A 72,089-nucleotide genomic window follows, 5' to 3' on the forward strand; every position below is an offset into this window, starting at 1 on the left:
GCTCCTGCATTGCCATTGTAAATATCCTGAAAACCAGACTGGCCGGTTGTGCCCCCAGGACTGGGTCCAGAAGCCCTGCATTAAGCCCTCACTGTTTTCCTGGGGCTGCCCATTTGGTGGTAACAGAGTTGCACTGAAGAAATTGCCAGGATAAGAACCACTTGGCCCCCGCAATCTGCCTGTTTGTGCCCATCTCCTGGGCCATAATATTTATAGTTAGTTTGAAGTAGGACGTTCAGAAAGATCACCGGATGTGCCTGTATTTGTGTCTATCCTGTGCCTGCTTAAACTCTCACCTGCACTGGAAATCTGATCCACATCTCTGCCCCCTTGTTCTTAAGTTCCTCAGGAGGATGAGCTGATACGTCCTGCACTAGGTTACTGTGCAAAGAGCCCGCTGGGAATGAGTTTTCTGAGACCTGGCTGTATCCTCTGCCACCCTGAGCCCCTTTCCCTGTTTGTGCACAGTAGTGAAACATTTCTGAGCTCGGGATGGGGGGGGGGGGTGGATTTCTCCTGCTAATAAAAGATTTACTCCTGTAAAGTCCATGTGGGTGATAATAGTCCAGTACTAACCACAGAACTCTGCTCAGAAAAAGGCAGTAATAAGACCCCCCCCCCCTCCGTTCCCGCCCCTCCTCCCAAAGGCTGGAGGGCTGAAAATAGAGACTCTGGGATTGACCTCCCGCCGCGCTCGCTCAGCTGGAGAGGTGCGCTGGGATGGATGGGATCAGGTGGGAACAGAAAAGGACCCCAAGTTGTCACAACAGGTGCTTCTTTTGCCCTAGGGGAGGAGGGGGGGCTGTGAGAAGATCCTGCTGAAACCCAACTCCTGCATTCAGACGCCAGCCTCCCCCCACCCCATGCTGGGCACCAGCTGCTACCTGCTGTCAGGTTAACTGGAAGGGCTTTATATTTAGAGAGAAACCACCCTCCCCTCCCCCCCCCCCCCCCCCCCCCCGCTCTTCTCGGTCTGTTTAAGGTGACAGCAATCCTTTGTGTCCCCCTCCCGGGAGGGGGGGGGGGGCAGTGATTTGCTTTCAAGTCCGCTCTGTAACGCACATTCCTATTGGAGGAAAGGGATTTCGGATTCAGCTCTTGACGCATCCAGCTGTACCTTCTGTTTAGGGTCACATTTCATGACTTTGTAACCTCTGGGCAGTTATAGAGACCAGTCAGGGTGGGCAGATGGCAGTGGATTTAGCCAGAATTCGTAAAGGGATGTCTGAGGATACTAAGGATCAAGTACCTGCTTTTCTGTGGGGAAACTTTTCTGGCCCAAAAATTGCACACAGTTTTGGAAATTCATTGTTTGCTTCCCTCTGCATCACTCCAGCCCTGGGAATCACCTCTGGAAACTGGGGGTAAATTTCACCTGTACCATTGGTTTCTGGAAAGTTTCCCTCCCCAGGCTATGAAGCCCAGTGCAGTAGTTTACAGAGAGGGGCCTGGGACCCAGATTAGCTTATTCTGCAGGTAAGTGTCCCCTTGCTTCTGTCTGTGTCCTAACCCGGGTCCCCTCTCTTCACGCAGCCTGTCCTGCTGGCTTCTTCAAGTCGGACATTTCTGGAAGCAGCTGTTCAGAATGTCCCCTGCACACCCGGCCCTCGGCCAAAGGTTCCGCCTTGTGCCCCTGTGAAGAAGGCTATTTTCGGGCCCGGAGGATCCAGCCTCATTCCCCTGCACCCGTAAGTACCGTGGGATCTTTGAACGGGACCTGTTTAGTGGGTGGGGGTGGGGGGTGCTGCAAAGCTCTGTCCGAATTTGGACTGATGTAAGGATTACCATCTGGTGATTCGTCTGGCTTTTGCCATAATTTCCTACTAGCTGCAGAATCCTGGGGGGGGAGAGGGGTTTCCTTATTGAGAGAGGCCTGTATCATCTGTTGTTCTGTCATCCCGTGGTAGTGGGAAAGCCCTTCACTCTGTGTCCAGCTTTAAATCTAAAAAATGGTCCAGAGGCTTAGCATCCGAAGGGGTAGATTCATGGGTTAATTGAGTATGTGTGTGTGGGGGGGGGGGGGGGGAGAGGGGGCAGCGGCCTATGGAAAGAGCTGCCAACTGCTAGGCCACTGGTGAAGGATCTTTTATGCTGGCAGAGCTTGGGGATTCCCATTTGTTCAGGTATTTAGGAATCGCTGGGGGGGATGGGAACACAGAGAGAAAGGTGGGAGCAGGGGAAAGTTTTGTACTTCCCCTACTTTCTGCTCAGGCTCTCCACCCCCCCCCCCCCCCCCCCAAAAAAAAAATGTGAAGTCTGGCTATGCAACTGTTTTGGTTCCATGTTCTTTCTTTCATTCAGGCCCTCCGACTGCTCCCCGTGACCTCGTTGCTATCGGCCTTGGTGCCAGCGTGCACCTGCGCTGGTCTCCACCTCACAACACGGGAGGCCGGAAGGATGTTGTGTACAGTGTGGTGTGCGAACAGTGCCGGCCAGAGGTGGGGGAATGCCAGCCCTGTGATCCCGGTGTTCGATACTCAAATGGGCCTCAAGACCTGAAGGAAACTTCACTGAAGATCAGTGACCTGGAGCCATATGTTAACTATTCGTTTACCGTGGAAGCCAGGAACGGCGTGTCCTCCTTCAGCTCTGCTCGCAGCCTCAGCACTGTCAGCATCAGCGTTAATCAGACTGGTGAGAAACTCTACAGAATTCTTGTGGGGTCTGTGTAGACTGAACTCTTTCAGGGGGTTAGTACAGGAGACGGAGCAGGGCCAGCGGAACACGGTAAGCAGGGTATGCATGGCAGAGGGGCACCTCAAACTGCCACGCTTACCCACTGCACTGCTCTCCACTGGCCACTGCCGCCGGAAGTTTCGGCAACCATTTTATGGTGGTGGCAAAGCAGAGACAGAGTAGCGGCAGCGGGCAGGAAAGAGTGGGATTTTTTCCTGCCCCTGCAGCCGCAGAGGCCATTACATCACCAGGGTGGGCAGGCGGGGCCTTCAAGGTAGGACTGTAGTATGTGGGAAGGGAATGGTCACAGCGGTGACAACTGCGGCAGTGGGGGGGGGGGGGGGGGGGAGGGGGAGGGTTTGGCACAGTATAAGACATCATCACCAGACAAAATATAAGAAAATCAATGGACTGCATTAGGGGCTTATAGCTCATTTAGTTATGTTTAAATGCATGAAAGAAATATGCATTTTATTATTTTGACTTATGAAAACCATTTGTCCCTGAAACATGTTCAAAACAGAATGATCCATTTGTACAAAAGAGATGAGGTGAAGATGTGATTCCATGTGCCCCAATGAAAGGAGAGTTTTTAATTTTACTTCCAATCTTTATAACACCAGACTTCCCAAGGTAGACTACAACAGTTAAGATGAACCCATCAGTAAACAGGATATCCTCACGAATTTTGGCCATGTATTACTGTATTGTATAGAACAGTGTAGAAAAAGAGTATAAAATACAGCCTTTTAATGCTGTTCTACCAGCTACATTAATTTTTTTTATCAGTTTTAGTGATATTCAATTTGATTTCATGATATTTATATCTACATATATATGGGAACCTTTCAAATATAAAGCTGTCAAGTAAAAACAAAAAACTTTTGTTCTTCACATTTTAAGGCACTGGGATGAAAAAGGGGTCAGATGGGAGAAGGAGGGAGGGAGAAGTGAGAAAGGAGATGCTGGACCAGAGGGGGGGGGGGGGGGGGGCAGAGACCCTGGCACGGCCCTGAGGCGGAGAGGACTTTGTGATATTTACCATGGAAATTAGGAGATTGTACTGTGAGGCTGGTGCAGGGGGGTGTTATTAAAAAGTCTGCTTTACTCGGAGAAAACAAATTAGAGTTTTCCGGAGGTAGCTAATGAGCAGGTGAAGTGTGACAACCTAACTCCTCTCTCTGACAGAACCCCCTAGAGTGACCGCCGTGAACTTGGACGACCGCAGCACCAACACCCTGAGCCTGTCCTGGATAGTCGTACCTCGACAGCACAGCCGCTTCTGGAAGTATGAAGTCACCTACAGAAAGAAGGTAGTATGAATTTTCTCACTGTGCGTTTTACTCTGTGCATGCACACGCAACCTGCGTTCACCAGCAGCTCCCTGCAGCAGAGCTCCACGCTGTGCATTTCACGCTGTGCATGCACACGCAAGCTCTTGTAACCAGCAGCTCCTTGTTAGTGAAGCTTCACACTGTGTGTTTCTGTCCTTTAACTGTTAGAAATCTGCCCTCCATATATCCACCTGGTAATTGGTGATTCCTCCGTGATGGAATTCCACACTGTGTGTTCCCCTACGTGTGCACATATGACCTTTTACTGACAAGAGTTCCACATTGCCTGTTTCTCTCCCCCCCCCCCGTATGTGTACATAATCCTTTATGATTGACAAGACTTTACTCATGGCATGCCAATCCAGGGTCCTAGGGGGAGTGAGGATTGCGAGTGCAACATTGTTCAGCCTTATTCCTGCCAAATATGCAGGGAATGAGAAAAGCACAGGGTACCTGCCTCTGTCACATTTTGTTCCCCAGAGCTTTGCTCTGGGGAAAGATTTTATGAGAATAAGGAATTAGCTGCAGTGTTACCTGGAGACAAAGTGAGCAGTTAACATTCCTGACATACTCTGGCAGGTAACTGGTTATTGTGGCCGACTGCTTGCTGGCTTGGCACATGAGCCTGAATCCATATGGTTTGTGTGCATTTCTCTGTAGTTTATGGTAGGGTTTTTTTTTACCTGTTAATCTTTAATAATATATATTTTTCTTTATTTAAAGAATGATGAGAACAGCTACTCTGTCCACCGCTGCGATGGGAATTCGGTGACTATCCCTAAGCTGGTGCCTGGGACAGTTTACGTGGTGCGTGTTCAGGCCCTGACGCAGGAGGGCCAGGGCGCTTCCAGCATAGAGCATGAGTTCGAGACCCTCCCTGAGAGTGAGTTCATTCTCTGAATGGCTTTCACAATTTTATTGGTTATTAACTGCTGGACTTCAAAGAGAGTTATTAAACACCTCCACACCAGGGGGGGGGGAGCTTGGGTACAAATTACATCACTTTTTCCCTCCCCCACCATATCCCAAAGAACAGGATGCAGCTCACCACAGAAATACATGCACTGCTTTCACTGGCCTGTAGATGTCGCTGAAGTGCAGTGCATAGGTTGGAAGGACCATAGTTTTGGCCACCTGCTGACAGTTTTAGCCTCTTATCTCCCACTGGCCACAGAAAAGCATAAGAACTTGGACACGTGTCCTTGCTGTCATAAGAGGATTGGTTTTGATTCCTGGCTCAGGTCTTTCCCTCGGGGGGGGGGGGGGGGTGGCTGCTATGGAAGCAGTGCTCACAGACCCTGGGGAAAGGAATCCCAGGCAACGTGCAGCGGTACTGCTTCGTAGAGTTAAGGGCCTCAGCTGAGAACAGACAGAGGAGGATATAATACAGGGAAAAACTGCGCAGGATGTCAGATGAAGGCTGGTGGCAACATAGTGAAATACAGGCTGGAAACTTGGAGGATGAGGAAGAGGTTTACAAACTCAAAGAATAGTTAAGCTCTGGAACTCGTTGCCGGTGGATGTAGTATCAGTGGTTAGCTTATCTAGGTTTAAAAAAAAGGTTTGGACAAGTTCATGGAAGAAAAGTCCATAGTCTGCTATTGAGACGGACATGGGGAAGCCACTTTGTCCCTGAAATCAGAACATAAGAATAGCCATACTGGATCAGACCAGTGGCCCATCCAGCCCAGTATCCTGCTTCCAACAGTGGCCAATCCAGGTCACAAGTACCTGGCAGAAACCCAGATAGTAGCAACATTCCATGCTACCAACCCCGGGGCAAGCAGTGGCTTTTCCCAGGTCCACCTCAATAAGACTATGGACTTTTCCTCCAGGAATTTGTCCAAAACGTTTTTTAAACCCAGCTGTGCTAACTGCTGTTACCACCTCCTCCAGCAAAGAGTTCCAGAGCTTAACTATTTGTTGAGTGAAAAAATATTTCCTCCTATTTGTTTTAAAAGTATTTTCATGTAACTTCCTCAAGTGTCCCCTAGTCTTTGTACTTTTGGAACGAGTAAAAAATCGATTTACTTCTACTCGTTCTACACCACTCAGGATTTTGTAGACCTCAATCACGTCTCCCCTCATCCTTCTCTTTTCCAAGCTGAAAAGCTCTAATCTCTTTAGTCTTTCCTCACATGAGAGCAGTTCATCCCCTCTATTGTTTTGTCGCTCTTCTTTGAACCTTTTCTAATTCCGCTATATCTTTTTTGAGATACGGCGACCAGAATTGAACGCAGTACTCAAGGTGAGGTCCACCATGGAACAATACAGAGCACATTATTATTCTTGGTCTTATTTTTCATAAATGTTGCTACTATATTGGGTTTCTGCCAGAAATAGATAGATATAAGGAAGAACGAGAAACTTTTCACCAGTCTTCCTTAGACAGAACAATGAGGGGGCAAGTCCAAAGCTCAGCAGAAGCTAATTAAAGAAAAAGGCTCAACGCGCAAGAACCCCTCCCTTCCCCCCCCCCAAAGACTATTCATTCCAAATTTTTCAAGAACTTCATCGGCGCCTGAAGTGCTGGGGGGGGGGGGGACTGCTGCCAGGGGCTGCGTTGGGCTGGTGGTAGTTCTAGGTTGCCACACGGCACCCTTTTAGTAAAAGGGCTTCCAAGCTGGATGTTAACACTGATTAATATCCTCAGATCAATAAAGGCTGTTCTAGGGAGAAATAAAGCAAAACTGTCTACATAAACATAGGTTCTTTCTCTTGGGTTGTCAGTGACATCAGGGTACGTCCGAACTTCTTTTTTTTTCTACAAAACATAAGTTGCGCGTTTTGAAAAAAGTCGCATCACCACATTTAGGTCTTGTTGGTAATACAAGCGACACCAGTACGGTTGCACTCTCAGCAGTACAAAGACCCCCTCCCTCCTTGCGGGTTGCTTTGAGGGTGGGACTGGGTAGTGGGTTTTTCCCAAGCTCACGATCTTTCCTATTGTTCTATAGTCCCAGATCCAATGAGTGGAGCGGCCGTGATCGGAGGATCGATCGCAGGAGTGGTTTTACTCATCCTACTGCTGTCCGTGGTTTTTTATATCCATCGCAGGTAAGCAGAGCCCTCTGTTCAGGGCACATTAGCTCTAATACTATTTGACATTTCTAAAGCGCTACTAGGGTTACGCAGCGCTGTACAATATAACATAGAAGGACAGTCCCTGCTCTGAGAGCTTACAACCTAATGGACAAATGTACAGACAATCAAGTAGTGGCTGTCAAATAGGGGCAGTCTAGGTTCCTTGAGAGGTATCAGGTTAGGTGCCGAAGGCAACATTGAAGAGGTGGCTTTGAGCAAGGATTTGAAGATGGGTAGGGAGGGGGCTTGGCGTAGGGCCTCAGGAAGTTGATTCCACGCATAGGGTGAGGTGAGGCAAAATGGGAGGAGCCTGGAGTTGGCGGTGGTGGAGAAGGGTACTGAGAGGAGGGATTTGTCCTGTGAGCGGAGGTTTCGGGCGGGGAACGGTAAGGGGAGATGAGGGTGGAGAGGTAATGAGGGGCAGCAGACTGAGTGCATTTGTAGGTGAGAAGGAGAAGCTTGAACTGTATGCGGTATCTGATCGGAAGCCAGTGAAGCGACCCTGAGGAGAGGGGTGATATGAGTATATCGGTTCAGGCGGAATATAAGACGTGCAGCAGAGTTCTGATGGATACCCACCCCTCAGCTGGCTTTTCCCGTATTGCTTCCTCTTTGGATAAAGAATACGGTTAGTGTCTTGGCCCACAGCTAATATTAAATTAAAGCAAGCAGTGCGGTCAGTATTTCTTTTGAAACTCTTTATCCAGAGTTCAGTGCTGTGTATCTGGGAACGGAGCTGATGCTAGCGTTATTTGGATGATGATAGATAATAACTCGGATAACCAAGGACAGTTTTTTTTATTGCTGGCCTGAGTTACCCACCAGTCTGTGCCCCAGACCGTTCGACACTCTCCGGATAGCACCGGAGCAGCCTGAAATAACTTCCAGTGGCATTATGTAGACGGTACCACTGAAAATCCACGGAACCCCACAGTCCGTGGCACTAGAACTACATTTAAATATAGAGTCCGGAAAACGTAATGTGACGTGGTTTTATTGGACTGATTCACTTCGTGACGAGCTTCTGGGAACTGACTTAGTCTCTTCCTCCCTGGGGTCAGAACTAAATGAGCAAGACTTTACAGATATGTGCTTTGTTTGAAAATTGCATGCTAAGTTAAGAGGGATTTTAAGATATTTAGAGTGAAATGCTTAAAATAAATGTGGAAAATGTGCCTGTTTTTCATGTTGAAAACATTTTTATTGAATTAAACGCATCACATATCAACTATAGAAGACTTAGAACGGGCAACATTGCAAGATACCTACTCCTCAAATCACCTTTCTCCGCCTTCCCCCCCCCCCCCCTACAATCCTCTCGACACACGTAATAACCATTGGAGAGGGGGTCTTGTTTCTTATGATCTTTTTTTCATTTCATTTGAGTATTTAGATACTGCTTAAACCTAAGTGGTTTACAGTTTCGTTTTACAGGTGCTGGGACTGTCTCTAGAGAGCTCACAGTCTAGAAAGTACATTGTACTACTGTTGTACCTGGGACAACAGAGGGTTAAGTGACTTGCCCAGGTCACACGGAGCTGCAGCAGGAATTGAGCCCGGTTCCCCAAGATCTCAACCCACTATTGGCCATCGGGCAGCAGTGGGGAATCGAACCCAGTTCCCCACATCCACAACCCGCTACACTAACCATTAGGACAGACCTCCCTTCTCCAACTAAGCCCTTTCTCAACCTGCGTCCCTTCTCCTTCCACCCCCCCCCCCCCCCAATGTATCTATTTTATGCATAACTTAATATAGGCAACGTCAACACCTAGAATGTTTGCACATGTAAATGTTTGAACTCGCGGGCAAACACACGTGTCCACGCTGTATTTTGTAAAATGTGTGGAGACATTGCAAATGCAGCCCTGGAACACAGCGCATAGTGTGTGTGTGTGTAAGGACACACCTTGTTGCCCGTGTCCGTACTTAATACGTTCAACCTGAATGAGTTTATTTTTATTTACAGTGACGCAGCCATTTTATACTGGCGAAACATGGCCATGTCGGGCATTTCAACCTAGTAGTAAAAACTGTGTTTTTTTACGAGGTCTGCCTTGTTTTATCTTCCATATTGACCCAAATGGTTACATCTATGGTGACCCTTTGAGTCTGACTTACTCATCAGAGAGAGCACAATTAAATCCTCAGTACGTAGATGTCCCCTGATACGTATGTGACTGGGGGATGTGTTAGGGCAGTGAGGGTGCAGGATATTGGCTTGCGTTGCTTGTGTTCCTCTTTCTGCCGTGCTTGAAAAGGTTTCCTTTATTCCTCCTTCACAGGAAACGAGGTTCTCGAGCTCGGCAGTCTTCAGAAGATGTTTATTTCTCTAAGTCTGGTAAGTCGAATATTTCATACTATTTCACGGTAGTTTTATCGTTAGGTTTCAAATTACTGTTTTCAAGTTTACCTCATTTATTGTATTTATCTTTATTCTTGGTTATTTTACTATTGTTTATGCTGTTAACAAAATTGTAAGTTTTATGTTAAACTGGACCTGCTTTACACCGCCTGCCTTGGTGAATCTCTTTATAAAGTCGGTTAATAAATCCCAATAAATAAATAAACTTCCCTGCTACAGCCTGTTCTGACCCATTTTTTAAAACTCTTTGTCTTCTTACTGTATTTTCCCTCATGCTTTCATCCTATTCTGTTAAATTTGTAGACAGTTCTTTTGCCCCCCCCAGACAGCCTTTCTCGACCCCCCCCCCTTTGTTGCATTGCAAAGAATAGAAAGAACAAATCTATCGCTATGTCGTGGTCCATGATGAGACTATACAGAGGTTGGATATGTTATGTAGGGAACAGGGTTGGAGTAGAATGCTGGAATGTGATTGGCTTATTTTGACCTCATTCCTAACCCCCACCCCCTTCTTTTTAATAACCGTCCACACCTTCCCCCTTTCCTTTGCAGAACAACTGAAGCCACTAAAGACCTACGTCGACCCCCACACCTATGAAGACCCCAATCAGGCTGTGCTGAAGTTCACAGTCGAGATCCCGCCATCTTGCGTGTTGCAACAGAAAGTCATCGGGGCAGGTGAGGCCACTACGCCTTCTACTGTAGTCCAGGCTGATGATAGCAGGAAGTCGTGTAATGTGTCTGGACCGTTATTGAGCAGTTAGAGCCGTGAGCCCAAGCTCAGTGCACAGTTTCTAACACTAACGTGTAACCCAAAGGTTTTGCTCTGCAACAGTGGTGGTCCTAGGTCTGTAGCCACCAAGGGCGTATTGCCGCTGCGCACCCTCCTCCCCTGGCGCAGTGGTTCCACCCTTCGGTTGCACGCTGCAAGGGAGTGCAGGGAGCCTTGCAGCGTGCAACCGAGGGGTGGAACCACTGCACCAACCACCCCACCCTAAAGAAGCAGCATGCAAATTAGCACTGCATCAAAAATTGTGCAAAAGGGGGACATGGGGGGGGGGGGGGGAGAGTTTTAGTATATGGGGTATAGTGGTAACTTAGATCTGTAATGTAATTTAAAAGACGTTTTTGATGGATATGCAGTGTTTTCCATATAAGGTAATGTTGTACATATATGGTCTAGCCGGGAGAAAGGCAGCTATAAGAAACAAAGCCGTCGGCATGGTACCTTAATTGGAAGTCTAATAATGTGCAGCACAGAGGGTGCCACGGTCCCGTGATTCTGTATGTTTTGCTATTAAGTTTCTTTTATAAAGAGATTGCTCATGTTCTTTGATACGTTTGGCTTTACTACATAGAGCTGTTGGGAGTAGGGGAGGGATGGGTTAGGAAGTATAATGTTACGAAAAAATGAGGTTATCACTATTACACTTTATTTTATTTTTGTTACATTTGTACCCCACGCTTTCCCACTCATGGCAGGCTCAATGCGGCTTATATGGGGCAATGGAGGGTTAAGTGACTTGCCCAGAGTTACAAGGAGCTGCCTGAAGTGGGAATCAAACTCAGTTCCTCAGTTCCCCAGGACCAAAGTCCACCACCCTAACCACTAGGCCACTCCTCCACTGTTGCTACTATTGGAGATTCTACATGAAATGTTGCTATTCCACTAGCAACATTCCATGTAGAAGTCGGCCCTTGCAGATCACCAATGTGGCCGCACAGGCTTCTGCTTCTGTGAGTCTGACGTCCTGCAGGATGTCAGACTCGCAGAAACAGAAGTCTGCGCAGCCTTCTACATGGAATGTTGCTAGTGGAATAGCAACATTCCACGTAGAATCTCCAATAGTAGCAACATTCCATGTAGAATCTCCAATAGTATCTATTTTATTTTTGTTACATTTGTACCCTGCGCTTTCCCACTCATGGCAGGCTCAATGCGGCTTACATGGGGCAATGGAGGGTTAAGTGACCTCAGGACCAAAGTCCACAACCCTGACCACTAGGCCACTCCTCCACTCTGTTTAGAGAGAGTGCTTTGAAACTATGTTGTAACTGGAATGTGTTGATGAGCTGTTTTGCGATACCTTTAATAAAAAAAATGTTGAAACATAAAAACTGTGCAAAAAATATATATATATATAGCGACACCACAGCAGTAAAATGCCGCTGTTTTTGGTGCATAGTGAGTAATTTCTCCCTCTCTATTAGCGTATGAGCGGGAATTGGCTGACACACACCAGACCCACCAAGCCTTTCTCACTCCCCTCCCCCATGATTCCCAACCCCATAGATGACCCTGATGGCTGTGGGCCCCTTACCTGACCCCATGCGATACCCCAGGAGTCGCCAGGTGAGGTCAGATGCTGCCGTTTTTTTTTCGAAATGGCAGCGTGGAAACGGGAATAAGAGTCTGCGTTACAGAGTAAAAACCTGCATCGCCCTCTCAAGAGTTAACACTGTACTACTCGCCTTCTTCATCCTTCTCTCTTGCTGGCAGGTGAATTTGGGGAAGTGTACAAGGGAGTCCTCAAGCTCTCTGGGAAGAAGGAAGTGCCTGTAGCCATCAAAACGCTGAAGGTGGGATACACGGAGAAGCAGCGCATTGACTTTCTGAGCGAGGCCAGTATCATGGGACAGTTCTGCCATCAGAACATCATCCGTCTGGAGGGCGTCATCTCCAAATGTAAGAACACCTGGCTTACCGGAAGAACCCGCTTTTCTACACCCCCTCCCCCAACATCTGGCCTACCGGGAGAACCAGCCCTTCCCGAGTAGCTGCTCAAATGTGAGAGGTGCTTTGTCTCAGCTTTGGTCCTAATGAAAGAACAGCCCTTCCCTAAAAAGCTTTCCAAATATACCCGTCCTTTCCCCCTCTCTCTGTCCAACTACTGATCCCCTCCAGGCTTTGTCCTAGTGTAAGAATTTTGCATTTGAGAGCAGGTAAAGCCCATGTTTACCCCATGTATCAAAGACCTTACCCCATCTCTGACTTTATCTTCAGGGCCTTATGACTCGGGATCCCAGGTCTTCATGGGGGATTGTTCATGCATCTATCCCCATCTCGTGAAGAAATATTTCCTTCACTCTTGAGCCTCATGTCCTAACCATTTGTTATAGAACTTTCCACTGAAAAATGATTTGGCTCGTGTGTATTATTTATAAACCTTTTGAGGGATGAGAATGTCTGTCTGTCATATCCTTTCAGTCTCTCCTTTCGTCCAGGGTATACAGATTTAGGGGCTTAATTTTCTAGACTGCTTGTACTAAATCTTATCCTTTTGCAAAGTTGTCCCTGGGGCTGGTTGTGTCTCTTTCTGTGTATTCCTCTCACCCTGACCACAGCTTTCCTGCCTTGAGACAGGGCCGCCGAGAGGTTTCAAGGGAGCAGAAGCTTCTTCCTTGCCTGCTTCCAGATCTGTCTCTCTCCTGCTCCTGTTCCAGGACCCGGATGATTGCATTAACGCAATAACCCAGATCCTGGCACATGGGAGCAAGAGACGACAGACCGAAGGGGGAGCAGACACAGGAAGGTAAGAGGGCGGGAGCAGAGGTCTGAGTGGGGGAGGTGGACGCAGTGGCAGTCCAGATGGGTGGGGGGGGGGGGGGGGTCCTGCCCCGGGCTCGGTTGTCTTTCTTGGCAGCCCGGCCATGAGGTCAACTGATATGCTTGCTCGAAAATTTCTCTCCTGTTCTACAAACATTAATACTTCTCCTCCTTCACGGTCCTTTTCACGATATGTACCCCAAAGGCATCGCCTGACCTCCCTTCCCTTCCCAGTGCTGTCCAGCTTGCTTGAAGGAGGGAGAATGGCCTCAGTCCACTGCTTGTTACATGATCCTGGAGGACCAGGACAGTACTCCTACTGAGATCCGTTTCACACATGACGTGCATTTCATTACGCCTCATTTCACTCCTGTGCAGGGCCCCAGGAGCTTCTGAAGTGACTCCATTCCTGGTGGCCCCGTCACACTCTTCAGCTGGAGGTTGATTCTCTTTTCAACTTCCCCTCTTTTTCTGTTTATTTTCTAGATAAACCGATGATGATAATTACTGAATACATGGAGAACGGTGCTCTGGACAAGTTCTTAAGGGTGTGTATGGAGCCTTCTCACACTGTAGTCACATGGGGCAGGTACTGAAGGGTGGACTGTGCACTCGGTGAATGACATCCACGTAAGGGCAGTTTTGAGTGGAGTTGGTAGGGTCTATCTTTGTGAGATGCTTTCAGCCCTAGACGCCCGTTTAGTTTAGTTTCAAACTAGGAACCAAGTTAGGGGAATTTTAAAGAACTCATTGCATGGTAGGAGTGAGATTCACTGGCAGAGCTGTATGTGTGTGGGGTAGGGGTCTCCCTACTGGAAAAATAGAGCGCTGCGGGTCAGGACCGAGGTGCATTCACAGAGTGGTGTGGGGGAGTCTGTGTTGGAAAAATAAGAGAGTGCTGCGGGTTAGGGCCAAGGTGCATTGGCAGAGCTATGTGAGGAGAGTCTCAGTACTGTAAAATTTAGAACACAGGATCAGGATTGAGGTACATTCAAAGATCTGTGTGGAGGGAGTGTCAGTATTGGAAAACAAAAAATGAGGATGTTATAATGCCTGTGCATCGCTCCATGGTGCGACCGTACCTCAAATATTGTGTGCAGTTCTGGTCATTGAATCTCAAAAAAGATGATATAGTGGAATTAGAAAAGGTGCAGAGAAGGGCGACGAAAATGATAAAGGGGATGGGACTACTTCCCTATCAGGAAAGGCTAAAGCGGCTAGGGCTCTTCAGTTGGAGAAAAGGCGGTTGAGGGGAGATAGGATAGAGGTCTATAAAATAATGAGTGGAGTTGGAAAGCGTCTGTTTACACTTTCCAAAAATACTACCTAGGGGGCACGCAATGAAGCTACAAAGTAGTAAATTTAAAATTAATCAGAGAATTTTTCTTCACTCGACGTGTAATTAAACTCTGGAATTTGTTGCCAGAGAATGTAGTAAAAGCAGTTAGCTTAGCGGGGTTTAAAAAAGGTTTGAATAGCTTCCTAAAGGGAAAAGCCCATAGACCATTGTTAAAATGGACTTGGGGAAAATCCACTGCTTTATTTCTAGGATAAGCAGCATAAAATGTTTTGTACTTTTTTGGGATCTTGCCAGGTACTTGTGACCTGGATTGGCCACTGTTGGAAACAGGATGCTGGACTTGATGGACCTTTGGTCTGTCCCGGTATGGCAATACTTTGGTAGGATTGAGCTGTGTGATACAGAGCGGGCAGTAGTTAAAAGTTTTTTTATTTCCCTGTAGCCAGATGCACATCTCACTTGCAGAAGCACAGAAAGTCACACTTAAAGAGCTAAAGTTTAAAATAGACCATTTTCGCCTCTCATTGCTGTTGTAACACTTCCTCACCTCTTTTGTTCCTTGGCAGGAGATGGACACCCACCATGCTGTATCTAACTCCGCTTTCTCTCTTCGGCAGGATCACGATAGTGAATTTGGCGTCACCCAGCTGGTGAGCATGCTGCGTTGTATCTCTGCCGGCATGAAGTACCTTTCAGACATGAATTACGTACACCGGGATCTGGCCGCACGCAACATCCTGGTTAACAGTCAGCTGGTGTGCAAGGTGTCCGATTTCGGCCTGTCGCGGGTCTTGGAGGACGACCCAGAGGCCACCTACACCACCAGCGTAAGTGACTTGTGGGGGGAGGGTCTGGGGAAAGGCTTGGCTCACAGCTGTATGGAATGGCTTTTTCGTTATATAAGTGATGACTGAGGCTAAATCCCAGCTGTGCTTCCAAACACAGTTGGAAGCTCAAAAAAAAAACCCAAGTGAAGTGAAACATCTTTTCAGAGGGTCAGACTTGTCAAAAAGGTGTGAGGCATTGAAGTGTCACCAAATTCTGCACAGTGATTGGCTGTAACAATGTGGTGCTACTCTGCTGATGTCACGGGAGGTGCCGCAATCTGGAAACTTCTTATTCTGGCCCAGGTACTCAGAATGACAGAGGAAAGGGGCCATGAACAGGGTTTGGAAATCAGAAACCCAAAGGATTCTGGGATTTAGAGTTCTGCTTCTCTCCTTATAAAATCCAGGACTACAAGCCCCAGAAAGCTTTGAAACTAGATAAGTCTGAACTGTTGTATTAACCAAAAGAGCTAAACCCTGGGGTAACTGACAGCAGAGCAGTGGCAGCTTCCTCCTCCTTTCTCTTTCTGGTACCATCTCGTTGCTGTCGCTGCAGCCATAATTCCAGCTCAGCTGGAGTGGTGAAGCTCTAACTTGGGACTGAACTGGGGACCTTCTACGTGGCAGTGCACGTGGCTTTTGGGCACCATGATACCCACTCATTCCCTGTTATGCCCTAGACTCTGCAACGTCACTTAACCCTCCATTGCCCCAGGTACAAATAAGTACCTGAATACAATATGTAAGCCGCATTGAGCCTGCCATGAGTGGGAAAGCGCGGGGTACAAATGTAACAAAAAAAAACGTGGCTGCAAGCATGAAAGCCTTTTCTAAAAGGGTTTGTAATTTGCAAGCATAAGACATAAGCATCGCCACACTGGGACAGACCAAAGGTCCATCTAGCCCAGCACCCTGTCTCCGACAGTGGCCAATCCAGGTCCCAATCACCCGACAAGATCCACGGAGCAAAGCATTTTGTACTGCTTGTCCCAGGAATAGTGGATTTTTCCCTATGTCCATTTAACAACATTCTATGGCCTTTTCCTTCAGGAAGCCGTCCAAACCAGAGCGTTGGTATCTAGTGGATTAGCGCACTGAGTGGCAGATGTGTCTCGGGTAGGACAGGGTGGAGGGACCTAGAACAAAGATCTGAAGCTTGCATCAAGTCACTGTACAGAGCTGGCATGTGTGTGTCTGAAGACAGAGACATGTAGGGGAGCAGTTTTCTAGCTTACAACATCCTCCAATGGGTCTGTGTTGTGTTCATGGTGCTAGAGCATGTTCTTAGCATGATAACTTCGCAGAAGCTTTATACGATGGGACTCTAATCCCGTTGAAGCCATATTATGGCATGAATATTTCTCCATCCACAGAAGAAGGTCTAAAGACGCTGTGTTCTTTTCACAGGGCGGAAAGATCCCCATCCGATGGACAGCTCCTGAAGCCATCTCGTACCGCAAGTTCACGTCGGCCAGCGATGTGTGGAGCTATGGAATTGTCATGTGGGAGGTCATGTCGTATGGGGAGCGACCCTACTGGGAGTTGTCCAACCATGAGGTGAGCATTTCGGCGAGTGGCAGGTCTCGGTGAACACGAGGGTTCTAGCAAGCCCTGGCATGGGATGGGTGACTGCCTCAGAGAGGATGGGGGAGGATTCGAGGGGTCTTTCCTTTCTTAGTATTCCCTCCTGTCGCTCAGAACAACAGTCAGGTCTGACCTTTATATTGTCAATGTCGAACTTATTAATTGCTGTTCCTCCTAAAACAAGGGCTCAATGTGATGTACTGTTAAAATCTGCCCTAAGGTTGCATATCATAGTAGTTAGCGTAATAACAAATGTTATAGTTAAGTATAAAAGATATTGTTTTCAACAGTTTATGTAACTATAAATAAATTCTCTCAACTCTAATAATTGAAGAGAATTCCATAAAGGTTATGGCAATAACAGCAAAGATGGTATTAAGTATCCTAAAAAAAATCATGTTTTATCAAAAGATAAAGGACAGAGAATAAGCCTAAGAAAACGACCAAATAAGGATTTTGAAACCATATTTATCAGTGATTCTGAAGTGGAACCATAGGTGATCTGAAATAATAAACAAGAGAGCTTTAAATGAAATCCACTCGGCTACCAGAAGCCAATGTAACATCGCCAATATATAACTCAAAATGCTAGTAAACCTAATCACTTACAAAAATTAATCCCGCAGCACTTTTTTGTATAAGTCGAACCTTTTTAAAACTTAACCCCAAATACAATACATTACAGTAATCAAGATGGGGGAAAGTATCATCATCTGAATCACCTTTAGGCATCAGCTGTCCAGAGAGACCTTTTATATTTCACTTGTATATTCTAATGTTTATTTCTGACCCAAAGAAGAACGCAATTCCTTCAAAAGCTAGTCAAACGTGTGCTAACGTTAGTCTAGTAAGAAAGATATCATCCTGTTTTTTTTGTTGTTGTTTTGCTTTATTTCTGTTTGTTACTTTAATTGGGATCATTTCATCTCCTAAGACTTGAAATGAACCAGTTTGATTATTTGGTAATCGATCCCTTAGCAATTTAGTTGGATATTCTGCTCTCTGCAAAGCATCTATACCCACTTTATAATTTTAAAAAGGTCATACAGGCTCTGTTCTTCTGCTCCCGGTGCTTTAATCTTCCTGTACATATAGCGGTGAGATGCTGTACCAGCCAGGAGAGGGAAAGTGATAATGAACAGCACAGCAGCACCTTATTGACCAGTGATACAGCAGCTTCATGGTTGGGGGGGGGGGGGGGGGGAGGAGAGATTGTCAGATTACATACTTCAAACAGGAAAATCTGTTCTGGAGCAAATTCAGACACTGCTCTGGCTTTTGAATGGTTCACAAACGTATTTTGCTGATGTAGCTCCTCTAAGTGCAGCAGCACCAAATTTATATAAAAGAGTGGCAAGAAGCAAGAGTCTATCTCCAAACGTCTCGCATCCCAGCATTGTATCCCGGTGGTAACACTGAAAGTACCAGTCATCGTACACTGCTGGGCAGTCTACTGTGGCCTGTCTCCAGAGCGTCAGTGGCTGTGCTCCCAGTGGGGGGAGATTTCTCTGAAAGATGGGAGAAGATGAACTGGCTGCCTCTTTCAACAACCAAGTCTGGGCTTTGTAGACCCGGTGCCAGCCAAGCAGCAGCTGCAAGGAATGCATTGGCAGGAAACATGGCCGTAGTTAAGCTAATTGCAAGGCAATTCTGACCCCAGTAAATGAAATTTGTTCTTTTTATTGTAAACATACAGACTTCACTGCCCCTCAATGCTATTTAGCATTCCAGCTGACTCCCCAGTGTCTACTCTGGCATGAACGTACTCACAAATGAGCATGCACTCGCATGCCTGGGAATGCCTAGCCATTCGCCCTGTGCAGGGCAGCTTCCATCATCCTTTCCTTCTGATGAGCCATACGTGCACGGCATTTGGGCTTCAAAAAGTTTGTCTCTGATGTATTTGAGAATAGAACGGCATGCATTTTGCACTCAGTTTGGGTAAGATCTATTCTACACTCGTGTGTGCACCCCGAGGTACAATGATGCTACGTCAGGGCGGGAGGGGGGTCCAGAGCCCGAGGTGAGAGGGCACATTTTAGCCCACCCCGGCGCCAACCCTTTCGACCTCCCCCCTTCCTGCCACCACCAACCCTCCCCCGCCATCACCGTCGGGTACCTTTGCTGGCAGGGGACCCCAACCCCCGCCAGCCGAAGTCCTTTTCTCCGGCGCGGCCACATTACTGGCTGATCTGCAAGGCTTCATTCTGTTTCTGTGAGTCTGACGTCGGTCAGACTCACAGAAACAGAACGAAGCCTTGCAGATCAGCCGTGCTGGAGAAGAGGACCTCGGCTGGCGTGGGTTGGAGTCCCCCACCAGCAAAGGTACCCAGCGGCGGGAGGGGGGTCGAGGGCCAAATCTACGGGGGCCCATGTCCCCGTGGCCCCATGTAGCTACGCCCCTGCGTCAGGGTCTGATCCACACTGAAAAGCACTGCCGGGGTATGAGGCTGCTTTTCCATCTGATGCAGGACAGCTGCAGGAACCACCAAGAGCCACTCTTCCTTCACTTCAACCTGCAGTAGGATTGTGCCAGGGTGGGCAGGAAGGTCCTTATTGTGTGGGGCAGTTCTCTCTGGGTTCTGCAGTTTCTGGTGCTGCCCAGGTTTTTATCTTTCACTTGTGGTTTTGTCTGCTTGAAGCTCAGACTCTTTCTTCTTCCCTGCCAGGTGATGAAGGCTATTAATGAAGGGTTTCGCCTTCCCACCCCCATGGACTGCCCGTCCGCCATCTACCAGCTCATGATGCAGTGCTGGCAGCAGGATCGCAGCCGGAGGCCCAAGTTCACCGACATTGTCAGTATTCTTGACAAGCTTATCCGGGCGCCAGACTCTCTGAAGACTCTGGCGGACTTCGACCCGAGGTAGGTAACGGAATTCGGCCTCTCAGCATGCTGGGACCAGCCCTGACACCCTGGTCCATCCATACAGGGTTTCCTTTTCCAAGGCAATTTGATTTCTTTACTTTGAGGGCACACCTCGCCAAAAAGCTCAAGGAAAGTTACAGCAAACCAAAAATACACAATTAGTGTTATAGTGATACACAAAGTAAATGTGCAAAGATCATAATAACACGTGGAGATACTCTTACAAAATCCAGTCTGTGAGGGAGGAATTTGTCCCTTGTAATCAGTGTCCTGTTGTCCCCGCTTCCCTTGCTCTCTTGGTATTATAATTTTAAAATGCTTCGATATAGATATGGAAGCCTGTACAGACATTTTGATTAAACCAATCTAAGCTAGTTCAGCCAAATAAAAGGATTATTTGAAAAGTGTCCAGCTTTCCTACAGGTAAAGTCCAAGACCAGCACTTTTACTCACATTGAGTTTAGGAATTGCCCCGGGGGGGGGGGGGGGGGGGGTTAGGGCAGGGACTGTAACAGCTTGCTTAGGTTTTATTTCCAAAATCAGGCGCATCAATTAAGTCTGAGCACATCGTGAAATATCATACTTTCACTTTGAAAATTGTTGGACACGTGCATGAGGCTGGTGAGGGGAGGAACGAGTGAGACTCGTGGCTCTGTGTGAGGAGAGGATTGAGTGAGTGAGCTGCATGTGTGAGGCTGGTGAGGGGAGGAATGAGTGAGACTCGTGGCTCTGTGTGTGAGGAGAGGTTTGAGTGAGCTGCGTGTGTGAGGCTGGTCAGGGGAGGAATGAGTGAGACTCGTGGCTCTGTGTGTGAGGAGAGGAGTGAGTGAGCTGCATGTGTGAGGCTGGTGAGGGGAGGAATGAGTGAGACTCGTGGCTCTGTGTGTGAGGAGAGGATTGAGTGAGTGAGCTGCGTGTGTGAGGCTGGTGAGGGGAGGAATGAGTGAGACTCGTGGCTCTGTGTGTGAGGAGAGGATTGAGTGAGTGAGCTGCGTGTGTGAGGCTGGTGAGGGGAGGAATGAGTGAGACTCGTGGCTCTGTGTGTGAGGAGAGGATTGAGTGAGTGAGCTGCATGTGTGAGGCTGGTGAGGGGAGGAATGAGTGAGACTCGTGGCTGTGTGTGTGAGGAGAGGATTGAGTGAGTGAGCTGCGTGTGTGAGGCTGGTGAAAGGCGAAGTCATTGAAACTCATGGATGTGTAAGAGAAGGGTGATGAGGATTATATGAAAAACTGAAACTTATGAAACCTTATGTATGATTGCTCTGTAATTTGACTTATTCCCTGTCCTCTTATGGAACATTGCATAGTGTTAGTCTCAGGGGGAGGGGGGGGGGATCAATTGTTTCTATGGCAGCTTTTTCTATAAAGACCAAGTCTGCACACTCTGCCTGATATGATATTGAGTGTGAATGCACTCTGGGGTTTCTTGTCTTCTTTTGGGCAGATGTGAGAGAGAACACAAGCTTTTCACATAAATATTGCTACACTGGGACAGACCAAAGGTCCATTAAGCCCAGCATCATGTTTCCAACAGTGGCCAACCAGGTCGCAAATGCCTGGCAAGATCCCCAAAAAGTACAAAACATTCTATACTGCTTATCCCAGAAATAGTGGATTTTCCCCAAGTCCAATAATGGTCTATGGACTTTTCCTTTGGAAACCAGCCAAACCTTTTTTTTAAACCCCTCTAAGCTAACCGCCTTTACCACATTCTCGTTCAACGAATTCCAGAGTTTAATTACACATTGAGGTGAAGAAAACTTTTCTCCAATTCGTTTTAAATTTACTACTAAGCGGAGCCTTTCAGGCAATGCATTCCAGAGTGTGGGGGCTACTCCGGAGAAGGCTCACTTGTGGGTATCACACTGTGTAATGTCTTTTGGAGAGGGTGTAGTTAGTGAAAGTCCTTGGGAGGACCTTAGTGTCCTTGGCGGTGAGTGGAGGATCATCCTCTTCTTCAGATACTCAGGGCCATTTCCTTTCAGGACCTTGAAGATCAGACATAAAGTTTTAAATTTAGCCCTGTATTGTACTGGTAGCTAATGAAGTTTTTGCAAAAATGGTGTGATGTGGTCACATCGCTTGCAACCTTCTATGAGTCTTGCTGCTGCATTCTGAATCAGCTGGAGCTGGTGCAGGCCCTTTGTAGTCAGACCATTGTATAGTGCATTGCAGTAATCCAGTCTTGATGTTACCATGGCATGCACAACTGGGATAAGATTTACCTTCTTGATGTAAGAAGAGAGGCAGCGTAGCTGTCGTAAATAGTAGAAGCAGTTCTTGAAAGTTGCTTGGATTTGGGGAATCAGAGTAAGTGTTGAATCTAACTGTATTCCAAGGTTCCTGACTTGTGATTTGAGGGGGAGTTCTTACTTCCCAAAATGGATTTTGATGTCAGGTATGTATCCACTTGTGTTAGGGACCCAGAGAAGCTTGGTTTTACTTGGGTTCAGGCAAAGTTTGTTGTGTTTAGCCCATTCTTGAATTGATGTTAGACAACTGATCAGTTTATTCAGGGCTGTAGGTAAGTCAGGTTCAATGGGTATGAGTAGCTGCACATCATCCGCATAGATGTAGAACTGAGTGTCCATTGACCGAATCAGCTCAGCTAGTGGCTTGAGGTAGATATTGAATAGTATAGGTGACGGTATCGATCCTTGTGGTACCCCGCAGGTCAGTGTCCATGGTGGTGATGAGTTGCTGCCAATCATTATGGATTGTTACCTGTCTGGTAGAGAGGATCTGAACCAAGCAAGTACTGTTCCATTGACACCTGTATCTGTCAGTCGTGCTAGCAAGATATCATGATCTACAGTGTCAAAAGCTGCTGAGAAATCTAGCAGTACTAACATCGAGGCGAAGATCATATAGCAGGGATACGAGGACCGTTTTTGTTCCATAACCGGGTCTGAATCCAGATTGACATGGATTTAGCCAGTTACTCTTTTCTAGCCATTCATTAAGTTGAACACAGACTGTTTGTTCTCTGAGTTTCCCTAGAAACAGGATGTTGGATACTGGCCTGTAACTTTCAAGTTTGTCCTGGTCAAGGTTGTTTTTCTTCAGCAGAGGGCGAACCACTGCCCTTTTTAATGCTGTTGGTAGTTGCCCTTTTGAAAGAGAGGTGTTCACAATTTTTGTGGCGCCTTCTATAAGGCCCATATTTGCCTGCTGCACTATCTTTGATGGGCAGGGATCGAGGGAGCTGGTAGTTGGTCGAAGGTCTCTTAGGAGTTTGTCAAGGCTCTCCTCTGTCATTAGGTTAAAAGTGTTCCATCTGTCTCTGTTAGGGCGAGTTTGTGCACCCCTGGTTGACTGGTTGGGCACTGGGTGGGATTGCCTGTAAATCCTGGTGGAGACTTTTAATTTTGTTGGCAGTATGCAGCAAAATCATTGCAGTTCAGTTTAGACTGGGGGGGCTGGTTTTGTTGTGGGGGTTGCAGTAGGCATCCTTGTTTGGAGCCGAATCTGAGGAGAGGCGAGGAGGGGTAGAAAGTGGTATTGAGGGCTACAAATGGGTCAGGTGTTCTAGATACTGGGATGAATATGTATTGTATACAAAGTTATTTCATGCATGTTCATTAGAGTGTCCAGAAAACCCAACCCATTTATGGCACTTGAAGACTAGAATACCACTGGTCTAGTTAACAAATCATAGCAGCCAAAACTTTGAAGCTTATTTTGTTCTGTTTGGACCTTAAGATGTTAATTTGAGCAGATTGGATGCTCTCCTAAATCGGAGAGGCCTCTGGTGGGAGCAGCCATCTTGGTGGAGGAGGGTCATGATGTTAGTGGAGCAGCTTGATCTTGTGCTGGAACAGTTGGAGGGTGCTTTCTTTGGTGGGAGTGGCCATCTTGTTTGTACTGCAGCAGTTTTGGTAAGGGGGGGAGGATTTCATGTCATTGGTGGGAGCAGCCATCTTGTGCTGCAGTAGCTGGGGAGTAGTGTTCAATGTATCTTGTCCGCACTGTGAGATGGGTTGTTCCATTATGTAGCTTCCCACTATTCCAGAACCTGTGGGATAGTTGTGTCCATCAACCAGCAGGTGGAGATAGAGAACTGAACTGAGACATCTCTCTTGGCATCCAGTCCAGCTCCTCGGTTCTCCAGCAGGTAGATGAGCACACTTTTTAGCCTCTGGTTCCAAGTGCTTTGCTCCTGGTCCACTTGGACAACTGGTCCCCAATTGAGCTTTGCAGGTCTAGGATCAGCATCTGGTCAGTTAAATGCCCTCAAATCAGCTATCTGCCAATATCCAGCAGGGGATAACTGGCATCTCCTGCTGAATATCTCTGGTTAGCGGCTAGACAGTTATATTGTGTGATATAACTGGTTATCTGCTGATTTTTTTTTTTAAGTATGGGTTTGGCGGCCATCTTTGACTGCATGCATAGCTTGTATATTTTTGGCCAGTTTGAATTTAACTGGCCAGCGCCGAATATCGGCTTGGCTGGTTAAGTTCTAACTGGATATTCAATGCCAGTCACCGGAAGTGGCCTGGCATTGCATATCTAGCATTCATGTCGATAGCGGGAGTTAGTCTGCTAACTCCCCGGTCTGAATATTGGCCCAACTAGGAAAAAACCTCACCTGCTTGAGTGTAACTTACCTTGAACTACAACTGAAAAGATGTCCGCTAAATCCAAATAAACAAATGAATGACTTGAGGAGCCTTTTGTCCTCATCACGTTGTGATTTGCTTTGCGTTGCAGGATATCTATCCGTCTGCCTAGTACCAGTGGGTCGGAGGGGATGCCTTTCCGGACCATTTCAGAGTGGCTGGAGTCCATTAAGATGCAGCAGTATACTGAGCACTTCATGAACTCTCCATTCAAAACCATTGAGAAGGTGATCCAGATGAGCAATGAGTGAGTATTCCCCATTCCCCTATCTTGTTGTGGTACTGTGTAAGCAGTGAACAATTGGGGCATTCTGCTCAGGATGTTGGTCCTAACAAAACCAGAATTTAAAAAAACAGGAAAGGTGAATCGCCTCTTAAACTGAGTTAGCAAACGTTCCCTCCAAGGATGTAGTAATGAAGGGAGAAGGCAACGCTTCCCTTTGCTTTGGTACCTGGGTCTTTGGAGGACATGTGGTCACCGAGGTGTGCGAGGATAAACTGAAAGTGAGGTACTATAATGGGTGATAGTGGAAGTGCCGTGGGAAGACCAGGACCTTTGGACATGCCAACAGCCATTTTCCATTTCATAGCTTCCCACTATTCCAGAAGCTGTGGGATAGTTGTGTCCATCAACCGAGCTGGACTGGATGCAGAGAGAGATGTCTCAGCTCAGTTTTTAGTTCTCTGTCTCCACCTGTTGGTTGATGGACACAACTATCCCACGGCTTCTGGAATGGTGGGAAGGAGTAATGAAAAGAAAATGATCAGGTAAGACCTAATTTCTTCTTAGAGGCTGCAAGGTATTTATCAAGGACAAATGGATGAGCCCTGGTCAGCGCATTACTCTCGTAATATGGTGGCATTACACCGTCATTTTTGGCTAATAAAATATAGAAATAAACTACCAGGAAATGTGGCTGGGAATGAGCTTGTGAACACATCATAGCACAGCGGAGGAGAAGGAGGAGGACGATGATACGATGTCAGAGTAAGAGCTCACAGTTCCAAGCACGTCCCTCAGCAGCTTCAGAGCCCGTGTATGGGCTGGAAGCCTAAAAAGCAGCCTGTTCTCCCCCCCCCCCCCTTGTGGGTTCTGCTATTCTTAGCAGCGTCCAGCAGCGACCCTCTCTCCAAACTTCCTGTCTGGGTGATAGTACAAAGAGCAGCTCCAATCTTTCTGCAGGAAAACAGAGTTTATAGAGAAGCTCCATCTACCCCCTCAACAAGTGGCCTACAAGAAAGGCAGCTGGTGTAGAGAGTGGCACTGTCACCCCCCTCCCCCCACGCTACCCCCAGCCAGCTGTAAGAAAGAGCAGCCTGTGTACAGAGCAGTGCTGTTTCTCTCCACCAGACGAGGTTCTAAGCTGAGCGTAATAGAGACATTATTATTATTATTATTATTTTGGTACATTTCTACCCCGCATTATCCCACAAGAGCGGGCTCAATGTGGCTTACAAAATTACAAAAGGATACAATTCTGGGAGGGTACAGATTCAAGGAATCAAAGGGAGGGATAAGACTAGGGTGCATCATGAGGCTGGAACAAGGGTACATGACGAAGTAGGTACAGTCGGTGGTCAGGCGGGTATAGTCGATGTGAGGAAGGTTAGGACTTGGTATTGGCAATGGGGTTATGCTTTCTGGAATATAAAAAATGAGTGGCACCTCTTGTGGGTGCCTAGAATTAGAGATTCGGAGGGAGCACGGTAGAATTCTAGTGTAACGAGGTATTAACGCACCTGACATTTAGGCTCCAGGGCGGGTAAGGGAGCTCTGCCTCTGTCCTGCCCGTGCTGTACCCTGCGTTCACTCCTCTTTGCAAATACACGCTGTGTAGGTTAAGTGGGTTTTTACATGCAGCTATGGCACGTTGGCATGCTCACGGGTAAAACACTCTCGTGGGTGGCTCTTAGTCTAAACATTTATTCGCAGCTTCCTTTCTTTCCAGATTGGGAGGTTTGAGGTTAAGAAACAGGGCAGCGGGCAGTGCTGGACTCAGACCCATCAGAGGGGGGAACCTTTCTTTTCAGTCAGGGGAGGGGAGCAGTCCTTCACGTGGTGGAAATGGTTTCCAGACGTAGGTGGAACTGCCAATCTTCTGGTTCTACCACAAATTGGATGTGAAAAATGGAGGGGGAGGAGTGGGTGGGAGGGAAGGAGACATACTACTACTACTACTACTATTTAGCATTTCTATAGCGCTACAAGGCGTACGCAGCGCTGCACAAACATAGAAGAAAGACAGTCCCTGCTCAAAGAGCTTACAATCTAATAGACAAAAAATAAAGTAAGCAGATCAAATCAATTAATGTGTACAGGAAGGAGGAGAGAAGGGTAGGTGGAGGCGAGTGGTTACGAGTCAAAAGCAATGTTAAAGAGGTGGGCTTTCAGTCTAGATTTAAAGGTGGCCAAGGATGGGGCAAGATGTAGGGGCTCAGGAAGTTTATTCCAGGCTTAGGGTGCAGCGAGACAGAAGGTGCAAAGTCTGGAGTTGGCAGTAGTGGAGAAGGGAACAGATAAGAAGGATTTATCCATGGAGCGGAGTGCACGGGAAGGGGTGTAGGGAAGGACGAGTGTGGAGAGATACTGGGGAGCAGCAGAGTGAATACATTTATAGGTTAGTAGAAGAAGTTTGAACAGGATGCGAAAACGGATAGGGAGCCAGTGAAGGGTCTTGAGGAGAGGGGTAGTATGAGTAAAGCGACCCTGGCGGAAGATGAGACGGGCAGCAGAGTTTGCATTGGGAGAGGAGGAGGCTGGGAATAAGCAGCATTTGGGAAAATTACTAGTGGATGATCCCTGATGAGAGCCAGAGTGGAAGAGCTAAAGAGAAGTCACAATGGTTCCATGATGAGAACCAGAAGGAAAGGTTTAAAGAGAGAAACCACACACAGTGGTTCCCTGATGAGAGCCAGAGGGGAAAGTGTAAAGAGGTGGAATACCTGGTGGTTCCCTGATGAGAGCCAGAGGGGAAGGCATATACAATGGCTCCTGATGAGGGCCAGAGGAGAAGGTGTACGGATAAAGGCCACAGAGAAAGTGAATAATGTCCTGCTAAGCTCGACCCTGGTTTTTCTAGGATTATCTTAAGGTTACAGTGAACTGTTGGCACAGGGCACCTGCTAGCTCTCCGTCTGAGGTCGGCATTCGGAAACGTCTGATCCCTTTTCTTGTGTGTTTGGTTTCTAGGGACATTAAGAAGATCGGTATCCGGTTACCAGGACATCAAAAACGAATTGCTTTCAGCATCCTGGGCCTGAAGGAACAGGCCTTCGCCATGGGGCTCGCCGTCTGAGGATCAGCACGAAGGAATCTCACGACCCAGGTGGCAACAGACTCGTAGGCGGATGCTTAAAAGAACAAGAAATACTTGAAATGAATAGTTGGAGGTTTACACAGGCTGTTGGCCTTGAGCCTCTGAGGAGAACCAAGAGCCAGGAACGCTCGAGAGTGGTCACCAGCACTGCCTTCCGAGGAGGTCCTTCTCCTCCCTGTGAATAGATTGTACAGCAGTTTTTATATATCTTTCATGGACTGGATGTTTATTTATTGCAATGTATTTCTTATTTGTTGTGTATTTACGCATCCTTCAGCTCTGCCGTGAAACATGCCAGAGCCGTGCAGAGCGTTTCCAGGGCCTCACCTATCTCATAAAGGCGGCAAAGGTGCTCAACATTTTGGCAAAATGTGTGCGGTACCGTGAGCAGCGTCTGCAATCTTCCCAACCGCAGGCGCGTTTCCACATCAGGGCTGAGTCAGAATGGGCCGTAGGCGTTGCTTCCTTTAGACCAAATGTACCTCCAACTTATTTAGGGATACAGTGGCCCCCCCTTACCCATAATTACTCCGTCCACCCTAAACACATAACCGTTAGTCCCTGAAGATTTTGGGATAAGAGAAAAAGAAAAGAATTAGTGAATCTTGAGCCCAGTGGCCTAGATGGAAAACCTCCATCAGCCAGAGGGACTTATTGCCTACGGAAGCATTTTTAATAGGTCACACTCAAGGGCTGATGTGAGAGGCTCTGCTGTCCGTTAGCGGGGCTGTTTACTTCTGATTTTCCGGCACTAATCTTCCTCCCAATGAAGGAAGAGTTTTAACGTGCTAAAATTTGCAGTAAAATTAGTGTTCTAAATGGCCAAATCAGAAATTACTCTGAATGTAAAAAAAAAAAAAAAAAAGTGAAATTTTGGTGCCTTTTTTAAAATTTCCTTTTTAGTGCAGAATTCTGACTTTCACTGTGCCTTAAAGTAAAGATTCTGGCAAAGATCTGTACTAACCCAAATGGGCCTGGAAATCACTACCCCCCCCCCCCCCCCCAAAAAAAAAAATCCTTAGGGGACCTGAAAGCTTTCCCTGTAAAGATGTTTCTGGTAGCCCAAATGGGGCTGGTCTGTGGTTCTGGATCTCTGATCTGTCAGGGTGTGTTTGGGCCTGGATCAGCTACGTGGGTGGTGTCCTAAGGACGGTGGGGGGGGGGGGAGGGGGGAGGCAGGAGGACGGCTACTGCCAACAAGCAGTAACTGAATGAACCTCGGTGGAGTATGTAGCTACTTAGGCCTTGAGCTAGCTGGGGTTCCTGCAGCTCCCCTGACTTAGCCATTGACGAAGTGGGCAGATCAAAGATGGAGGGCACTTACGGGGGGGGGGGGGGGGGGTGCCTGCCTCTCAGCTTTAGCAGCTGGGCTGTACCCCGTCTTTCTGTAGATAAAGCAGTTCACGTATACTGTTTTTGCAGGTCATTTTAAAGACAGCTGACTGCAGCCAGGGAAAGTGTTTTGAATCTGAATATTTTTATAAGGGGAGATCAGTGCCTTTACATATGCAAATCGTGTGTGTTGCAAGTTCTGGCCCCTGAGTGGCCTATAAAACCCGTCTCTTCCCATATTTAATTTATTCCTTCTGGAGCCTCATTTTTCTCCCTCTCCTAAACTGTCTCCACTTTAAGGACAGGCTCCTGCTCTTCTCTCAGTGTTATACTTTTATTTTAAACTTAATAATTTATTTTTATATTTATTGATGAAGCAGAACCATATTCCACTTTCACAGAAATTGTCATTCAGAAATAAATCTGCAAACTGAAAAAAAAAAGACCAATGGTTGGGTTTTCTGTTGAGCAGGTTCAGGTTGTCATGATACATTTTTTTAAACCTAGAAGCAGAAAATGACTGACGGCAGCAGGAAGCCATAGTTCATCCAGTCAGTCCAGCCGAACCAGCAGCCCAGTCTCTGAAACCACTTTCTGCATAGGAGCCGACTCTGTGGGTGCTTTAGCACCCCAATATTGAGAAAATTCCTTGTATGTATCCAAGGAAGGGTTATTTCCACTGGACTTAGCACCCCCAATAATTTTGAAAAGTTGGCTCCTATGGGGAGCTGCTCTGTGCTTCGTTCATGCTTTCTTGAATCTGTAATCTATCCTCATTTCCACCACTTCTGCTGGGAAGCCGTTCCATATACCCACCACCCTTTCCCTAAGGAAATATTTCCTTAAATTACTCCTGAGTCTCCCCCCACCCCTTCACCCTCATCCTATGACTCCTCATTCAGAGCTGCTTTCCCATTGGTGGTAGAGAAATCAGATTCTGCAGGCTCTCTCTAGACCAACAAGGTATTTATCTAAAGAGAATGTTGGATGGAAGCTTCCAGGACAAGACAGATCTCACCTTCTCCACTTGAAGAGCCAATGTATATAGTTTTAGAAGCTATCGTATCCCACCATCTTTGGGTTTTCTAATATTGGTCTACTAGGAAGTATCACAGAGCAGAGGCGTAGCCTAATGGTTACTGCAGTGGTCTGTGAACCAAGAGGCCCAGGGTCAAATCCCACAGCAGTTCCTTGTAGCTTTGGGGGGGGGGGGGAAACTCATGACCCTTAAGTCAGTCTGGCTCCTGGTGACCACATCTGGTTCTGGAAGAAGTATCGCAGACCTGCAAAGAGTCCAGAACATTGGGGCAACTCCACCAAACTCCTAGTCCTGTGCTCCACACAGACCAAGAAATCAGAGTAGACCATCACTTCAGACACTAGGTTTCCTGTCTCCCATGCCAGCCTTTTGAGATCTCATTCTGATGATCAACACGGAACATTACAATTAAAATGAGTTACTGATCTCGCTTTTGGGGCCAGGGCTACTTTAACCACCTATGGGATCCTAGGCAAACTTTTATGGATGGGGGTTCCTCACCCCAGGGCTAGCAGCACAGCTTCCTTAACCCCTTGCTAGCCAAACAGCTTTCTGCTGAAACAAATGCAGTATAAAGGCGTTGAGCCTGTCTAGGTCACGCTGGTGATGACTCTGCTGGTTCTGCGCCTTAAAAATGTCCATGACAGAAGAAGCAGGGCCTTCGATCGGAGCCATCAGCTTTGAGCCTAGACAGCAGCTCCACAACCTATACTGCTTTTTTATGTGTTTGTTTTGCTGGAAGCAGTGAGGCGGGTGGAAGGGGGTGGGGGTAGGAAGCCGATGGAGAAGGGAAAGGAGGAAAACTGCTGGACCAGAGTGCAGAGACGCCAAGGTTGGCCCATCCTAAAGAGTGAGATTTTTCTCCTGATGCATTTGGAGTATAAATCTGGCACAGTGGTGAAGGGCCTGTGGCTACTTTTATTGACAAGAAATGCTTCACCTGAACCGAAAAGTGGATTACGTATCATGGTATGCACTTACAAACACCAAACCACGTACACATCCACTGAAACAATTCAACTGTATAAAAAAAAAAAGACAAAAAAAAACCTCAAGAGGCAGGAAGTGGAGAGTAGCCTAGTGGTTAGTGCAGTGGACTCTGATCCTGGGGAACTGTATTGGGCAATCAAGCCATCGTGACATCACTGATGAGGTTGGCTCTTATTGGTGGAATGAGTGGAGGAGTAGCCTAGTGGTTAGTGCAGTGGACTTTGATCCTGGGGAACTGAGTTCGATACCCACTGCAGCTCCTTGTGACTCTGGGCAAGTCACTTAACCCTCCATTGCCCCTGGTACAAAATAAGTACCTGAAGATATGGAAACCGCTTTGAATGTAGTTGCAAAAAATTAAAAACACAGAAAGTAGTTTTTCAAGTCCCATCCCATAAATATTTATTTATTTATTTGTTGCATTTGTATCCCACATTTTCCCCACCTATTTGCAGGCTCAATGTGGGTTACATCTTACCGGTCAAAGCGATCCCCTAAACCGGTGTGGAAATAAATACAATTTGATTTTAGGGTCGGGTAAAACTAGTATATTCGGGTGCCTAGGGATAAAGGATAGGAAGTAATATGTATTGTCCAGTACAGCTTGAGATTTGCTCTGTTGCAGATTGGAGGCATCTAGGTTTGATTGGTGGGGGGTGGGGGGGGGGATGCTTTTCTGAATAGGTAGGTCTTTAATGATCTCCTGAAGTCTAGATGGTTGTAAATTGATTTCACAGTCCTTGGAAGTATATTCCATAGTTGTGTGCTTATGTAGGAGAAGTTTGATGCGTAGGTTAATTTGTGTCTGAGACCTTTGCAGCTCGGGTAATGGCGATATCAATATGATCAATGCCGGTACAATACCATAATAGACAGCAAGCAAATAACGGATATGATGCCAGTATAATACCAATCAAACACCTAATAAATATGCATTAGATCATTTAAATATCAGAGCTATGGTGCTAATGCTACAATATAACTGAGGGGCCAAGTGTAGACCTTTAGATGGAGATGAGATGGGTAGTATAGACTAGTCAGTTGAGTGGTTAAACTCAAATCAAGTCCTTTGTGCAGTGTGTAGCAGCTACTCCAGGTGCAGAATGTCTGAACGCACTCCAGAAATAAGACTTAGCTTCTGACAGATGGAGATTTTAATTTATAGCATACTTATATTTGTGCTTCCCGATGTATTGTGTTGTCATTTCCCTCTGATCTGATTTAGATTAAAAATCAAAAGATTTAAACAGTTCTGACTTGGAAACGGTGCCGGCAGGGCAAGAGCGACTGGGATCACTCTTGCCCTAACACCTCTGGGCTTTTAGGAGCACCATAATGGTAAGGTGCCCTTTGGGGGAAGTGGGGGAGGGGGTCAAGGGAAACACCATCGGGCCTGGGAGCATCAGGCTGCGTCTTTGAGACCCAATGCTCCCAGGCTACTGGAATAATGTTGCAATTTTTAACCTTTTACGATTTGATGAATGCAGGCTGTATGTGCCGTCTGTGTGTACATGGCATGCTGGAGATTCGGCTCTGTATCTTGAAAGGTATAGGCTGGTTCTAGGCTCTACGTGTCATGACATGAAACGTGCTTGCACTTTGTCTGAGACGTGGATGGTGCTTTGCTTTCCCACCATTAGACAAAGTCCATTGTCTGACTGGGCTGGTCCCATAGACAAACACCTTCCACGTACAGAATAACTGAATGCGTTTAGGATTCAGGGCAGGTCTCCCATACTCGGGTGGAGCAGGTTTCCTTTCATATGTGGGATCAGCCATTTAACTTTTTCCCAGCACGCTGCTTGCAATGATATATTGTGCAAACCTAATGTACGAACAGGTTTCCCTCACCTGCTCACTGCGTGAGCCATGATGCTTCTGACATTTCTTCTACCAGAGGGTTTCCTACTATCTGTCACCTGGTGCTGTAACCCCTACATGACACAGAATCTGGACACAGAGGCAGCAGAGCAACAAACGTCTGGACTGTACAGGACTTTACCTGCCGTCATCTACTATGTTACTATGTATCTGTATGAGAACTCCTGGACTGATGCAGAATTCCTGCAGATTCTAATGCTGTGCAAACTAGTGTCCAGGTGGTCTCGCCCCATTCTGCCTCTACGTAGTTCACCACAATCCCAAAAGGACACTCCAAATGTATTACAGGCCACCTAGTCCGAGAGCTGCATTAGAAGGTCAGTCGTGGTGGTGGAGGCAAGCGAAGAGATACAGAGTGCAGGAATGGTGGGAAGGAGGGAGGCCAGGAGTCACAAGATGGTGGGAGAGAGAGTGGAGGAGAGGCGTTCAGAGATGGATGGAAAGGAGGACAGCTGAGGGAGTGAGACTTCTGAAGGGAAGAAAGAATAGGATGCGGGAGTGGTGGGAGGTGAGAGGCGAACAAAAGCGGAGGGAGAGGTAGGCTGTGGTGAAAGTGCGAGGGATAAGAAAGGGATGAAATGTAGACAAACAGAAAATAAGGAAGAAAATTCAAAGGAAAACTTAAAAAAAAGACTAAAGAACTGGACCAAGCAAAATCTTGGGCAGGATATTCAAAAGGATGAACAGAAACAGAGGCAGGTAAAAGGGTTTTTAGAAAATTGTGCCAGGTGAAAAGTGCACCAGTTGGTGGGAACAGATGTGGTTTCACTGTGGGCACAGCTGGAAGTGGGGTCTGGGCAGAGCGCGGACGAAGTCACGAAGCACTCATGTGATTCTAAAATATGCTAATTTCGCATGTCATTGCATCCTCTAGGCGCCAACATTTAGACCTGCTCTCGGGCACCTTAAGGTGGGCTTTATTACTGCTACAACGGCGCTGGTATTTCATCAAATAGACACCTCCCTGCCCGATTATCCCTGGCACTCCTGCGCTGTGAAGCTCTTTACAGACCATCCTGGCTCTGATTGGATAGTGTCAAGAGGGTGCAGGACAATAAAGAAAAACCTAAGAAAAAATTCAGACTTACAGCATAACAAACTCAAAGACACAGAGCATCCAGCTCCTACCGCAGGCCTTCAGCCAGCATCTACCATAGACAACCCCAAAGCATTATAAACGTGCCTATTCCCCTAACGCAGCAATAGCGAAAAAAGGGGCCCTTGTCAGGTATTCTTGGTGCACCTGTTGGAAACACCTCAGGACTTTGTGGAACCCTGAAGATAAGCTTGGGGTTGGTTTTGGAGCTGGGCATACTGTTCAGACCTTGCCCCGTGGGTTTTATAGTCCAGTTGCTTTGGTTATTTAGTACATAAGTACACAATGCCACACTGGGAAAAGACCAAGGGTCCATCGAGCCCAGCATCCTGTCCACGACAGCAGCCAATCCAGGCCAAGGGCACCTGGCAAGCTTCCCAAACTTACAAACATTCTATACATGTTATTCCTGGAATTGTGGATTTTTCCCAAGTCCATTTAGTGGTGGTTTATGGACTTGTCCTTTAGGAAACCGTCTAACCCCTTTTTAAACTCTGCCAAGCTAATCGCCTTCACCATGTTCTCCGGCAACGAATTCCAGAGTTTAATTACGCGTTGGGTGAAGAAAACTTTTCTCTGATTTGTTTTAAATTTACTACACTGTAGTTTCATCGCATGCCCCCTAGTCCTAGTATTTTTGGAAAGTGTGAACAGACGCTTCACATCCACCTGTTCCATTCCACTCATTATTTTATATATCTCTATCATGTCTCCCCTCAGCCGTCTCTTCTCCAAGCTGAAAAGCCCTAGCCTCCTTAGTCTTTCTTCATAGGGAAGTTGTCCCATCCCCGCTATCATTTTAGTCGCCCTTCTCTGCACCTTTTCCAATTCCACTATTTCTCTGTCCTAGGAGGGCTCACAATCTAAGTTTGTACCTGAGGCAACGGAGGGTTAAGTGACTTGCCCAAGATCACAAGGAGCAGCAGTGGGATTTGAACCGGCCACCTCTGGATTGCAAGACTGGTGCTCTAACCGCTAGGCCACTCCTCCACTCCGCTTTATACACCATAGTTGCCTATGGTAGATGCTGGCTGTAGCCCTGCGGTAGGAGCCGGATGCTCTGGGTTGGGTGTTTAGTTACAGTAGCTGTGTGCGTGTTGACAGTCTTTGAGTTTATTATGCTATAAGTGTGGATGTTTTCTTAGTTTTTTTGACTATTTGGACAGTGCCAAGTGGAGCGGGGGCACAGAAGGGACGTCCACTTCACTCTCCAGACAGTTACCAATGTTCAGTCGCTGTCGGTACAGACACAGATTAATTGAGGCCTGCAAAACAGGCTGTCTCAACGTATTACACTGTACAGCCAATACGGAGAGCAGAGCCAGCGCTCCGTGTACTTTCAGCACTGCTCGATCTGAGGACAGCGGGCTGAAGTTATGCGAGTTTTTAAAAATGCCACAGCTGGTATTTTAAAAACCACTCACTACTCACTTTTCAAAACAAAGTTCAAAATTAGAAGGATTTTCAGTAAAGGCTCTTTGTTTATTTACATCAGGAAATATGAAACCGATGTTAATTTATGTTAATGGATCACAGAATGTCTAATTCTTGGCCCAGCGATGGCGACAGAAAACCAATTACCTTGCCCAGATTATACAATGTGTCATGGGTATCTAGCATACACACATGTACATCACATGATGCACTGCATGTAATATGTTCATAGCATAACGCAGTGTTTCCTAAGTACAGTTGCATTTATTCTGAGGGGGTTTATTGGTCTGAAATGTACTCTGTGCATTCATTCTAGGTGGATTACACGGTGTACAGAAAGCTCGGCCTCCCAGAATCCTGAACTATGCAAAACAGGCTCCAGCCTCCAGGCCAAAACAAATCAGCTCCTTATTAAAGTTTCTGAGGCTGTGGGAGGCCTTCCCAGAACACACTGACTACAGCTTAAACAAATAAACACTTACCCTTGGCTTGTCAGCCCAAATCCAGAGCAGGGAATGGCAGACTCACAGGAGGAGGAACAGGACATAGAACAGAAAAGTTCAAGAGGCAGCCCCCACCGCCCCCACAAGGACTACAAGAGAGGCCAATGAGCATCTTCCCCTGCTTATACATTGGCGACACTGAGGACCAACTGTCCTCACACTTTCGGTCTCCTCCTGAGAAGGCAGTAGGCACATGATGAAAATAGTGGGAGGCCCTCAGCCTTATACTACAGGACAAAAGACATCAGGCTGTCCTTATCAAGCAGAGACCATGGACACAGAGTCAGAGATGGGCCGGAGGCTGCCAGCTTGGATGCAGGCTCAGGGGTGGGTCACTGGCCACCAGGTTGGACACAGGCTCAGGGGTGGGTCACTGGCCACCAGGTTGTACATGGGCTCAGGGGTGCGACACTGGCCACCAGGTTGGACACGGGCTCAGGGGTGGGTCACTGGCCGCCAGCTTGGACACGGGCTCAGGGGTGGGACACAGGCTCAGGGGTGGGTCACTGGCCGCCAGCTTGGACTCGGGATCAGGGGTTGGTCATAGCTTACTTAGAACTTGGTCATGGAATCTGATGCAATTTCTATTCTTAAAATTACTTTTGCTCCCAAATTACTTAGAATTAAATCAACACTGGCTTGCAAAATCTGAATCGACAGTGGCTGCATCTTGACTCTCATTTTGGATCCCCAGAACCCTTAAAAAGATGATGGAGAATCACTTCACATCTAATGGACAAAAAGTAGGAACCTAGAATAATGAGGAATTAATAAGGAGAGCTGATGAAATCTCCAAACCCACTCATAGTGACAAGTTTGTACAGAAGAAAGATATTACTGCAACGGCCGCAGTAAAATCCTTCAGATACAAAGACATGGGTGCTACAAGTTCTACACCATCAACAGAATCTCGTCTTAGCTCGACCACTCCCCATAGCAGCAATCGCAGTCTGAATATTTCCAGATATTTGAATGCTGTATCTATCCATAACTTTAGAATGAATCCTCAGAACCCAGAACGCTGTTCTCCTGAGTCTCTGCCCATTTTCATCTCTGATGTGATTTTATTGGCAACAGATTCTAAGAAAGCCATTAGAGGTTACGCTTTGATGGAGTTTAATTCATCCCGCTGTTAGCTGGTTTCAGTCCCAGTTACTCCTGCAGGGGGTGAAAAGGGAGGGATGTTTGATTTCACGGCTTGTCCAAAATAAACTTGAAACTTTACTGGGACAGAAAAGGAAAGTTTCTGTAATGGTAGGTGGCGGCTGGTGGACATAATGTTCAGATCCAACTCATCCCTTTGCAAACATCAGACCATCAATCCAAAGCATGAGGGTTATCACAAGTACCTAACAGACAGATGATCAAAACCCCGCGCTGTTCCAAACAGCACATTCTGGACGTGTTTTAAAACCCTGTCTCATAAAATGATGCAGCCTCAGTAAGGCCAACACATGTCCCTCCATTGCAAAACTTGTGCACACACTCAGGTACTATAACAGCATTAACGCCCAGGGATTCAAAGCAGAACAAACATCCATGAAACGAAGACATGGGGAAGCTACTGCGGGCCCTGGGATCGGTAGCATGGAATGTTGCTCCTATTTAGGATTCTGGAATCGTGTTACTCTTTGGGATTCTGAATAGAATGTTGCTACTCATTGGGGTTTCTGCCAGGTACTTGTGACCTGGATTGGCCACTGTTGGAAGCAGGATGCTGGGCTAGATGGACCATTGATCTGACCCAGTATGGCTACTCTTATTTTTGATACTGTTTCACGGTAGATCCATTATTATGTTTCAATTTACTGTTTTCAAGTTTACCTCATTAATGGGGTCTTTTGCAAAGTGGCTGTAAGCCCAATGCGACTACTGCCGGCCCAACGTGGTCGCCAGTGGTGGTTCGTCTTGCCCCATCCTTGGCCACCTTTAAATCTAGACTGAAAACCCACCTCTTTAACATTGCTTTTGACTCGTAACCACTTGTAACCACTCGCCTCCACCTACCCTCCTCTCTTCCTTCCCGTTCACATTAATTGATTTGATTTGCTTACTTTATTTATTTTTTGTCTATTAGATTGTAAGCTCTTTGAGCAGGGACTGTCTTTCTTCTATGTTTGTACAGCGCTGCGTATGCCTTGTAGCGCTATAGAAATGCTAAATAGTAGTAGTAGTAGTAGTAGTAGTTCCAGCTGGAGCACGCATCATTTCCGGCGCTCCAGAAAATTTTTTTTCTCTAGCGTGGTGCTAACCCAGTGGTAATTGGGTGGCAGTGGGTTCTCCCTCCGCATGGCCACACTGCAAGGGTTATCTTACCACATAGGCCATTTTTTTGAGACTTTTTACTCGTTGCGATAAAAAAGGTCCTGGCGCGAGGGAAAAACGGCTCCCACCGCTGCCGCAGGGCCTTTTTCCCACAGCTTTGTAAAAGGACCTCTTATTGTATTTATGTTTATTCTTGGTCATTTTATTTATTTATTTGTTGCATTTGTATTCCACATTTTCCCACCAATTTGCAGGCTCAATGTGGTTATTTTACTATTGTTATGTACGTTTTATGTTAAACTGTACCTGCTGTAAACCGCCTTGGGTGAATCTCTTCATAAAGGTGGTTAATAAATCCCAATAAATAAATTTAAAAAAGTATTCAAAGTCAAGGCAGTGGAGGTTAATGGAGAATGTCTGGGAGCTGTGGATGGTGAAGCTCAAGGAATCTCATTTGCTGGGGTCACTGAGCCTGAATTCCTCTCGCATGCCTTCCTTTAGGAATCTCAGGAAACACACATTCCTCCGGAAGATGCCTCAGAAACAAGATTTAATTACTGCCAGTTAAAAGACAACCCACAAAGGCAGTGAGGTAGATGCTGTTCTGTACCTTTGTTAGGTTAATAAATGTTCAAAGACCCAACCCTGGACTTGGAAGAGCTCATGGTTCTCACCTCCAGCGTTTTATATGCAAACTGGATTCTTAGATTAAACATAGGCCTGAAAGTCTGAACTCTTTGAGGGCCACAAGAATTGAACAGCAAGGCCTCCTCCCTGCACCACTGCCCAGTCCGGCACCCCCTCCTTATCACCATTGTTCGGGAATTACCTGTCAAGGGCAAAATGTACTCACTATACCATCCCACAATACATTTCTTGAGGGGGTGGGCAGCAGGATTACATGGGCGGTGCATTTCTTACTGGTTGGGGAAAGTCTACACAAATTTTAAAATTCTGGGCAAAAATATTAAAAATTATGCTCATGGTACTTAAAAATGTTGCTAAATTCTGTATGCTTGATTTGCCCAAATAACAGAATGTGATCGTTGTGGTTGAGTAATAACTTCAAATGCAATACAGAAAAAAATATTACTCAGAGAGGCAGAATTTACATATATTTTTTTATTTTTGTGCTGAATTCCCCCAGCATAAATCCCAATTCTTCCTTCCCATCTCTTTTTCTTTTTCCTGGCTCAACCCTCTTACTCGCCCTTTTCCAGGGACCCCACTGTCTCTCTTCCCCTCCTGTTCTCTCTTTTTTTTTTTTTTTTTTAATTTATATATTTTTATTCATTTATCATTTATGCAAAAAAAACATAAATACATCTTCAGAGAAAAAGGAAATACATTTTCAAAAGAACAGTACTCAATTATATTAAGGAAAAATAAAATAATTATTCCTCTAAAATTTTTTTGTCCACAAATAGTGATCCAAGATCAAGGAAATATCAGATCAAATATGATAAAGTAAAATAAATTAAATTAAGTTATCAAGTAGACAAAACCAGAGGGAACGCAGCTGGGTTTCGCGCCAGCAATCAGGAACTACTGCAATTTTCTTTAGAGGTAATAAAATCTAATAACTTCTCAGGATCAAAATAAATATAGTTAACAGAGTTCAAAGAAATATAACATTTACAGGGGAACCTTAACATAAAGGTCCCACCTATATGCAAAACTCTTTCTTTTAACAACAAAAATTTCTTTCTTTTCTTTGAGTCTCTCGGGCAAAATCAGGAAATACTTGTATTTTTGCTCCCAGGAAGGGTGATTTAGCGTGACGAAAGTAAAGCCTAAAAATATTATTTCGATCCAGCTGCAGAGCAAAAGTTACCAAAAGCGTTGTTCTCTCAGTTAATACTTCCAAAGAGGATTCTAAAATTTCTGTTAGATTCAAATCAGGTTGGGGGTTAACAGGCAATTTTGTCTCTCCAGATCCAGAAATGTACAATAGTCTTGTTATAGGTGGGTATCCCTCAGGGGGAATACCCAAAACTTCATTAAGATATTTTTTAAACATATCTAGAGCTGACATGAGAGGCATCTTAGGAAAGTTAAGAAAACGTAAGTTATTTCCCCTAATCTGATTTTCCAAATATTCTGTTTTTCGCTTTTGAAAATTAGCATCTTTTATCAATACTTGCATGGAGGAATTCAGCGTTTTAATATCTTTATCAAATAGTTCCATCTTTGTAGATTGTTCTGCAATTTTTCCTTCTAAATCATGTTGTGATTGCTTTAATTCCGTTACCTCACCTCTGAAAATACCTGTTATTTGCAGTAAGTTGGTATTCAGTCCCTGTATTGCCTCCCATAAGGAATCCATTGTAACCGTCGTTGGTTTATTCAAAACTCCAAACATTGTAGAAGGTGCAACAGGACTTCTTTCAGACATATCTGTCTGAGATAACAAACTCACTGGCGTCGACGCGGCGGCAGGGCCCCCACTGGCAGTTGCGAACGACCGGTTTCCGGGCTCGACTTGCTGCACTCTCTGCCCCGCGGTTTCACTTCCTGGTCTTGGAGGAGCTGTAATCGGGGGAGGGCTCAAAGACACTCCTTCGGCGCTTAGGTCAGTTTGATCTCCCGGACCTCCCAAAGCGTTCAGTCCGGTTCCCGGCGTTCGGAGCCCCGATTCTTCAAGCGTCAATTGCCGCATGAGAGGTGGGTCAACTCTGCCTGTGGAGGAAGGCACTCCGAGTTTTCCTTTCTGTTTCCCCATTACAGGGACGCGGTTTCTCAGTTAGCAATATACTAAGAAGTCTCCGGAGCTCTTTCTCGCACGTCTACTCAGGCAGCCATCTTGGAAGTCCCCTCCTGTTCTCTCTTAACCCCCAAGATTGATCTCTCTCTTACCCAGTGTTGTATAGTAGCTAAGTGGTCCTTTTACAAAAGTGAACTGAAAAATGGCTTGCGGTAGTGTAGGCGTGGGTTTTGCGTGCGCGCCAGTCCATTTTTCAGCACACCTGTAAAAAAGGTCTTTTAAAACTTTTTGCCAAAAATGGACATGCAGCAAAAATCAAAATTAGTAATTATACTTAAGTAAAAGTTTAGTTACTTTTACTTGTAAAGAAGTACAGGAAACATTTTTACTTTTACCGAAGTAATAATTTCACCAATTTTTACTACTTTTACTCAGTTACATCTGATGCTTATAATTCAAAGTAAAAAGTAAAAGTGGCAGAGAGACCTAAATGATGATTCCTCAGTAAACCAAATGAAACAGCAAAACCTGGAACAGGATGTTGCTATTGCAAACCTTGTCACTCACGCTCACGCAAACAGTGGATCGTCTCAGGGGTTTGCCTGTGTTTGTTGAATTGGTTACTACTCTCCAATCAGAAGAGTGATGAGGTTGGTCACTTTGATGCGGAGATGAAGCTGAAGCTGGTTGCTATTATTGGTGAACAGACATTTGTCTCTATCAGAACAGACTGCTGGACATCCAATAGAACATTTTACATTGGCATGACAGTCTACTGGATTGATAGTCTTCTTGTCTGGCCTTAAGACTGAAGAGTTTCCATAGATTTGACATTCTTGCAGATATGAAATTACTAAGCGGTCTTGAATGCAAAAATTATAGGGACAGGCTTATGAACCTCAACAGGTATATGCTGGAAGAGAGGAGGGAGAGAGGAGACATGATAGAAACGTTTAAATATCTCAAGGGCATTTATGTACAGGAAGAGAGCCTTTTTCAAATGAAGGAGAGCTCTGGAATGAGGAGGCATACGACAAAGTTAAGAGGGAATAGGTTTAGGACGGAGTAACCTAAGGAAGTATTATTTCACAGAAAGGGTGGTGGAGGCATGGAATGGCCTCCCGGTGGAGGTGGTGGAGTCGAGGACTGTTCCAGAATTTCAAAAGGCATGGGATAAGCATGTGGGATCGCTTAGGAACAGGAAGAATTAAGGGTTACAGAGGATGGGCAGACTGGATGGGACATATGGCCTTTATCTGCCATCATGTTTCTATGTTTCTAAGATATTCAGAGTTTGACATCAGACAAAAAATAGGACCACAGACAATGATTTCAACTTTATGAAAGCCTTCTCTTTAATTGGACAGACAATGATAGCAAAGATGAAGATTCAAGTGATGAATTAGCACTGCTATTAATCCAGATGATAACGACAACGATGATGACAAAGCATTGTTTGCTATAAGGAAGTAAAGGGCCCTTTTACTAAGCCACGTAAGGGTCTACACACGCCCAAAGCGGGCCAAAATGGAGTTACCACCCGGCTAATGCGTGGCTCTTGCGGTAATTTCATTTTTGGTGCGTGTCCGATACACGTATCCAAAAATAATTTTTAATTGGAGGCATGTATCGGACGCGCGCCAAAAATGAAATTACCGCAAGAGCCACATGCATATCGGATGTGCGCCAAGTGGCATTTGATGCGCGTAGGTCATTACCACCCAGTTACCGTGTGAGTCTTTACCGCTAGGTCAAAGGCTGGTGGTAAGGTGGCAGACCCAAAATAGACGCACGGCAATTTTGATTTTGCCACATGTCCATTTTTGGCAAAACATTTTTTAAAAGGCCCAAAACCCACATCTACACTACCGCAAGCCATTTTTTCAGTGCACCTTAGTAAAAGGACCCCTTAATGTTTCAGACAAAAATTCCTATGACCCACACATGTAGACCCAGTTAAAAGGCATCAGTAACATTACAGCCTGGCCTGAGTTGAAGGAACTTTTTATCAGACTTAACAATCCATTTCCTGATAATGCAGTTGTTGGACACTTTTCTAGCTGTGGTGGATTAAAGACTCATAAGCACACTCACATGAGTGACGGTCATTTTCAAAATTTAGTTTTACTAAAAGTAAAGTGGCTTGAATTGTAGAGCAATAAAGTTTTGGGGATTAAAATGTTAACAGATTCTTTACAAAAAAAGTACATACTCCCCCAATTCTAAAAATGACGTCCAAACTTAAACGTACACTTGGGCCTGCAGTTATAGGAGAGGGGCAGTACATAATTAACTAATTGATACTAACTTGGAAAATACTTGGTGAAAACTACCAATGATTGGCGTTAACAATCATTAATTTGCAGTTGCACATGTAGCAGACTTCTTCCCCTATTCTGATATTCAGACTGCGGGAGTTACCTGGCTAACTTCCGTGGTTGGTGCTGAGCCTGGATATTCAATGCTGAACTGAATATCTGGTTTATTTTTGGTCAGTTGACACCAGCCAAAGATAGGCCTGCTATTTTGGCAGCCCAATTTGGCCACCAAACTTAGCCAGTGATGCGCTGAATATTAGTAGATAGCCGGCTATATTGCAAGTTATAGCCGGTTATCCTCTAAGCGTTAACCATGAATATTCACTCTCTGGGGTATCTACCCTATTACAGAGTTTGGTATCATCCGCAAAGAGACAAACTTTACCAGAGATGCCGCAATATCACTCACAAAGATGTTAAAAAGAGCCGGCCCAAGGACCGAACCCTGCAGTACACCACTGATAGCATCCCTTTCCTCGGAGCAAACTCCATGATTCACCACTACCCTCTGTCTCCTTCCACTTAACCAGTTCTTAACCCAGTCAGTCACTTTAGGGTCCATACCCATGGTATAGTCACGGTCATTGTTAATACGTGATTAAACCCAATCCAACAATGTTGCTAACAGACATTTGACTTGGTCTCAGCCTTAAGATATCTCCCCCTCCCCCTCTGATATACATTGGCAACGGGAAAGAAAGTGAAGTGACCAGTTTGACAGGGAATGAACTGTAGTCTCCTGGTTGCCAGCCTGTTAACCTCTAGACCACTCCTAGATCCAGATTCCAAACCTGGGACTGCAAAAACTGAATAATATTGAATATATTATTATATATTTATAGGTGAAGTAACATTGGTGTATACATCATAAAATGTTACTTTCCCGAGAAAGAGAGGATGTCCAGATGCCTCCCTCCGATGCAGTCCTATCTCAGAAAAGGGGGGGGGGGGTAAGGGACAGCCCCTCCTTCCTGAGATACCTCATACTAAAGGTCCACAGCTGAGCTGAGGTAAATACCTTTTTATTGGGGTAAAGTACTCCCATGAAATATCTCACCAGGAGTGGAGGAGTAGCCTAATGATAAGAGCTGCAGGGAGAGTTCAAATCCCACTGCAGCTCCTTGTGATCTTTGGCCTCAGGTACAAACGCAGATAATGGCCCCTCAAGGGACAGGAAAATACCTAATGTGCCTGAATGTAGCAATTACTGAGAAAGGTGTGAACTAAATAGAAATCCAAACCCTCCTTGCCTACAGTTTTCCTTTCTATACACGTTTTGCTACTAGTGTAGGTATTGCTTATCAGTTATGAGCAGTCATGTATTAATAGTGTTGATAAAATGTATATTCTTCCTATTTCTTTATGTGGTGGTATTGTAGCCAAATGGCGCTGTTACCACCTCTTAAGCGCAGTTTTGTGACTTCAGTAGTGATATTTTTCATATGGGTCCCTGAAGAAGGGGCTTTCCTGAAACGGAGCTCTGTAGAACCCTGCAGTCCTTATGACTTCATTGATCATTTCATTTCAGATAAGTTTTTTGATGTTATGAACTATAATATTTAGCTTTTACCAGGTTTAAAGATTTCCTTGTGGGCATTTTTTAATGAATGCAGTTCTCCAATGTGGATTTTGAGACCATTTTTCATTATTGTTTGACTATGAATTCACTTACACTATAAAACACTTTATCACACACAGGATGATCCGACAATGGTGTGACATGAGCAGGCACGGTATGTATAACTACTACTACTACTTAACATTTCTAGAGCGCTACTAGGGTTACGCAGCGCTGTACAGTTTAACTTGGGTCAGCGCTCTTGTGAAAGAAGTCGTTTGACACTTGTGTTAATTCTGGTGTCTGTTGACTGCATTGACATCCTGAGGGTCCCCCTATTCCCAAAATATTATATTTGATAAGGTCAACCTGTTTGGTTTGTATGGTCTGTATCCCCAATACCCACGGGAGGTGGTGGAGATGAAAACGGTAATGGAATTCAAACATGCGTGGGATAAACACCAAGGAATCCTTTTTAGAAGGAATGGATCCACAAAATCTTAGCGGAGATTGGGTGGCAATGCTGGTAATTGGGAAGCAAAACCAGTGCTGGTCAGACTTCTACGGTCTTTGCCCTGATTGGAACTGAATAGATATGGATGGGCTGGAGTGTAAATTTTAAGGGGCTTCAATGTTAGCTTCAGAACTTTTAGTACAAGAACAGTGTTGGGCAGACTTCTACGGTCTGTGCCCTGAGAAAGGCAAGGACAAATCAAACTCAGGTATTAAGTATCACATACCATGTAAATGAGTTTATCTTGTTGGGCAGACTGGATGGACCGTTCAGGTCTTTATCTGCCATCATTTACTATGTTACTCCTTTGGATTCTACATGGAATGTTGCTACTAATTGGGATTCCAGAATCTTCAGAACTTTTAGTACAAGAGCAGTGCTGGGCAGACTTCTACGGTCTACACCCTGATCATGACTGAATAGATAGGGATGGGCTGGAGTGTAAATTTTAAGGGGCTTCGACGTTAGCTTCAGAACATTTAGTACAAGACTTCTACGGTCTGTGCCCTGAGAAAGGCAAGGACAAATCAAACTCGGGTATAAAGTGTCACATACCATGTAAAATGAGTTTATCTTGTTGGGCAGATTGGATGGACCGTTCAGGTCTTTATCTGCTGTCATTTACTATGTTACTATGATGAGAATGCATGTGTCAGGAGGGTTTGGAACCCTGTTCAGAGGCAGGACTGTCTCTGTGGCTGAAGAAACTTATCAACATCTTGCAAGACAAGCAGTCAAGAGCGATTCCTGGAGGGGGAGGGTTTGATGGAGACTGACACAAGGGACCTGGAATCTGACCATAAACTTTCTTTTCAAAGAGAGGGCAGCTAGGGCTTTCTTTTTCCCAGGCAGCATTAAAAATGACCTGTTTACAGAATCCGGCAGGGGGATTGTTTGTCTTGGAGTCAGGCCAATGGAAGATGCAGAGTCCAGTGAAGCTCCTAGACGCCAGCAACGAAATGAACCAAACCCCTCAGACAGCTCATTCCAAAGATAGGGTGCTCCGTTTCTGCAGCCCCCAGCGGAGGGATGTGAAGTATCATTCCCAGTGTCGTTTTGGAAGATATTCAAGTGCAGGGATCTGAGCTATGAGTGGAGGAGGATGGCCCTTTCATGCAGAAACATAGATGACAGCAAATGTAGGCCATGCGACCTCTCCAGTCTGCCCATCCACGCCAACAGCTCAGTTCTACAATCCCTTCCTCTCCCCCAGAGATCTCATATGCTTGTCCCATGTTTTCAGCTCCACCTCCTCTACTGTGAGGCTGTTCCACACATTTGCCACCCTTTCCATGGCAAAGTATTTCCTTAGATTACTTCTGAGTCTGTCCCTTTTCACATTCATTCTATGTCCTCTTGTTCCAGAGCTTCCTTTCAATTGAAAGAGACTCACCTGCTGTGCATTTAGGCCATGGAGGTATTTAAATGTCTCTGTCACATCTCCCTTCTCCCATCTTTCTTCAGAAGTAATGCCACACTGGGAAAAGACCAAGGATCCATTGAGCCCAGCATCCTGTCCACGACAGCGGCCAATCCAGGCCAAGGGCACCTGGCAAGCTTCCCAAACATACAAACATTCTATACATGTTATTCCTGGAATTGTGGATTTTTCCCAAATCCATTTAGTAGCGGTTTATGGACTTGTCCTTTAGGAAACCGTCTAACCCCTTTTTAAACTCTGCTAAGCTAACCGCCTTCACCACGTTCAAAAGTATACGTCTGTTCCCATACGCTTTATGATGAAGATCGCTCAACATTTCAGCAGCCACCCCCCCCCCCCCCCCCACCAGATTGACTCCATCCAGTTTATATCTTTTGAAAAGTGTGATCTCCAGAATTGTACACAGTACTCTAAATGGGGTCTCATCAGAGACTGATACAGAGGCAACTATCACCTCCTTTTTCCTGCAGGCTATTCCTTTCCCTCTGCACTTAAATATCTTTCTGGTTTTTACCATCACCTTATCTACTCATTTGGCCACCTTAAGATCATCAGATACGATCATCTCCAGGTATTCAGAAGAATGTCACTCCCTATACTCAACCACCCCATTCGATCTGTGCAGCCCAAATTCATGACCCTGCCTTTTTTATCATGCAATCTTAGCTGTCAAACTCTAGACCATTTCTCAAGCTTTGCTAAATTTCTCTTCATCCACATCTTCCACAGTGCCTACCCTGGAATTTGGTGTTGCCTACGAAGAAGCAAACCTCGCCCCTTTTCAGTATTACTTATGAAACCATTGATCCCTGTGTCATGCCCTTTCAACTTCTAATATTAAAGTGATAAAGCCAGAACCAAACAGTCTCTTATCTACTAAAATTCCCTTCAACAAACCAAGCAACAAAATTACCCGGAAATGCAAGAAATGTTGAAAAATATCTGAAAAAAGCCCGAAAAAGCACTCAGCATGATCTGAACTCTTGCAAGGGGCCTCATGGCTGAGCCTGGGATCCTGTACAACGTGGGATGCAGTAGGATTAACATCCTGCCATTTTGCCTCACTGCCTGCATAATGTTAGAACGTAAGAATGTGGGACATCAATGACGTGGGACTTATGGGGAATGTAATTGGCTGTTGTGACCTCAACATTTTACTCTCTTCCTGTCACGCCATATTTGTCTGAAAAGTAATGTGGATACCCTGATGCAGCAGTAGCGAAATGAGGGACCCTTTGTCAGGTTGATTTTGGCAAACCCAGTGGACATCAAGAACCCTTTAAGAAGACCTTTGAAGAAAAGTCTTTGATTCTGATTTGCTTTATGTATTATTTAGGTTAGAGCAATGAGTTTTCCCTCGGTTGCTCTTTGCATGTTATGTATTTTTGATTTGGACTTTGCTAACATGTAATTAAACTCTGGAATTTGTTGCCAAAGAATGTGGTAAAGGCGGTTAGCTTAGCAGAGTTTAAAAAAGGTTTGGATGGCTTCCTAAAGGACCATTATTAAATTGGACTTGGGGAAAATCCACAATTTCTGGGATAAGCAGTATAAAATGTTTTGTACTTTTTTGGGGATCTTGCCAGGTATTTGTGACCTGGATTGGCCACTGTTGGAAACAGGATGCTGGGCTTGATGGACCTTTGGTCTGTCCCTGTACCGCAATACTTATGTACTTATGTAGATTATGTTTTAACAGAGAAGGGAAGAGGAGGGAGGTCACAGGTAGTCATAAAAAATGTGGCTCTTGTTCTGTTTGCAATATTATGTTAGAATCAAATTAATTTGATGAAGATGATGTGCATTCAGTTCAGTGTTTCACTTTCAGGCTCATTTTCGAAAGAGAAGGATACCTACCTTTCGACACAAATCGGAAGATGTGCGTCCTCACAGGGTCGCCCAAATCGGTATAATTGAAAGCCGATTTTGGCCGTCCCCAACTGCTTTCCGTCGTGGGGACGACCAAAGTTCATGGGGGCGTGTCAGAGGCAAAGCGAAGGCGGAACTTGGGCGTGCCTAACACTTGGACGTCCTCTACCCATAATGGAAAAAAAAGGGCGTCCCTGATGAGCACTTGGATGACTTTACCTGGTCCTGTTTTTTTTACGAGCAAGGCACAAGAAGGTGCCCGAACTGACCAGATGACCACCGGAGAGAATCAGGGATGACCCCTCCTTACTCCCCCAGTGGTCACTAACCCCCTCCCACCCTAAAAAAAATCTTTAAAAATATTTTTTGCCAGCCTCAAATGTCATACTCAGGTCCATCGTTTTAGTGGGTGCAGTGCACTTCAGGAAGACGGACCCAGGCCCATCCCCCCCACCTGTTACACTTGTGGTGGTAAATGTGAGCCTTCCAAAACCCACCACAAACCCACTGTACCCACATCTACATAAGTACATAAGTACATAAGTACATAAGTAGTGCCATACTGGGAAAGACCAAAGGTCCATCTAGCCCAGCATCCTGTCACCGACAGTGGCCAATCCAGGTCAAGGGCACCTGGCACGCTCCCCAAACGTAAAAACATTCCAGACACGTTATACCTAAAAATGCGGAATTTTTCCAAGTCCATTTAATAGCGGTCTATGGACTTGTCCTTTAGGAATCTATCTAACCCCTTTTTAAACTCCATCAAGCTAACCGCCCGTACCACGTTCTCCGGCAACGAATTCCAGAGTCTAATTACACGTTGGGTGAAGAAAAATTTTCTCCGATTCGTTTTAAATTTACCACACTGTAGCTTCAACTCATGCCCTCTAGTCCTAGTATTTTTGGATAGCGTGAACAGTCGCTTCACATCCACCCGATCCATTCCACTCATTATTTTATACACTTCTATCATATCTCCCCTCAGCCGTCTCTTCTCCAAGCTGAAAAGCCCTAGCCTTCTCAGCCTCTCTTCGTAGGAAAGTCGTCCCATCCCCACTATCATTTTCGTCGCCCTTCGCTGTACCTTTTCCAATTCTACTATATCTTTTTTGAGATACGGAGACCAGTACTGAACACAATACTCCAGGTGCGGTCGCACCATGGAGCGATACAACGGCATTATAACATCCGCACACCTGGACTCCATACCCTTCCTAATAACACTCAACATTATAAGTACATAAGTACATAAGTAGTGCCATACTGGGAAAGACCAAAGGTCCATCTAGCCCAGCATCCTGTCACCGACAGTGGCCAATCCAGGTCAAGGGCACCTGGCACGCTCCCCAAACGTAAAAACATTCCAGACAAGTTATACCTAAAAATGCGGAATTTTTCCAAGTCCATTTAATAGCGGTCTATGGACTTGTCCTTTAGGAATCTATCTAACCCCTTTTTAAACTCCGTCAAGCTAACCGCCCGTACCACGTTCTCCGGCAACGAATTCCAGAGTCTAATTACACGTTGGGTGAAGAAAAATTTTCTCCGATTCGTTTTAAATTTACCACACTGTAGCTTCAACTCATGCCCTCTAGTCCTAGTATTTTTGGATAGCGTGAACAGTCGCTTCACATCCACCCGATCCATTCCACTCATTATTTTATACACTTCTATCATATCTCCCCTCAGCCGTCTCTTCTCCAAGCTGAAAAGCCCTAGCCTTCTCAGCCTCTCTTCATAGGAAAGTCGTCCCATCCCCACTATCATTTTCGTCGCCCTTCGCTGTACCTTTTCCAATTCTACTATATCTTTTTTGAGATACGGAGACCAGTACTGAACACAATACTCCAGGTGCGGTCGCACCATGGAGCGATACAACGGCATTATAACATCCGCACACCTGGACTCCATACCCTTCCTAATAACACCCAACATTCTATTCGCTTTCCTAGCCGCAGCAGCACACTGAGCAGAAGGTTTCAGCGTATCATCGACGACGACACCCAGATCCCTTTCTTGATCCGTAACTCCTAACGCGGAACCTTGCAAGACGTAGCTATAATTCGGGTTCCTCTTACCCACATGCATCACTTTGCACTTGTCAACATTGAACTTCATCTGCCACTTGCACGCCCATTCTCCCAGTCTCGCAAGGTCCTCCTGTAATCGTTCACATTCCTCCTGCGACTTGACGACCCTGAATAATTTTGTGTCATCGGCGAATTTAATTACCTCACTAGTTATTCCCATCTCTAGGTCATTTATAAATACATTAAAAAGCAACGGACCCAGCACAGACCCCTGCGGGACCCCACTAACTACCCTCCTCCACTGAGAATACTGGCCACGCAATCCTACTCTCTGCTTCCTATCTTTCAACCAGTTCTTAATCCATAATAATACCCTACCTCCGATTCCATGACTCTGCAATTTCTTCAGGAGTCTTTCGTGCGGCACTTTGTCAAACGCCTTCTGAAAATCCAGATATACAATATCAACCGGCTCCCCATTGTCCACATGTTTGCTTACCCCCTCAAAAAAAATGCATTAGATTGGTGAGGCAAGACTTCCCTTCACTAAATCTATATGCCCCCCTTCACCCGTAAGGGCTATGGTAGTGGTGTACAGTTGTGGGTAGTGGGTTTTGGGGGGGATTTGGGGGGCTCAGCACACAAGGTAAGGGAGCTATGTACCTGGGAGCAATTTCTGAAGTCCACTGCAGTGCCCCCTAGGGTGCCCGGTTGGTGTCCTGGCATGTTAGGGGGACCAGTGCACTACGAATGCTGGCTTCTCCCACGACCAAAGGACTTGCATTTGGTCGTTTCTGAGATGGGCGTCCTTGGTTTCCATTATCGCCAAAAATCAGAGACGACCAAGTCTAGGGATGACCATCTCTAAGAATGACCTAAATTTCAGGATTTGAGCATCCCTAACCGTATTATCGAAACGAAAGATGGATGTCCATCTTGTTTCGATAATACGGGTTTCCCCTCCCCTCTACCAGGACGCTTTGCGAGGACGTCCTCAGCAAAACTTGGGTGTCCCTTTCGATTATGCCCCTCCATGTGGGCTAATACCACTTGTTTATTGCAAAATGTAATCCATCTGTTGCGATGCCCATGTAGACTCTATTATGTTGGACAGACTTCTGGACAACTGAAGATTAGACTCTATGAAGATCGACATTGTATTCGGACAGAAAAATTGACAGAACCATTGGTAGCTCATTGTGTGGAGTACAAACATGATTTTAATTCTTTTTGAGGTATAGTTTTGGAGCAATTAATACCATCTTAAGTTCGAGGTAGCATTAGACCTTGGGTTTGTTAAACATAGTGATACGTAGGGGTTTAAACACATCTGCTGCGATGATAAGAAAATGAGTGGTTGAACGTGAATGGAACCTGAGGACATTGTATTTTAAACGTCAGCGTTTCTGTTTTTGGTTTCAGCCATTTTGTGAGCCACGGATGTCTTGAGAATAACAGCTCCGATCTTCCCCTGAGGCAGCCATCTTGGATTGCGAAACAGGAATCCAGTTCAGATGTGTGAAATTTGAAGGGCAAGTTTGAAAAGATAAGTGACATTATGCTATTATGCTTTTCTTTTTAAAGACGGGGTTGAATAATTCTTGCATGGATAATTACTATTGTGACTGGATATACTTGCAATACAGTTTTAACGATCAAATCAGTGTTTTTGGGAAGTTATATTTTTTTGTGGTTTAATGGGACAGAGTCAGTATGGATTCAGCCAAGGGAAGTCTTGTCTCACCAATTTGCTTCATTTTTTTGAAGGCATGAATAAACGTGGATAAAGGTGAACTAGTTGATGTAAAGATTTTGAGAAAGTTCCTCATGAAAGTTTCTGGGAAAATGAAAGAGTCATGGGGTAGGAGGCAATGTCCTCTTGTGGATTAGGAATTGGTTATTGGACAGAAAACAGAGGGTCATGGTTAAATGGCCATTTCTATCAACGGAGCAGGGTGAATAGTGGAGTTCCGCAGGGATATGTACTGGGACCGGTGCTATTTAACATATTTGTAAATGATCTGGAAAACGGAACGACGAGTGAGGTGATTAAATTTGCAGACGAAACAAAACTATTCAAGGCTGTTAAAACACATGCAGACTACGAAAAATTCAAGAAGACATTAGGAAATTGGAAGATGAAATTGAATGTGTACAAATGCAAAGTGATGCACATTGGGAAGACGAATCTGAATCATAGTTAACTGATGCTAGGGTCCACCTTGGGGGGCAGCATCCAAGAAAAAGATCTAGGTGTTTTTGTAGATAATACACTGAAATTTTCTGCCCATTGTACGGTGGCAGCCAAAAAAGGAAACAGGATACTAGGAATTATTAGGAAAGGGATGGAAACTAAGGCCAAGAATACTTTAATGCCTCTATATTGGCCCATGGTGCAACCTCACCTTGAGTATTGCATTCAATTCTGGTTGCCGAATCTCAAAAAGGATATAGCGGAATTAGAAAAGGTTCAAAGAAGGGCTACCAAAATAATAAAGGGGATGGAACCAGGGGCGTATCTAGACACCCAATTTTGGGTGGGCTTGGGCCCAAGATGGGTGGGCAGAAGAACCCTGCCCCATCCCATAGGTGATTTGGTCTCTCCTTCTCTCACCTGCATGCCATATGGTCTCTCAAACATCCACCCTCTCCCGCATACCATTTAAATAGCAGGTTTTCACCAGCAGCGAGCAGCAACTAATACACACTGCTCATGTTGGCCTCACACCGATGCAACTTCCTGTTTCCGCATACATCACAGGGAAGGCTGTTGGGCCTGTGCGAGCAGTATGTATCAGTTGCTGCTTCCTTCAGGTGAAGATCTGCTGTTTACAAGGTATGCAGGAGGGACAGTTGTTGGGAGTTTTCAGTTGGTGGGGCTTGGGAATCCCTGCCAGCCACATCATAGGTCAGCTGCTACTGGGTGGGCCTGAACCCAAAGTGGGTGGGCCTGGGCCCACCCTTGGCTATGCCACTGCTCTTTTCAGCCTTTTTTCCCAGGCTGTACTCAGGAGTTTCACTCAGCTAACGACTGGTCCTTTTAGTTAAGCCAAACTTGTCAGGTAGGGCCTGGCCTGGCTCCCTCTTTCTCTCCTTGTGCATCTGTTTATCAGAGCTCTCATGTCCAAACGGAATATCCCAGGCACATGGCCTTGCCCCTCCTCCAGCTCTGCAAATGAACAATTTGCCAACATTTTCCAGCCTACAGGCCAGCTGATTCCTTCCACCTATGAGAACCCGTCTGCTTTCTTTCTTCGCTGCTTCAGAACTGCATCCAAGTTCTGTTTCTACCAGGGTGGAGCTCTGATTCCTGAGTGATTATAACTTTAAGGAGATAACCCTTCTTTAGCTGCTAACCGAGGTCACTTCTAGCTCTGCGATTGTCGGCTAATTACAAGCCAAACCAAAGTAAGTTTCCTTCCAGAGAAGCTAAGAATGTAAATTAGAGGGTGAGAGAAGATTCACCTCATGCCATAAAGTTTCCCAGCAGTGATGCAAGTGCTCTCTATATTCCATAATGTTGGAAATCCAGAAGAAAAAATCCAGCACTGCCCACCCCCCACCCAGCTTCTGCAGCCTGACACTTACTCCCAGTAACATCTGGGGAAGGCTGGCACGACAGCCTGTCATTGCACTGCTGCTGCTCTTTACCAAGGGAAGAAATGTTCAAGGCATTTACAGTCTTCAGGAAACAGAGGCTTGTGGTTAGAACCAAGCATGTTAAGAAAACCCACCTCAGTACAGAGCGGAGAGGACTGGGGGCTCACCGTGGCCTGCCGCAAGAGACACTTAAAGGAGAGTATGTAGCCAGATGTGGAGAGGGTTATCTAGAAGCTTCACGTCATAAGGGAGAAGCACATAAGTCTATAAGCATCGCCATACTGGGACAGACTGAAGGTCCTTCAAGCCCACAATCCTGTTTCCAACAGTGGACGAACCAGGTCACAACTACTTGGCAAGATCCCAAAAGAGTAAAACAGATTTTATTCTGCTTATCCTAGAAATAAGCAATGGATTTTCCCCAAGTCCATCTTAATAATGTTTTATAGACTTTTAGGAACTTGTCCAAAATTTTTTTTTAAGCTAAGCTAATTGCTTTTACCACATAATTAATTCCAGAGTTTAATTACACATTGAGTGAAGAAATATTTTCTCTGTTTCGTTTTAAATTTACTACTTAGTAGCTTCATTGCATGCCCTCTAGTCCTTACTTAAAGAGCATTAAGAACTTAAGCTTTGCCAGACTGGGAAAGACCGAAGGTCCATCAAGCCCAGCATCCTTTTTCCAACAGTGACCAATCCAGGTCACAAGTACATGGCAAGACCCAAAAACAGTATGTTTGGAAAGAGTGCACAAGTGATTCACGTCTACCCATTCCTCTCCACTCATTATTTTATAGACCTCTATCATATCTCTCCTCAGCATCTTTTCTCCAAGTTGAAGAGCTCATGCCGTTTCAGCCTTTCCTCATAGGGAAGACGTCCCACCCCCATTATGATTTTCATCGCCCTACTACTACTTATCATTTCTATAGCGCTACAAGGCATACACAGCGCTGTACACCATACACAAAAGACAGTCCCTGCTCAAAGAGCTTACAATCTAGATAAGACATGAGACAGACAGAACAATTAAGGGTAGGGGAATAAAGAGGTGAGGAAAAAGGACAGGACAGGTGAGCAGTGGTTAGGAGTCTTTTTTGAGATGCTGTTGACCAGAGTTGCACACGGTATTTGAGGTGCGGTCGCACCGTGGAGCGATACAAAGACATTATAACGTCCTCCTTTTTGTTCTCCAGTGCTTTCCTAATATTTCCTATCATTCTATTTACTTTCTTAGGCACCGCTGCACGTTTATTTATTTATAATAACATTTATACCCCACAATATTCCAACTTACATCATCAGACATATATGCAGAGTATATGCAGTGAGGGGTACTAAGTGATAGTCGGGTAGCTTCATAAAGATGGGGCATGAAAGGTCAAATGTCAATGTACATGACGGGTACTGAGAGAACAATCAATCTGGATTAACCTGAGATTATTTGTGGTCCTCATAATATAATTTTCTAAAGAAAATGCTCTGTGAAAATCGAGGTATTGACCTATTGCATCTTAAGTTTTTCGGTAGGGTGTTCCATTGGCTCCTGCCTTGGTATGAGAAGCCTGCTGAATGAATGGTCTTGTAAAGAAGTTTCTGGCATTTTGGGTAGTGGAGGTTCAGGAACCCAAATCCAAAGAAATATGTTTGGGCTCCTATTTTTACTTTTCTGAGTGGAAGGTCAATCAGGTCTCTCATTTAAAAAGGATAAAGGAAAAATTTTACTTACCCCAATACCCAAAGACACAAAGAAAAACGCAAGCGAAATAACTAACTACAGACCAGTAGCATCTATTCCACTAATAACCAAAATAACTGAAGGGATGGTAACCAAACAACTCACAAATTATCTCAACAAGTTCCCAATACTGCATGATGCGCAATCAGGATTCCGGTCAAATCACAGCACAGAAACAGTCCTAATCACCCTTATGACCAAATTCAAACAAATGATTGCTACAGGCACCAACATACTCCTCCTACAATTTGACATGTCAAGTGCCTTTGATATGGTTGACCACGGAATTCTATTACACATACTTGAATATTTTGGCATCGGAGGCAATGTCCTAAACTGGTTCAAGGGATTCCTAACCTTGCGCTCATATCAAGTCACATCAAACTCAACTACGTCTGCTGCATGGACACCTGAATGTGGAGTACCGCAAGGATCCCCCCTCTCACCAACTATTTTCAACCTAATGATGATTCCCTTGGCAAAACTTCTATCAAATCACAACCTTCACCCTTACATATACGCAGATGATGTAACGATATATATTCCTTTCAAAGAAGACATCAATGAAATCTCCAACGAAATCAACCAGAGTCTACACATCATGAATACCTGAGCAGATGCATTCCGATTGAAACTAAATGCAGAAAAAACTCAATGCCTCATACTTACCTCCCAATACAACACGAATAAATATACCGAAATCAACACACCTAAGCTACAACTGCCAATCTCCGAAAATTTAAAAATCCTAGGAATCACAATCGACCGCCACCTAACACTTGAGACTCACGCAAACAACACAACCAAAAAGATGTTCTACTCCATGTGGAAACTGAAAAGAATAAGACCATTCTTTCCGAGATCCGTCTTCCGCAGCCTTGTGCAATCACTCGTATTCAGTCATCTGGACTACTGTAACTCATTATATGCAGGCTGCAAAGAACAAATACTGAGAAAACTTCAAACAGCCCAGAATACAGCAGCCAGACTCATCTTCGGAAAACCAAAATACGAAAGTGCAAAACCCTTACGTGAGAAGCTGCACTGGCTCCCACTCAAGGAACGTATCACCTTTAAAGTATGCACCTTAGTCCACAAAGTCATCCACGGTGAAGCCCCTGTATACATGTCTGATTTAATAGACCTACCACCCAGAAACGCTAAAAGATCATCCCGAACTTTCCTCAATCTCCACTTCCCTAACTGCAAAGGCATAAAATACAAAGTACTACATGCATCAACCTTCTCTTATATGAGCACGCAACTCTGGAACACACTACCACGCAACCTGAAAACGATCTACAAACTAACCGACTTCCGCAAACGATTAAAGACTTATCTCTTTGATAAAATTTATTGCAAGGATCAAAACACATGAAGTCCAAACACACTTACAGAAATGCACCAACACACTTTCTTCTAAATTCTCTTACCCCGAACACTCCACCCACATATAAAATTGCTATACCTTAAGGTTTTCATGCTATTGTTCTATCGCCCTATCTTTTCCCCATTGTAACATTCCATATTTTCTACGCTCCAAATGTTATTTTGACTTGACTTTGTCTTCCCATAACTCCTCATAATGTAACCCATAATTGTACTGTAACACATTGTATTTCCATCATACACAATGTATTGTAAGCCACACTGAGCCCACAAATAGGTGGGAAAATGTGGGATACAAATGCAATAAAATAAATAAATATAGGTTGGGCCATACCATGGATTACTCAGTAGATCAGGGTTCAAATTCCATAATTGGGTTGCAGTGGAGCTTTTGTAGTAATGGTGCTGCCTTATCGTAGCGTGATTTGCTGCTGTGTTCTGTGCGGTTTGAAGCTTTTTCAGGATTTCTACTTTGCAGCCGGCGTATTTTTCCATCGCAATAGTCCATGTGTGTTGGGACTGTACTAGCACACGAAAAATGTCTCTTGGAAAGCTGTTCTTTATCCTTCTAAGTTTCCACAGAATTTGAAACATCCTGGTTGCTAAAAATTTACTGTCTGAGTTTCTAAGGTGACCTTTTGATCTAACGGGACCCCTAGGATTTTTAGGGTATGGTTTTATCAATCACAATGCTAGTGTAGGTGTCTTTGCAATATGGTAAGGTGAGCACTGGAAACTGTGGGTCCCTTTTACTAAGCAGTGGTAAGACCAACACTAGTACTACTTATCATTTCTGTAGCGCTACTAGACGTACGCAGCACTGTACACTTGAAAATGAAGAGACAGTCCCTGCTCGACAGAGCTTACAATCTAATTAGGCCAGACAAACAGGACAAACAAGAGATAAGGGAATATTAAAGTGAGGATGATAAAATAAGGGCTTACTGTCGCTAAACAGGAAGTATCGCCGGGCTACCCCAGCAGCCCGGCAGTACTTCCACCCCTAGCACCGGAGTGTACCCAGTGGTAATTGCCCGGTTACTGCCGGATTAGCACGGGAGTCCCTACCGCCACCTCAGTGGGTGGCAGTAAGAGCTTCCCCCGAGAAATGGCTGCACGGCAAGTGCTTTACTTGCTGCACGGCCATTTCCTGCAGAAAAGAGAGACTTCCCTTTTACCCGCTGCGGTAAAAGGGAGCCTCGCCGTGCATAAAAACACACACTGGCGCAAGCCCCCTTTTCCCGCTGCTTGGTAAAAGGGGCTCTGTGTTTTTTCTTCGTTCATTGAGCAGAGGGTTTCAATGTATCATCACCTCGATCCCTTATCTAGTTATCTAGTTCAGGTTCCTGTTTCCCACTTGCTCACATTAAACGTCATCTGCCATTTAGACGCCCAGGTATCCCAGTCTCGCAAGGGCCTCTTGCAATTTTTCACAATCCTCCCGCGATTTAACGACTTTGAATAACTTTGTGTCATCAGCAAATTTAATTACCTCACTAGTTACTCCCATCTCTAGGTCATTTATAAATATGTTAAAAAGCAGCGGTCCCAGCACAGAGCCCTTGGAACCCCACTAACTACCCATCTCCATTGAGAATACTGACCATTTAACCCTACTCTCTGTTTTCTATCTTTTAACCAGTTTTTAATCCACAATAGAACACTACCTCCTATGACTCTCCAATTTCCTCTGGAGTCTTTCATGAGGTACTTTGTCAAACGCCTTCTGAAAATCCAGATACACAATATCAACCAGCTCCCCTTTGTTCACATGTCTGTTCACCCCTTCAAAGGACTGTGAAGACATGTGAGGAGGATTCGGGCCTGGATTCACCTGGATGCCTGGAGCTGGAGGTCTGTCTTTCCCAGAGGAACTGCAAGCGTAGAAATACAGAAATCAATAAAACCAGGACTGCCATCTACTGCCTCTTGTTGGTCGTCGCCCCCCCCCCCCCCTCCCCAGCCAGACCAGTGATACACACCACAGTACAGAGGAAACTGGTTTTATCATTCCTAATCCTAAACGTAATAACTTAATGTGGGGGGCCACACGTAGCCAATTGAGTTTTCTGGATATCAGAGATGAATTTCCATGATATGCTGGAAATTCATTATTCTCAGATTTATGTAATGCATATTCACAATGGATACCCTGATACCCACACTAGCTGTGGGTTTCCCAGGACCAATCTGGAAAGTCCCGGATCTTGCTGGAAGGGTTTTGACTAGGTTCAGGGAATTTCCTGCCTCTTTCTTCTCCAGGTGTCCCTTATTAAAATCTTGGATCAGAGGTGTTAGTATCAGGGAGGCAGAGGGAGGTGTTGCCTTCAAGCTGGTCCTGTGAGTAAGTCGGAAGGCATGTGAGGAGGAAAAGGCTGAAGAGCTGCCAACACTTTAAACCTTTAGATGCTGAAAGCTCAGAGTGGAAGACTGGACACATGGCCACCTAATCCAGCCCAAGCCTGACACGCTGGTCCACTTCTCTTTCTGCACCATCTGCCTGTCTTGGAGAAATTAACTACAAGTCTGTGTATGTAATGAGGAAAAACTTCCCCAAACATATCCACACACTGTTCCCTCACTGCAGGTATAAAATCCCAGTACTCACAACAGGGGCATAGCCAGACTTCGGCGGGAGGGGGGTCCAGAGCCCGAGGTGAGGGAGCACATTTTAGCCCCCGCCGCCGTCCCCCCCCCCCCCCCGCCACCACCAACAACTTTGATCCACCCTGCCGACGACCCTCTCGACCCCCCTCCCGCTGCCAACCCTCCCCCGCCATCGCCTATCTTTGATGGCGGGGGACCCCAACCCCCGCCAGCCGAGGTCCTCTTCTTCCAGCGCAAGGCTTTGTTCTGTTTCTGTGAGTCTGACGTCCTGCATGTTGTACGTGCAGGACGTCAGACTCACAGAAACAGAACGAAGCCTTGCAGATCAGCCAGCAACACCGCTGGCTGATCTGCAAGGCTTTGTTCTGTTTCTGTGCAGGACATCAGACTCACAGAAACAGAACGAAGCCTTGCGCCAGAAGAAGAGGACCTCGGCTGGTGGGGGTTGGGGTCCTCCACCAGCAAAGGTAGCGGACGGCAACGGCAGCGGGGGAGGGCTGGCGGCGGGAGGGGAGGTCGAGAGGGTCGTCGGCAGGAGGGGTCCAGGGCCAAATCTAGGGGGGGCCCAGGCCCTCATGGCCCCACGTATCTACGCCACTGACTCACATACACTGACCCCCCACTGCAGCTCCAAGCTCCAGATGTTCAGTTCAGTGGTTATTCAGTTTCACTCTCTCTGCTTTTCACTACCATCCAAAGCACCAGTTAACGATACCAATGTGCATATTTGCACGGTGCCATAAGAGTACCCAGTGCTGTACAAGTGACCCCTATTGGTACAATGCTCTTTCTCCAAAGTGCTCACAGTGTTAAGTTTGAGCACAGGAAAGGTTAAATGACCTCCTGGTGGCAGAAGCTGTGGTAAATGGGAGGTGGGAGGTGGGGGGGGGGGGGGGGAGGAGAGCAGAAGTGAATTCTCTTAGGTTTCAACTCTCTACTACATTGCCAGCCAGAACACAGCTTCTGAACTTGAAGATGGAGCGGAAAAGAAATAGTAATTAATAAATAAAATAAAAAATTCTATTAGGATCTTGAGTCATAAGCAGGAATCAGTCTCACCAGACCACAGACTATTCATGGCATATTTACAGTTGACCAGTCAGGGAGGGAGGGTGCTCAGGCGAATGAAGTCCTTGGGGGGGGGGGGGGGGGGGAGGGGAGGTGGCATTAACCCTTTCTTTGCCAGCTCTATAAGGACTGAGCCACACACTGCTCTGTAATGAATGGCATTTGCCTTGAATACAAGACACATTCAGCCAGGTGGGAAAGAGCCCCTGTTTCCTCAGGGTGCCAGTCTACCCCCCAGTAACTGCCCAAACTGACAGGGAAAAGGGTGCAGTGCAGGACTGGAACAGTAGAAGTAGTAAGGGCCCCTCATCTTATCTGAGAAAAGGACATATTTTCACATTCTTGTCATGAATGACGACGGAGAATGTACCTGGAGATTTCTCATGTTAATGAACAAACGCAGAATCTCAACCCCATGGTGTCATCGGACTATCCATCAATAAGTTTCATTGTCTAGCAATGAGACAAGCCCTGACGGCACCCTGGGATGTGACGAGGCTGTGCAGTCACATCCATCCATCCAGCCCCTGAGACATTTGACGTTTGATGCCCCTCCTGTGCTCTCTCCCCATTCGTGTTCAGGGAATGTGCATTGCAGCCAGCTGAAACTCTGCTTGTAACTCTTTGTGCTATGTCCTGGAATAGACTTCCTGAGCCCCTACCTCTTGCCCCATCCTTGACCATCTTTAAATCTAGATTGAAAGCCCACCTCTTTAACATTGCTTTTGACTCGTAACCACTTGTATCCACTCGCCTCCACCTACCCTCCTCTCCTCCTTCCTGTACACATTAATTGATTTGATTATTTTTTGTCTATTAGATTGTAAGCTCTTTGAGCAGGGACTGTCTTTCTTCTATGTTTGTGCAGCGCTGCGTACGCCTTGTAGCGCTATAGAAATGCTAAATAGTAGTAGTAGTAGTAGTATGTTATATTTCACGGTGCGCTGTAATGATATTATTCCATGTGTCACTGTATTTCATGGTGGGGTCTAGTCAGTTATTCGATCTGTCACTATATTTCACAGTATACTCTCGAGTTGTTTATTTATTTGCTCTTTGCACCCAAGACGGCTTACCGTAAAATATAATAATTACCCCAAAACCTCAGAATAGACACAAAGAAAATCAATGATAAAGATCTAAAACAGAATGTGTTATATACTGTTTCACTTTTATAACTCTAGGTGGTTCACAATAAAATGTTCTCATTTAACAATGTAAAATGAAAATATAAGAGCTTCATTGTCAATCTCACTCGTAGAAGGAGCAGCCATACTGAGGCCTGCGGTAGTGTGGGCGTGAGCCGGGCCAGTTTTTACTGCGTCTGGGGAAAAAGAGCTTTTTTTCAATGGGCCGAGAAAAGGGCCTGTGGTAATATTGAAACCAGCGAGCGTGTATTTACGGCCTGAACCCTTAACGCCACCCGTGATCTAGCGGTAGGAGCTGACGCACTACACACGTACCAACGGCCGATTAATTATTTATTATAATTATTTATTATTTATTGCATTTGTATCCCACCTCTTTGCAGGCTCAATGTGGCTTACAATATATAGTGGAAAGTGGAAATGAGAGGAGAGTTAACATTAGTGTAACAGAAGTACAGTGGTGGAAATAAGTATTTGATCCCTTGCTGATTTTGTAAGTTTGCCCACTGACAAAGACATGAGCAGCCCATAATTGAAGGGTAGGTTATTGGTAACAGTGAGAGATAGCACATCACAAATTAAATCCGGAAAATCACATTGTGGAAAGTATATGAATTTATTTGCATTCTGCAGAGGGAAATAAGTATTTAATCCCTCTGGCAAACAAGACCTAATACTTGGTGGCAAAACCCTTGTTGGCAAGCACAGCGGTCAGACGTCTTCTGTAGTTGATGATGAGGTTTGCACACATGTCAGGAGGAATTTTGGTCCACTCCTCTTTGCAGATCATCTCTAAATCATTAAGAGTTCTGGGCTGTCGCTTGGCAACTCGCAGCTTCAGCTCCCTCCATAAGTTTTCAATGGGATTAAGGTCTGGTGACTGGCTAGGCCACTCCATGACCCTAATGTGCTTCTTCCTGAGCCACTCCTTTGTTGCCTTGGCTGTATGTTTTGGGTCATTGTCGTGCTGGAAGACCCAGCCACGACCCATTTTTAAGGCCCTGGCGGAGGGAAGGAGGTTGTCACTCAGAATTGTACGGTACATGGCCCCATCCATTCTCCCATTGATGCGGTGAAGTAGTCCTGTGCCCTTAGCAGAGAAACACCCCCAAAACATAACATTTCCACCTCCATGCTTGACAGTGGGGACGGTGTTCTTTGGGTCATAGGCAGCATTTCTCTTCCTCCAAACACGGCGAGTTGAGTTCATGCCAAACAGCTCAATTTTTGTCTCATCTGACCACAGCACCTTCTCCCAATCACTCTCGGCATCATCCAGGTGTTCACTGGCAAACTTCAGACGGGCCGTCACATGTGCCTTCCGGAGCAGGGGGACCTTGCGGGCACTGCAGGATTGCAATCCGTTATGTCGTAATGTGTTACCAATGGTTTTCGTGGTGACAGTGGTCCCAGCTGCCTTGAGATCATTGACAAGTTCCCCCCTTGTAGTTGTAGGCTGATTTCTAACCTTCCTCATGATCAAGGATACCCCACGAGGTGAGATTTTGCGTGGAGCCCCAGATCTTTGTCGATTGACAGTCATTTTGTACTTCTTCCATTTTCTTACTATGGCACCAACAGTTGTCTCCTTCTCGCCCAGCGTCTTACTGATGGTTTTGTAGCCCATTCCAGCCTTGTGCAGGTGTATGATCTTGTCCCTGACATCCTTAGACAGCTCCTTGCTCTTGGCCATTTTGTAGAGGTTAGAGTCTGACTGATTCACTGAGTCTGTGGACAGGTGTCTTTCATACAGGTGACCATTGCCGACAGCTGTCTGTCATGCAGGTAACGAGTTGATTTGGAGCATCTACCTGGTCTGTAGGGGCCAGATCTCTTACTGGTTGGTGGGGGATCAAATACTTATTTCCCTCTGCAGAATGCAAATAAATTCATATACTTTCCACAATGTGATTTTCCGGATTTAATTTGTGATGTGCTATCTCTCACTGTTACCAATAACCTACCCTTCAATTATGGGCTGCTCATGTCTTTGTCAGTGGGCAAACTTACAAAATCAGCAAGGGATCAAATACTTATTTCCACCACTGTATATTGTGTAATGGAAAGTAAGATGAAGATATGATATGGGGCACTGTTAAGATATATGTGGGGTTTTCATATGTTTTAGTCATTGTGGTATGTCTTGTCGAAAAGATGTGTCTTCAGCAGTTTTCGGAAGTTGGTCAGTTCATAGGTCGCTTTTAATGCCAGAAACGCCGCGTGGGGAGGGAAATAAAAAACACAATTTGTCCTGTTGTTCTGGGCATGCGCCGAATCCCAAATTACCGCCAGGAGGGCTGACTAGCCTGGTGGTAGTCAAGTTTGCGCACGCAACTAGGCACGAGTAGAGTCTGCCGTCCCTTTGTAAAAGGGGCCCCTACGTAATTGTCACGGTCTTAGTCTCCTCTGTTCTTACTTCAGTCACTTTAACTGTTTTCAAATGCCTGAGCGAGTAAGTACGTTTTCAACAGAATAGCAATCATTTCAGCACTAAACAAATAAAATACTAACAAGCCCGAATTGGACGTGCACAGGTCCATTTTTCAGCACGCCTGCAAAAAAGGCCTTTTTTTTTGCCAAAAATGGATGTGTGGCAAAATACAAATCAGCGTGCGCCCATTTTGGGCCTGAGACCTTACCACTACCCATTCACTTAGCGATAAGGTCTCACGTGTTAACCGGGTGGCAATCCCACTGCCGATTACTGTCCGGTTAGCACCACGTGATAGAGATTATTTTCTGCAGTGCGTTTTGGATGAATGGCAAAATTAGAATTACCGCTCGGGGCACTCAGTATCCGGGCGGTAGTTCTCATTTGACGTGCATTGTATATGCTTAGGCGTCGTGGAGGGGCATAATTGAATGGCGCCAGCCATCTATATAGGCGGCGCTGCAAAGAGCGGTCCCGAACCGTATTATCGAAAAAGATGGCCGGCCATCTTTCGTTTCGATAATACGGTTGGGGCCGGCCAAATGCCTTGGCCGGCATCAGTTTTTGCCGATAATGGAAACGAATGGCGGCCATCTCAAACCCGGCCAAATCCAAGGCATTTGGTCATGGGAGGAGCCAGCATTTGTAGTGCACTGGTCCCCCTCACATGCCAGGACACCAACCGGGCACCCTAGGGGGCACTGCAGTGGACTTCAAAAATTGCTCCCAGGTGCATAGCTCCCTTACCTTGTGTGCTGAGCCCCCCAAACCCCACTCCCCAGAACTGTACAACACTACCATAGCCCTAAGGGGTGAAGGGGGGCACCTACATGTGGGTACAGTGGGTTTTGGTGGGGTTGGGGGGGCTCTCATTTACCACCACAAGTGTGACAGGTGGGGGGGGGGGTGGACCTGGGTCCACCTGCCTGAATTGCACTGCACCCACTAAAAACTGCTCCAGGGACCTGCATACTGCTGTCATGGAGCTGGGTATGACATTTCAGGCTGGCATAGAGGCTGGCAAAAAAATGATTTTTAATTTTTTTTTTGAGTGGGAGGGAGTTGGTGACCACTGGGGGAGTAAGGGGAGGTCATCCCTGATTCCCTCTGGTGGTCATCTGGTCAGTTCAGGCACCTTTTTGAGGCTTGGTCCTAAAAATAAATGGACTAAGTGAAGCCGGCCAAGTGCTCGTCAGAGCCGGCCTTCTTTTTTCCATTATCGGCCGAAGCCGGCCATCTCATAACCACGCCCCTGTCCCGCCTTCCATACCCTGCGGAAACACCCCTTTTAACTTTGGCCGGCTCTGCGACGGAAAGCAGTTGGAGCCGGCCAAAATCGGCTTTCCATTATACCGATTTGGCCGGGTTCGGGAGATGGCCAGCCATCTTCCGATTTGTGTCGAAAGATGGCCAGCGATCTCCTTTGAAAATAAGCTGGATAGTGAGAGTCCCATAACTCTTAAAATTATGTTTGTTAACTCAACATTCACAAGTGAAATCCCAGAGCAGTAGCAAAGCCAACAGAATGCTTGAAGGGCCCTTTTGCAACAGGAAGTACCACTGGGCTACCCCAGCAGCCCAGCGGTACTTCCCACCCCCAGAGCATGCTGGGGTAGCGTGGGAGCCCTTAGGTGGTGGTAAGAGCTCCCAGCTGAAATGTGCACGAGGCAAGTGTTTCACTTGCCCCATGTCCATTTCTTAAAAAAAAAAACCCTGCCTTGTACCCACTGCAGTTAAAGGAGGACCTCAGTGCACATCAAAAACACGCACCAACGCTAGCGCAGGCCCCCTTTTTCTGCAGCTTCATAAAAGGACCCCTGAGTGCATCAAGAGAGATCTGATGAGTACAGAGAGAGAGAACGAATATAAGCCCTCTACAGATCTCTGATGAGATGCAAGAAAGAACAATTAGCAGTTTGTGATATCCCAAGATAATCCTGATATATGTTTTTTAAATAGGAGGAAAAAACCTCAAATTAAAAGGGAACACTCCGTCGTTAGATCACTAACATAGGGGAGGACCCTTATGCAAGAAAGAACACCAGAATCCCAGGGAAAAACACAAAACAAAACAGAAGCGCAATGACAGATACTGGCACTTCGGAATCAGTCAGACCAAGAGAACCCAAGGATGAGAAGTTAATCTTTTATTGATGACTGTGTTTCGGCTCAAATGTGCCTTCCTCAGGAGTCTCTTGATGATACATGATGTAAATATAATAAATCACAAATGAGTCAGTCATAAATGCCTTACCACTGGCCTGAAAAGAATACCAGACCTAACTAACTTTCGGAGATCACTGAAGACCAGCTTGTTCACCAAGGCATACCACAATGATCCATCCTAACTACCAACCAACGAAATTCAAGCCTGAACTGGATAAAACCTAACTCTCTATACTTGACTACCAAGGTTCTACTCCACCACAAACGCAATACCACCCTATCTCTTATTCCGTATATGAATTCCTTATAATTGACTGCTCAATCTACTATATCAATTAAGATCTTTATTGTAATACCACTGTATCTCTCACTCCGGAAATGGCGATTGTCATGACGGAACAATGTAAGCCACATTGAGCCTGCAAATAGGTGGGGAAATGTGGGACACAAATGCAACAAATAAATAAAAGACTGAATTGCAAAAAGGGACTTGAAAAAGATGACTTGAAACTTTATGAAGTCTCGAAACGTGCAATATCAGCTGTGGACACAGTACATAAGTACATAAGTAATGCCACACTGGGAAAAGACCAAGGGTCCATCGAACCCAGCATCCTGTCCATGACAGCGGCCAAAGTAAGTGGGCTGTGTCAGCATTACCGCACTGGCAGATGCTAGCAGGTTTATAAAAGGGGGGAAGGCTTAGTGATTTGGGGGCCCTTTTTACTAAAGCGTGCAGGTGTCTACGCACGAACGACGCATGTCAAATTGGAACTACCGCCCAGCTAACGTGTGCTCTGAGGTGGTAATTCCATTTTTGACGTGTGTCCAAAACACCCAGTGGAAATTTTCGACTGCGTGGCGCTTGCACGGCGGTAATCGGCAGTGTACGCGTGCTGACAATTACTGCCCGGTTAACGTGTGAGTCCTTACCGCTAAGTCAATGGATGGCAGTAAGGTCTCTTGCCGAAAATGGACGTGTGCTGGTTTTAACTTTGCTGCACATCCATTTTCGGCCACAAAAAAAGGCCTTTTTTGCCGTCGCTCTGAGAAATGGACCTGTGTGTGTCCAAAACACACGCCTTAACCAGCACAGGCCATTTTTTGGCACGCCTTAGTAAAAGGGCCCCTTGGTTATTTATTTTTATTTTATTTGATAACCTGCCTTTATGCAGGTGGTCCAAGGTGTTATAGACATTATACAATATATCAGTAAAAACCAGAAAGCAGCAAGCAACTATATCATAACCATAAGTACATAAGCACTGCAACGCTGGGAAAAGACCAAAGGTCCATCAAGCCCAGCACTCTGTCTCCGACAGCGGCCAATCCAGGCCCCAAGAACCTGGCAAAACCCCCAAATTTAATAATGATCAATGGACTTTTCCTTCCGGAATCTGTCCAGACCCCCTTTAAACTCAGCAAGGCCAGCTGCCGTCACTACCTTCTCCGGCAATGAGTTCCAGAGTCTAACCACACGCTGAGTAAAGAAAAACTTTCTCCGATTTGTTTTAAACCTACCACATTCTAATTTCATCTTGTGTCCCCTGGTTCTATTATTGTTAGAAGCGTAAACAAACGCTTCACATCTGTCCGCTCTACCCCACTCATTATTTTGTAGACCTCTATCATATCACCCCTCAGCCGCCTTTTCTCCAGGCTAAAGAGTCCTAGCCGACTTAACCTCTCCTCATAGGGTAGTTGTCCCATCCCTTTTATCATTTTCGTCGCCCTTCTCTGCACCTTCTCCAATTCCTTTATATTTTTTTTAGATGAGGCAACTAGAACTGAACACAATACTCCAGGTGCGGTCGCACCATGGAGCGATATAACGGCATTATAACATCCTCATGCTTGTTTTCCATCCCTTTTCTAATAATACTCAACATTCTGTTCGCCTTCTTAGCCACTGCAGCATTACATTGAGCTGAAGATTTCAACGTCCTGTCCACGATGACTCCCAGATCCCTTTCTTGGTCCGTAACTCCTAAAGCTGAACCTTGCCATGACATAGCTGTAATTTGGGTTCCTCTTTTCCATGTGCATCACTTTGCACTTGTCAATGTTGAACTTCATCTGCCATTTGGACGCCCAATCCCCCAGTCTCATGAGGTCTTCTTGCAATCTTTAACACTCCTCCTGCGACGAGATGACCCTGGGTAACTTTGTGTCATCTGTGAATTTAATTACCTCACTAGTTACTCCCATCTCAAGGTAATTTATAAATATGTTAAAAAGCAGCCTTATTATAATACATACAACCTAATCTTTTCATGGTCCAGTCCCTCCTTCCCAATTCTTCAGCCATCACCACACAAACCCAAATCCAAGGATCTGATTTAAAAGCCCAGAAACTCAACCCAGTTCCTGTCAAGTCAAAGACTTTGCATGAAACTTATGGCCAGCCTGGGCAAGAAGCTGGTGGAATCTGGGCATCATTGGAGAGATGTGATCTCTCAACTTTGGCCCTGTCATCATCTGCATTTTGAAGAATCTGTCATTTTTTTAATGTTTTTTTTTAAAGCCAAAATAAGCATTTTGCAGTTATTATTCATGCAAAATGTTTCTCATTAAAAAAGTCAAAGCTGGCAAAGCTGCCGTTCCATGTGTTACTCTGTTTCGGCTGCTGCTCTAGCGATGTTACTCCAGATGTCACTCTTTTTTTTATCCTTTATGTCACTGTTTCACCTTATCCTACAATAGTGTTAGGAAATGACAACAATGAATGTTGCCAGATAAAGATCAATATGGGCATCCAGTCTGGCTCCTCAGTGCAGGATACTTTCCCTGTGCCTGCTTTTATTTTTTTTATTTTTTTTGGGGGGGGGGTGGTAATTGCATTTCAGTGCCGGATACTTTCCCAATACCTGTTTTAATTTTTTTTTTTTTGGGGGGGGGTGTACGTACCATGCAGTGCAGAACAGTTTCCCCATGTCTGTTTTTATTTTTTTTATTTTTTTTGGGGGGGGGGGGGGTAATTGCATTTCAGTACCGGATACTTTCCCAATACCTGTTTTAATTTTTTTTGGGGGGGGGGGGAGTATAATTGCCATGCATTGCAGGATACTTTCCCCATGTCTGTTTTTATTTTTTGGGGGGGGGGGGTAATTGCATTTCAGTGCCGGATACTTTCCCAATACCTGTTTTAATTATTTTTTTTTGGGGGGGGGGAGTATAATTGCCATGCATTGCAGGATACTTTCCCCATGTCTGTTTTTATTTTTTTGGGGGGGGGGTAATTGCATTTCAGTGCCGGATACTTTCCCAATACCTGTTTTAATTTTTTTTTTGGGGGGGGGGAGTATAATTGCCATGCATTGCAGGATACTTTCCCCATGTCTGTTTTTATTTTTTTGGGGGGGGGGGGGGGTAATTGCATTTCAGTGCCGGATACTTTCCCAATACCTGTTTTAATTATTTTTTTTTGGGGGGGGGGGAGTATAATTGCCATGCATTGCAGGATACTTTCCCCATGTCTGTTTTTATTTTTTTTATTTTTTTTTGGGGGGGGGGGGGTAATTGCATTTCAGTACCGGATACTTTCCCAATACCTGTTTTAATTTTTTTTGGGGGGGGGGAGTATAATTGCCATGCATTGCAGGATACTTTCCCCATGTCTGTTTTTATTTTTTTTGGGGGGGGGGGGTAATTGCATTTCAGTGCCGGATACTTTCCCAATACCTGTTTTAATTTTTTTTTTTTTGGGGGGGGGGGGTGTACGTACCATGCAGTGCAGAACAGTTTCCCCATGTCTGTTTTATTTTTTTTTTGGGGGGGGGGGTAATTGCATTTCAGTACCGGATACTTTCCCAATACCTGTTTTAATTTTTTTTTTGGGGGGGGAGTATAATTGCCATGCATTGCAGGATACTTTCCCCATGTCTGTTTTTATTTTTTTTGGGGGGGGGGGGGTAATTGCATTTCAGTGCCGGATACTTTCCCAATACCTGTTTTAAATTTTTTTTTGGGGGGGGGTGTACGTACCATGCAGTGCAGAACAGTTTCCCCATGTCTGTTTTTATATTTAGGGTGTAGCTGCTGTAATATTGAAGGTTACTTTCTCCATTATTTCTTAAAAAAAATAACTGTTGTGAAATGACTTGTGTTTATCTTAAGTTGAAATGCTCCATTCTTAATTTCCATCCTTCTTGCCCTGTAGGGTTGGACAGTGTGGATCCCTCTCCTGTTGGAATTCCAGCATCCTTCTTACTTCCACCACCTCCTTTGGAAGGATGTTCCCAGCATGATGGTTCCAGCTCCTCTTTGGTGTAAAAGCTAAGACACTGCTCCTATGAGGATTCTGCTGCCACCACTGCCTCCCACTGATCACACTGGACACTCCATTTGCTCTTCCTCTGGGAAGTCAAAATTCACCTACAAATGAGGTCAGTCTATTGGGGACTAAACACTCCTTACTGCTGAATTCCTCAGGTTGCAACATATTCTAAACATAGAAACATGACGGCAGATAAAGGCCAAATGACCCATCCAGTCTGCCCATCCTCTGTAACCCCTAACTCTTCCTGTTCCTAAGCGATCCCACATGCTTACCCCATGCCTTTTAAAATTCTGGAACAGTCCTCGACTCCACCACCTCCACCGGGAGGCCATTCCATGCCTCCACCACCCTTTCTGTGAAATAATACTTCCTTAGGTTATTCCTAAACCTATTCCCATTATGACATCACAATATGAGCTCTGGTTACCAGAGACTGAAACTTCACACTAAGGGGGGAAAGTAAGCCAAGAATAGGACAATTGAGCCACTGTGACATCACTGGTGAGGTTGGCTCTTGGGCATTGGTGGAATAGAAACAGAGAAACATGACGGCAGATAAAGGCCATATGACCCATCCAGTCTGCCCATCCTCTGTAACCCCTAATTCTTCCTGTTCCGAAGCGATCCCACATGCTTATCCCATGCCTTTTAAAATTCTGGAACAGTCCTCGACTCCACCACCTCCACCGGGAGGCCATTCCACGCCTCCACCACCTTTTCTGTGAAATAATACTTCCTTAGGTTACTCCTAAGCCTATTCCCATTATGACATCACAATGTGAGCTCTGGTTACCAGAGACTGAAACACACTAAGGGGGGGAAAGTAAGGCAATAATAGGACAATTGAGCCATTGTGACATCACTGATGAGGTTGGCTCTTAGGCATTGGTGGAATAGAGACATAGAAACATGACGGCAGATAAAGGCCAAATGACCCATCCAGTCTGCCCATCCTCTGTAACCCCTAACTCTTCCTGTTCCTAAGCGATCCCACATGCTTACCCCATGCCTTTTTAAATTCTGGAACAGTCCTCGACTCCACCACCTCCACCGGGAGGCCATTCCACGCCTCCACCACCTTTTCTGTGAAATAATACTTCCTTAGGTTATTCCTAAACCTATTCCCATTATGACATCACAATATGAGCTCTGGTTACCAGA

The 72,089-nt window shown here is 45.6% G+C and overlaps 1 protein-coding gene across 1 annotated transcript; it reads left to right on the forward strand.

Annotated features, from left to right (window-relative positions):
* Positions 1–1,533: 1,533 nt before the first annotated feature.
* On the forward strand, positions 1,534–27,557 carry LOC115459154 (ephrin type-A receptor 2-like; the record flags this gene model as incomplete). Its single annotated transcript, XM_030189028.1, is given in 15 exon segments — positions 1,534–1,653; positions 1,656–1,688; positions 2,302–2,634; positions 3,865–3,989; positions 4,734–4,893; positions 6,968–7,067; positions 9,380–9,435; positions 10,012–10,137; positions 11,960–12,145; positions 13,493–13,554; positions 14,924–15,133; positions 16,541–16,690; positions 19,387–19,580; positions 24,297–24,452; positions 27,396–27,557. Coding segments are annotated over 15 exon segments (2,117 nt in total), but the record flags the coding sequence as incomplete, so codon positions are not given.
* Positions 27,558–72,089: the final 44,532 nt, after the last annotated feature.

This window comes from Microcaecilia unicolor, unplaced genomic scaffold, assembly GCF_901765095.1.
Source record: "Microcaecilia unicolor unplaced genomic scaffold, aMicUni1.1, whole genome shotgun sequence".
Classification (NCBI taxonomy): Eukaryota; Metazoa; Chordata; class Amphibia; order Gymnophiona; family Siphonopidae; genus Microcaecilia; species Microcaecilia unicolor.